Source organism: Bombus huntii, unplaced genomic scaffold, assembly GCF_024542735.1.
Source record: "Bombus huntii isolate Logan2020A unplaced genomic scaffold, iyBomHunt1.1 ctg00000107.1, whole genome shotgun sequence".
NCBI classification, from domain to species: Eukaryota; Metazoa; Arthropoda; class Insecta; order Hymenoptera; family Apidae; genus Bombus; species Bombus huntii.
Window position 1 is genome coordinate 46,628 of NW_026099360.1, and position 60,948 is coordinate 107,575.

Consider the following 60,948-nt stretch of genomic DNA (forward strand, 5'->3'; position numbering starts at 1 on the left):
TTCTGTGTTTTCGGAAAAATTACTTGAAAGATTAAGAATTGCTTGCCTTATTTTATTTTCGATTAGTTAGGATTTGATTATTCCAGGTAAGGTTTATTATTTATAACAGGTTTTATCACTTGTTTATTATTTAGGAGTTTGTTATTTTAGGATTAGTACCTTTTAGGATTTCTTATCCTTCGAGTTTCTGTTTCAGATATCTAGGTCTATTTCAAGATGTTTTATTACATTAGGATTATTTATTCGATTAAGATAATTTAAGAGTTTCACAATGTACAAAGAAATAATCGCGTGAAATTTAGATTTATGCTTTAAACGTATTAAACACGCGGTAATTTCAATGTCTATAGCCTCGAACGTGTTCTGATTAGTTGTGTCATTGTCTGTGACATTGAAATCACAAAAATCCATTGCAAGTGTGCTGTTGTCACGTAAAATAACAAAATAAAAAAAGGAATTTGAGGTAAAAAATAAAAAAAGAAAACTTTATTTTTTTTCTAACATCAATACACTTTACAATTTACTTCCGAACTCTAGGCGTGACTTTCTAAGACTGACTCTTATGATTTTACTTTCGATCGGATCCGATTACTTTCTTTTGTCACCCCTCAACATCCCCACCGTCCATGCATTTGCTAGGCGTCCGCGATCGTTGCCACGTGCTCTTTCTTCTAGAACCTTCGGTGGAAGGACCGTTGGGATGTTGATGGTTCATTAGGCACTTCAGCGATATACATTGTCGCCGAGTGCCGCCACATCTTTATCTCTATCGTCAGTCCGTCGGATTTGAAGTATGCCGGTCGTGACATACCCCCCTGGTTAGATTGATCTTGGTCCTCTAAGATCGTAGTAGAATGGAATTATTTAAATGTAGATCAAAGGATATGTTTATGCTTTTTTTTTCAGGAATCGCTATGAATTGATTTTCTGCATGTTATGGTACAAAAGTTATTTCGTTAATCTTAAATATAGCAATTTTACAATATTTGTTAGTGTTCGAGAAGCTAATAATTTCAGAGGCGTAATCATGTTGTAGTTTTCGATCGTGAATTGGTTGGGTTTGTTTACAAAGCGTAATTCCTATCCCGTGAATTTAAGGCAACTAATTAAGGGTATTGTTACTAGTGCTAGGGTCAGCATTATCCTGAAAAAAGTACGCTTTCAATCGGTTACCATGTATCTTTTTCTTAGCATTGTCGATAGAAATAATGTAATAAGGAGTTTTCACATCGTTAATTCTGTAGGGTCCTAACCATTCAATGTCCAACTTATCTCTTTTATGGTCGTTGTGAATTAAAACAAAGTCTCCTTTCCTAAACACAGTCTGAGTTTTAACAATCTTTCTTTCTTGGTCTCGCTTGTATCGTTGCTTATTCTGAATAAGTGTTTTGTGAGCTGTTTCCCAATATTTATTCAACTGTTTTTGCCAAAGTGAGTACATATCATCATAGGTAAGTGTGGGAAATTTGGATATTGCGGAAGGTAAGTTAGCTTTTCGCCCAAAGGTCAATTCAAAGGGAGAGAATCCTGTTCCTTCATGTTTCGCGGTGTTGTACCCTAAACAAATGAAATTAAGTACTTCATCCCATTCTTTGTCATTGTCGTGTAATGCAGTACGAATTAAATCTTTAACTGAGGCATGCGTTCTTTCGAGGGATCCGTTACTTTGTGGGTGAAATGAAGTTGTTTTGATGTGTTTGATTTTAAAAGCTTCTTCAAATTTCGTCATTAAATCACTAACAAAATTTTGTCCCTGATCTGTTAGGATCGTTTTTGGTGCCGAAAATATGTAAATATAGTGTTCAATGAGCGCGTTAATTATGGATTCAGTTCGTTGCGTTTTAAGGGGAACTAGTATCAGATATTTCGTAAGTTCATCGTGTATTGAAAGTATGTATTGGTTTCCGCGTTTGGTTTTCGTCATCGGTCCTATGATGTCCATAGCGATTTTGTCGTTAGGGTTAAGTGGCGTGTCTGAGATTTGTGGGGATTCTTTGGGTCTGATACGTGTTAGTTTCTCCTTTTGACATGTGTCGCATGTTTTCACAAAGTTTTCTACTCTTTCTAAAAGTCCGGAAATTTTGAATTTATCCTTGATCCGTTGATACGTTTTCTGTATCCCTAAATGTCCTACGGTGTCGTTATGGTTTTCCTTTATTGCTTGTATTATTTCGTTTTCGTCTAGTTTTAAGATGGGATTAGGTGCATAAGTAATTTTCTTGTACGTGTCGTTAAAATATATTAGCATGAGTTTAATCTGTGTTTTCTCTAATTCAGTGAAGTCGTTATTTCCTATGCCGATTTTTGTTGTATCTTTAAGAATTTTGTAAAGTCTTCTGATCCAAAGTGTCTCGTCGTATTCTCCTAAGTCGTTTCGAGTTAATTGGTAAAATGTTTGGTCATTTGGTTTAATTTCTAAGAGTTTCGGATTCTCGTTGTTGTCTTTCCATGCGTTGAATGAATTAGTGTGATCAATTACTAGGTCGAGGTTAACTACTTCGTCGCGAGTTACTGCGTGAACTCTAGATAAAGCGTCTGCAGCTGTGTTATCTTTACCCTTTGTATATTCGATTTCATAGTCATATTCTTCGAGTCTAAGTCTCCAACGAATCAGTCTGCTAGAAGGGTCTTTGCAATTGTGTAGCCACTTAAGAGCTTGGTGGTCGGTTCGAATAATGAAGCGTCGTCCTAACAAATATTGTCTTAATCTTTTCACGGCCCATACGATGGCTAAGAGTTCCTTTTCTGTCGTGGTATAGTTTCGTTCGGGTGGATTCAGTGTTCTTGAAATGTAACAACAAGGATGACCGTCTTGCGACAGTATTGCTCCTAGTCCTTCGTTACTTGCGTCGGTAGTTAAGGTAAAGGTTTTGTTAAAGTCTGGATAAGCTAATATTGGGAAATTACAGAGTTTGTCTTTTAAAGTATCAAAGCTAATCTGGTGTTTGTCAGTCCAATGGAATGGTGTGTCCTTTTTTGTTAAGTCTGTAAGGCTTTTCGCGATTTTGGAAAAGTTTCGAATAAATTTGCGATAATAACCTGCTAAACCTAAGAATGATTTCACGTCCGTGGCATTGCGGGGTAATCGAAAGTTTTTTACAGCGTCTAATTTCTTGGGGTTTGGTTTGACTCCTTCGGATGAAACTACATGGCCTAAGTATTCTAATTCCGGTTTTACGAATTCACATTTGTCCGGTTGCAATTTAAGTCCTAATTCTCTGAGTCTCTGAAATACTATCGCGAGGTTTTCGTTATGTTCTTGAATCGTTTTTCCGAATATCACTATGTCATCCAAATAAACAAAGCAGTATTTTCCTACAAGTCCAGCTAAGGCTCTGTCCATTAATCTTTGAAAGGTAGCGGGTGCGTTTTTAAGTCCGAATGGCATTCGATTGAAATGAAAATGCCCTTGCGGTGTCGAAGAAGCGGTATATTTTTTAGATTTCTCGTTCATTGGAATTTGATGGAATCCTGAGGATAAATCAAGCGCCGAAAAGAATTTTGCGTTTCCTAGTTGTGTTAAAATGTCGTCTATATCAGGTAAAGGGTAAGCGTCTTGTTCTGTGAGTTCATTTAGTTTCCTGAAATCGATAACTATCCTCCATTTCTGTTTTCCTGAGGCGTCTAATTTTTTCGGAACTACCCATACCGGAGAGTTATAAGGGGATTCGGATTCTTCTATAATATTTTTCTTCAACATGTCTCCTATTTGTCGCGAAATCTCGTCACGGTGACATTCCGGTGGTCTATACGATCGTGTGTTAATAATTTTGTCTTTGGTTAACGAAATTGTGTGCTGAGTTAAATTAGTACAGGGTAAAAGATCGGTTTCTAAATTAAAGATGTCAATATAATGAAGGATAATCTTTTCGATGGTTTCACGGATTGGTTTTTCAATGTGATCTGTTCTCACTAGACTTTTTAGTTTTGATACGTTGGAAAAGTCATGAGAATTTTGAATATTGCTAGAAATTTCAACGTTTTGCTCACCAGTGTTGATAAAACATACTTTAGTTGGTTTGCCTTCCAAATAGATTGTTTGAACTCTGTTTTCTCCAGGAGTCAAATGTATTGGTTTCTGAAATAAAATGGTTTTGTCGTTTAATCGGATTTTGTCATTGGATATTGAATAGTTATACTTCTCTAAACATGGTAGCCCAATGATTCCGTCTTCGATAATAGGGAAATTGTTCGGTACTATGTGAAAAATGTGATTTTGTCCAAAAATTCGTTTCGTTACGTATTCGTTAGTTTCGTATTTGTCTCGTCCCATAGAAAATTTTTGTTTAGGCCCTATTTGTATCGCGTTGACAGTTTTGTTACGTTTCACCAGGTTTATCCCTGCTCCTGTGTCGACCAGAAATACTCGCTCTTCGGTTCGGGTTGACAAAGGTATTGCGAGTAATCTTCCCGTGGCGATGTTGACTCGTATGTCTCGTACGGTTCGTCCATCTCCTGGTTCGATGTTGTTTCTTGTATTTCGTCCCATTCCTGGACTGCCTGAATTCTTGCGGGTGGTCGATCGCGCTGGCTCGGTGGTAGAAAATTTTGACACTTGTTGGCAATGTGTCCCAGCTTTCCGCACTTGAAGCACTTCATCTGTGCGCGTTCAGCAGGTGATCTATTTTCTACTTGGTTAAATGTAGCAGGTTTCTGAGCTACTGGCGTGTTAGGCGATCTTGATGGTACATTAGATCGTCTTACCTGCATATGCTGGTTGTCGGGGCGATTACTAACCGAAGGTAAGCGATTACATGACCAATTAGGTTGTCGTTCTTCTCGCAAGTAGCGTTCTACATCGGCTGCCTTTTTTTCAGCTTCCGGAAGATTCAAGGGTTCACTGCTTAATAGTATTCGCCCTATGTCGCGTCTGAGTCCCTTTAGGTACACACGAACAGTCTTCTTCGTGATTTCTTCAGTCATAATTTTACGTGTTAGTGGTTGTGGGTACTCATTGGTTACTGCGTACAGCAAACGGTTGAGTATTCTTCTAAACCGAATATTAAAACTTTGCACTGATTCCTCGCGTCCCTGTCTCAACTCTCGTAATTGTTCTTGGTACTCATCCGAAGTCACTTGTGCTGCTAAGTTATTTCTCAGTGCGTCGTACAGATCACTGTAACACTCAATAGGAATGTTGCGAATACTTTGGGCTGCTTTCCCCACGATTTTTTCCACTTTTATTGCTTTTAGCAATAGATCTTGCTCCATACAGCGATCCTTCATACTTCTCACTTCTTTGATGAAGTCTTCAACTCCTACATCATCATCTCCGTTGAGCGTTGGGATGTAGCGTATTGCATCCTTAGCTCGTAGAGTGGGAGGAGCGGGCGAAAAATAGCCTCTTTCTTCCACCTCGGGTTGTTCGCTGTCGAGGTGGACAGGTGGGGTGTCTGAAGCTGCTAACCCTGACAGTTTGCGTGCTTTTGCCATATTCACAGTACGATTGATTGCTGTCGACGCACTTTCATTGTCTTCGGTGATAATGGAAGCAAATTCATCGGTCGCAGGGGATCCGAACCCAGTCCGTAGCGCTGCGACGGTTTTCCCGAGATTCTCGATTTCTGCTGCCCTGTGTCTGTTCTCTTCGTCATTTTGCATAGACAAATGTAACATTTCCTCTCGTAAAAGGGCAATGTTCTCGTTCTGTTTTTGAATACTGTCCCATATTGCTCGCAACATTGGGTCAGTTGAGGTTGAAGTTTGAGATTCGTTTGCCTTAGACATTATTGCGCTGATTTATAATTTTCAGACGAAGACGAGTCTTGGCTACTGAAGCTAAATTTTCTTTCACGGTAACGTACACAGGAATTCAGTTTACCTTTTATTGTTACTTCACTTGGTTCGTGATAGTTACTTTGTTGTTGCGGATGACCGTAGTCCCAAATAATTCGATCTTCCGTAGATGATGAATGTCTTTTGGTTTCCGAACAAACACTTTTCACTATCCTGGCAGGATCGCCAAAATGTCACGTAAAATAACAAAATAAAAAAAGGAATTTGAGGTAAAAAATAAAAAAAGAAAACTTTATTTTTTTTCTAACATCAATACACTTTACAATTTACTTCCGAACTCTAGGCGTGACTTTCTAAGACTGACTCTTATGATTTTACTTTCGATCGGATCCGATTACTTTCTTTTGTCACCCCTCAACATCCCCACCGTCCATGCATTTGCTAGGCGTCCGCGATCGTTGCCACGTGCTCTTTCTTCTAGAACCTTCGGTGGAAGGACCGTTGGGATGTTGATGGTTCATTAGGCACTTCAGCGATATACATTGTCGCCGAGTGCCGCCACATCTTTATCTCTATCGTCAGTCCGTCGGATTTGAAGTATGCCGGTCGTGACACTGTCATGCAATGTGGATGTAATTGGGTTTTTTGGGGTTAGGTTGGGGTTAGGTTGTATCATCTGATTTGTACAGTACTGTTTTAACGCAAGGACAGGAAAGTTATTATATATTTCCCGTCCATTATTTGAATCGTTGTGAAGTGTAACGAATTATATTCGATTCGAGGAGATGTTAATGAATTAGCCATTTCATATGTAATTACATGGAAATAAAAATCATTGCAAAAATAATTGATCTAATGACAACGGAATTTCCAATATTTTTTTGTTTCGTCACATCTTTTTCGTAATATATCTTTTATAGGTACGTGATTTATTAATCGTTCGAATGGAAATAATTATTCGTATAATATTCAAACGATTCTAGCCATAAAATAAATTAAAACGATACCTGTCAATGATATGCAATCTGCGTATGACGTCAACCTCGATCTATGCTTATACAAGAAATTTTATCAATCAATGACTAGATATACAATAATCAAATATTATAAAATTTCCTGAAAACCTTTAGGTGTTAATATCTTTAATATTTGCAAGTTATTGTTTAGCGCTAATTAGTTAGAATGTAACAAGTGGTGTACCAGAATTGAGATAATTAAGCCACACGAACAATCTTATTTAGATCTTTTTAATTTTTTAATTCTCTTTTGCTCTAATACTTCGTAAAATTAATCTTCATTAGCTACTACACTTCATAGAATAACAAGAGATAATTTTTCTTATATAACGTTTCATTCATAAAATCTATCATTAAAGTATATCTTCATAAAAATATCATTCCATACTAACGGTATATTTGGTGTCATACGAGATAACAGTTACCAGTGATGACATATGTAACTTTATAAAGATATCTCGTTTTATTATATATTAAAAGAATGTACTCATTGCTGCTATATTTCAGATGAAAAAAAGGCGGCAACGATTTTACAGTAAAATCGTTCGTTTACAACTGATTCATTTACATTTCATGATAATACTGTGCATTCTGAATATGCTATGATTTGGTTTAAAATAATAAATAGTCCATTCTTGCATACTATTGCTCCAGCTTTACTTGTATTTTCGATATTGGTATAAATAGAAAGACAATTAATGTCGTTCGAGTCTATTTTCGGATCATTTATATTACGTTTAATCCATATAGTTATCATATGAGACATAGTATCGTAAAATTTGGAAGAATAAAACGTTCGTACAGGAAGTACATTTTATAAGAACTCCAACAAATCTGCGTGTGCACCTAAAATACAAACTGATAGTGATAGTGATTGTTCATAAGTTTATATACATTATCTAATGTCAATCGAAGGTATCAATTCTTTTTCTCCATAAGAGTACTTTTTCATTTATATGTGTTCAAAAATACATGTGTTCAACCGTGAAGCATATGTCACCTACAACGAAAAAGAGTTTTCCTATACTTAATATTTCCTTTATATACCTATGAAAGTCTATTCTTCGCGTAGTATGAAATTATGAATAAATCTGGAATATTGTTCAATCTGAAAAGAAAAATAACTTATTGACATCATTCATTGATACGAGATTCAGAATGTTTGTTTTGTCTTGCAGAAAAAGAAGGCAGCCCTCCCTTTCTTTTAATGTGAAATAGAAAGCGAAAATTTGAAAACAGATTTTTTGGAAATTTACTTGCAAATATCGTTTTCAATATCGTGATTTTCTTCCCAATGGTACTGTACTTTCAAATTTTCCAGTATCCCTCTAAAAACAAAAAGTCGAACCTCGTTATTGTTAACGTAGGCATTACAAGGAAGAGAAGTATTAGAAAGCAGCTCCTTTTTATTATGGATTTCTTTATAATCATGTAAATAAGAAATTCCGGAAATTTTTTCCTCAAGAATTTAATTCTTGTGTTTTGATTGATAATTATTACACTGCATACTAACTTTTCGCATACTGTTCGCGTCTAACAGTTTCCTAATAATAACTACTTCAAAATTACATATGTTCTTGCACGAATTCAAAAGTACGTATGATACAATTACAATTGATTCTAAAATAATAATTATTTAAAGATATTAAGATACTAATTAAACGTTTCACTGTATTTCAAAATCTGGAACAACAAATTTTTATTTATAAAAAATGAAACTGTCTTTATATATTCTTTGTCACGATGCTATTTCTTATTACCGTGTCGACATTTTTTAAAATTCATTTTGTTATCTCTACGCAATAGGAAAATTCATATACTGCTTAATATTTTTTGCATATTATCCATCCACCGCATGATATCTTCTGAAAAATCAAAATATTAATGTTATATTATTACAATGCTTCTTAAATATCAATTTTTGACAAATTTGAAATCCAATATATTTTGCACAATTATTATTTATCAAAAAATTCCAAGTTAGTAACTTTCTTTTCAAATGGCAAATAACATATACTTTGACTTACCTGTAAGTTTTTGTTCCTAATCATCATTTCCTCTTATAGAACATCATTATTGTTCTTATAATTACTACCAGTGTCATAGATATTGTAGTGGCTACAACTGAATTAATAGAAAATGATAAATAACTGTGTATAACACTAACACATAATTGTGTATAACAATGACAGATAACTTTTACTTACATATCAGTCGATAAGGGATTACTGTGATATCCTGTTGATGTTTCTTAAGGCACTTGATTAGGTGCGATACGGTATCATTCCTTATGGTATACTGTAGATAAGTATTTTAGAAAATAACAAGAATAAATCTAAATTATTCAGAGGTTCCAGTTTCGGCTTAGACATAAATACAGGACCATTTGCAAAGAAGAAAGGGTGCGTTTCTACAGCCTCGTTATAGTAACCATGAATACCAATCTCTGAATTACTGGTTACTAAACATAAATATCCTATAAAATTTAATATATTTCTTTAATTTTTAATACATACATGAGTTAGTAGTTCTAAATTATGAATCATCCTACCTGTGATATTACGCTTTTCCTTATAATATCATCACTCGAGTGAACAACATTAAGATCATGTAAACCATGTCATCCTATCTTACTGTGAAGATACTTAGTTATGTTATCTAACATTATAAAAATATCAACAAATTCAAGTCCTTTTATTCACATCACATGGCCACGACGATCTGGTTCTTCGTTATATAATGTTCTAAAATTTGTCGTATATATAGGATGTACAAACCGTGATATCAAGGTATCAGTTCTTCCTTCCCAAGGGACAGTTTCATTAAAATTCTGATAGAATTAAAAATTAATTATTAATATTCTAACAATCATATATGTTAAATACGTTATAGTCAACGATATATACCTGAGCGAATGTAGGGGTGATTCCTTGATAATTATAAATGTCATCAGCCCACATCATTGTGCCACTTCTTTGTACTCCAGCCTCTAGATTAACAGCCTAAACAAACATACGAAATTTTATAGAAGCTGTACAAAATATAGTATATATGCGCAATATTGAAGCGTTCAAGGGGATATAAAGGTAATGTACATCACATACACGTGTACTCTCATGCAACAAAATACAATTAGATTTAATAGTATAAGCTCTTTTATTCATCATAATAGATTGGAAATTTAAGTGTCTTACGAGGGTGAGTAAAAAGTTACCCGCTCTGTCGGTGTAGAATTTATTTTAAGCAATTGTCAAAAAAGACATACATCATTTTTTGACATAATCACTCGATTTCTGTATACACTTTGTCCATTTGCCGAAGGACCTTTATATTTTCTCATTAAAAAATGTTTTGGGCTGAGCTGCGAACCACGAATGCATCGTCGTCTTCACCTTTTCATCAGCTTTTTCGGCATCCATCTCGCACAAACTTTTTAAAATCCAAATCTGTCGTGTACTATTGCATAAGCAGAGCCGTGGCTGATTTGCAAATGATTTGCCACATTATCCAGTGTCACTCGTCTATTCCATAGAGCATAAGTTCATGAGCACGTTCAATGTTGTCATCGTGGATGTGGACGGGCGTCCAGCTGTTTTTTCATAACACTTGTGCGATCTTCTTTGAACTTTTGTGCCCATTCAAACACACTTCGTGACAAAACACTTTCTCCATAATGTGCATTAAATCTTTGATAAATATAGGCATCAAACATAACCTCCGACCACAAGAAACGAATCACAGCATCCTGCACTGTTTTCCTGCAAATCACCATTGCAAAGCGCCATTACTCGCGCAACGGTCACAAACGAATTGACGTAACACAAAGAAACCTGCGCAGCAGCACTGAACAGATATTGACGTCATACGAAGAGTGCAGATGGATCAATACGGTCGACAGAAGTTTTAACTATCTGGAGTGCGGATAAATTTTTACTGAGAGTCGTATAGGAATCTATAATCTGTAAGTACACCTTTGGCTGAATGGAAATTTCTCTTACATATAGTCAAAAATGCTGAAACTGTGTATTGAATTGGAAAGTGATAAAAAATAAGTGAAGTTTCGAGGTTGCATGTGATTGCATGAGTACACAGGACGTTTTTAACGAATAAAAAATAATTTTGAAAGACACGAGACTTATCTTGTATTTTATGCACTCTCTGTGTCCGAATTTCCAGAAGCTCTCTATCTTATGAAGTGTTTTAGATTAGCCGGAAAATTTTGTACGTACGTACAAGAAGTATACGATCTAAGTGGAATATTCCATTATTCTCTTGATACAACAGAAACGAAATTTACAGAACTTCTCAGAAAGTTGGTTTATTATTACCAAATTTATAGAATTAATATACGTTTATCATCTTTACATACCTAAGTCGTGGAGGTTTATCGTGCGTAAAAAATTAGTGTCGTTTCAAAGTTACATTTCGTACATTTTAAGCCTATAATTTGTAACGTACAAAACAATGTAAATTTGAGCTGTTTCTTATCTCCACAATAAGAAAATCCAACTTTACGTTTTTTACACAATGATATTTATGGAACAGTAATATCATATTATTGCATCGCTTGGAGAATGAAGTCAAGGTACGATGTGACCCTAGTGTAAACGCTGGGATACCCAGCTGTGCCGCACTTATAAGCATAAGACACAATACCTATTAAATACGAGGTTAATTCATGTTGTATCAGCAGTGGTCCGCCGCGGTCAGCCTGAAAGGATCGTTAAATTTTTAATCAAAGATACTGAAATATATCGATCGAATTGTATTGAAATTATACTTATATACAGTAATAATCTTCTATTGATTTGTGTATTGAAATACTCCAATTTATAACGTACATGTTATATGTATTTTGAGCAAAACTAAGATTAGAAGGAAATTAGATTAAATACCATAACGAGGTGTGAGAAGTGGGCAAAACTATTAAATTGTGTTTATCTATTATTTTTAATGTTTAAGACGTCGATTTGATGTTAATTCGAATCGACGTGTCTTCAGATACCGTATAGTTTGTAGTAATTCTGTAACTTAATTACCGTACAAGAATCCTCTCCACCCTGAGCATGTTCGGCGCATATTATACCATCAGTGATATCAGGTGCATTAGGAAATTTGGAATAAGCTATTTTGCATTCGGCGTTCTTAATCACTGGCATTTGTACTTCCATTAATGCATTAGGTCGTGGTCGTCCTACGAAGAAAATAAGAAAGATATTTAAGACTGGAACTATTTAATTTTATTATAAAATTGATATCACTTACTATATCTTAATGCTCCCCATCCAGCAACAAGGGGGTTATAGCCGACGAAGTTGCTCTTTCGTAGGGGCTCTTTCGTACAAATGGGATATACGTACCCTGAAAAATAAAAAAATAAATGAAAATGCAGGAAACGAATGACCAAAAGTATGAGAAAGAATTATACACGCTTTATGACACAATATATGTGTACAGTAAGAAATTTCAGGATATGATACTTCAGTAATACTCAATAGCATATATATATATATATATTTGAGGACTTACTCGAAAATGGCACCTCCTCCACCAATCTAAGAATGACAATATTATGATTGTGTATGTTTTCTATTCCATCCATATGTGCACAATGTGCTGCGGTCAAAACATGCCTAGCCGATATCAGGGAACCTCCGCACTTCCATAGTGGTTTGTCTGGGTTTCGGGGATTACGAAAACCTAATGCAGCGATCCATGGCCAAGCGCCTAAAATGCAATAGTCATAGTTGTGAATATACATAATTTTTTCTCACATAACGGGTAACAACGATTATTACCTATTCGATATTCGATCATACAGCAGACGATAAGTACATACGTACAAATACTCTGAAATAGAGATTTGATAAAGACAGAAATTAAATTTTTATTCCAGTGGAATACAAATTATTAAATAATTCTATATAATTTCTATTTGAACTATACTGAACTATAAAGTTCAAACGTGTAATTTCTGCCCTAACAGTTTTTGATCTCTATCCATATTATTACTCCTATATCAATTTTTTATTTCAAGCAAAAAGATACTCTTCCTAACATGAAGTAAAAGAAAGAAATAATTCAAGTTAATAAGTAAAGTTACTACCGATAAAATCATAGCATTATTATTTAGTCTAATTGAAATGTACATTGATGTGCTGTTTAATGCCTTTAAAGTTCATTCTTTGCAGTAAATGGCTTATTATTAATCGGAAAGAAAGACATAAAACGTACCAAGTTCAGCTGGTTTACCATCGACCACCCTGGTATGAGAGACGTTGCTAAAACCACAGTATGGTGGTCGCAAAGCCTTATACTTATACACAGTTTTTATTAAAATTTCTCTCTTCTCTTTGTTTGGATCGTTCGGACAGCAAACGATCGTAACATTGCCCTGGTATCTGCACACTGATCGTCTATAAAAATCGGTGGCTGTACGGTACTGTATCTGCCATATTTCTTGCAGAGGTTTACATTTTCTGTAGTCAAGGCACCTGCCTTCTTGATTGTCCGGTGTGGTACATTCTGGATCAAACAATTTTAAAACATTTATACAGTTCAAAGATGCGTAAGAAAGCGACACCGATTACTCAACTTTCGAAGTAAAAGGCCGATCAAGTCCACCGGATTGCCCTACAGACACGTATTAATCCGTAAGAGTGAGTCATCATGTTGATAATAATTATCTAAAGAAACTTTTCACGTGAAAATATAAAATTTTAATTGATTAGATATTGTGTTAGCCATACTTAAGAAAGAAAATGAAAATGAATGAAATGAAAGAAAAGGACTACCTTCAACCTCATTTTTTAAATAAACACTTTGTCAGTTTTTCGGTAAATAAATTCTTAGGAATTCAGGACAGTTTTTAGTGAATCATTTTGTTTCGACCGTTCGCGGAGAGACGCGATCGCGAGATAGCACGTCAACGAGAGTTGTAAGTTCCCGTTACGATTAAATAATCGACGCCACGAACTGATCGATCCCCTTATTTCGATTATGATAATAAGGGTAGTTCAACGAAATTCCACAGAATTAACACAAATAAATTAATGTTTATTTCAACAACTTATTAACTAGAAAGATATAAATGGAACAAAAAAAATGTAACTGCGTTTTGGTTGATAAGTAATGCGCGACATACCACATGTGTTGACGGTTCGACATCTCGAAAAGTTCTGAACGCCTTTCGATTTTTTTCGTTTTTTCTGGAAGGCGACCCCCACTACGTTCGGATCACGCCACATTCTTTTACGCGAGGTAAAATACGGGCCACGAGTCGACGTTTCTGGAAGTCGCCCTGCTTAATGAACCATGCGCTTGCCACTACAATGTTTGTTTGCCGGGCAGACACGACGATCCGTCTGCGACATTATAGTGCCGCGATCGATAGTTAAGAATATGACCTATGGTAAGCCGCATGGCGTAACATTCTCCCCCCGTTGAGAGGGTACCGATCAAACTAGGGAGGTGTGGTTGAAGTTCCCATCTTATTTCGTCTCGGTGGCTAGTTGTTCGGGTTTCTCGAGATCGGGTTGAATTGGCAGTGGGACAAGCCTTTTGACGCCCCGATCCAAAATGCTCTTTGCCGTCTGAACTGTAGCTGTCCGGATGACACCATCGGCGCCTGGATGAATCTTGATAACTCGGCCCAGAGGCCAATGCATGGAGGGAACGTTGTCCTCTCTGAGGATGACGATTGTGCCCTTTTGGATGCTGTGTCCACCCTTGCTCCATTTATTGCGGTTGGTTAGCTCGTTCAAATACTCCTTATGCCAGCGGTTCCAAAAATGTTGTTTAAGCTGTTGGATATGCTGCCATTTGGAGAGTCGGTTCGATGGAATGTCTCTGAAATCTCGATCACGTAAGCACATTAATGAATCGCCAATGAGGAAATGTCCGGGAGTGAGGGCTAGGAGATCATTTGGATCGGTGGAGATAGGAGTTAGCGGGCGGGAATTGAGGACTGCTTCTATTTCTATGATAAGAGTATTACGGTGTTAAGCTCATATGTTTCTGTTTCTCCACTCGCGCTGCGCCATAATATCCTTTGATATTTCCGATCCTCTGGTCGTACGAGGAATTGCCGATACAGGAATTTTCTCGATGTCGCCAGTGAGTACGTACTGATGAGCGCGGAATCTAATTAATATGCAAAATAAATTGTGAATTGATTCGAGAATATAGGATTTCCCCATTTTCATGATTATCGTGATTTTTGTATAAATATATTTTTTAAGATACTAATAATTAGGTACTTATAAATTAGTATTATCAATTATTTTGCATTTATAATTCCGCCTCTAGTATAAGTGTTAATTGAAAACTAACTTTATGTTTGAAAAAGTACTAGCAAAGTCGTTGAGTAACAAGCCACTGATGCTAACACAAATAGCATTGTCGTAATTAAATATTTCTAAATATTCATTTTTCATTTTGAACCTGTAGAAACAATTTATTATATATACTATTAGCTAAGTAATTGCATATTTAATTAAGTCGAAATATAAAACTTAGTTATTTTAATAATTTAAAAAATAAAAAACTGACAAACATTTCAATTTAATTTATGGTTGGAACAAAAGACAGTTATTCTTCATTAATTGAAATATTGCAATGCAGAGTACTTTCCAAAATACGCCGAGAGTATTCCTGATGGTGAAACGAGCGTTGCTTCATCGAACGCAGCTAAAGAAAACAACATCTATGTAGTTGGTGGTACGATGCCTGAAATAGGGGGCGATAAATTGTACAATACCTGTACTATTTGGGGTCCCGATGGAACTTTGATAGCAAAACACCGAAAGGTAAGTAATATATTCCTTTATGGCTTTGAATTTGAAAATATTGGGGCGAAGAAAGTGACTCTATCTAGGAATAATTTAGGAATATACATATGTACATACGTATACTATAACCAATTCTATAATTTACGGTTTATAAAATACGTTATGATACGGGAAACGCCCATTTTTGTTGTAATGTGTTTGTGTTGTATAAATTTTTCACATACTTAAAATATTATTATACTTATTTTTTCTCCTTTTTAAACATTATTAAATGATAGGATTTTTTAATAAAAGAAAGTGATAAAAACGCTGTCAGTTATTAAATAAAAAATAATTAAAGTTTAGGAGTTGGTAACTTTGATATTAAATTACAAAAGTTGCAGCAATAGAATTAGCGACTACATTTTTATGTTATTAGGTACATCTATTCGACATCGACATTCCTAATAAGATTACTTTTCGAGAGAGTGATTCACTCAGTCCTGGTAACTCCCTAACGACGTTCGATGTGAAGGGCTGCAAAATAGGTATTGGCATTTGCTATGATATTAGATTCGAGGAAATGGCACGCATTTATCGGAACAAAGGTACAGTAACTTAATCGATCAATACTTAACTAGCAAAAAATTAAATATCTTTCTTAAATATATTCTATATAAAATTAATATAATCTGTAACTCTGTATAAAAAGAAGCTTAATTTAAAAAACCAGTATATTTGCTGAAAATGAAACAAATAAAAGAATTAAAAGCACAATAAGAGGACTGTCCTCGCATATTCAGAAATGATGGAATGTGAACCGTGCAACTACGAAGTTAATTGGTATTCGGTGGCTTCATATTTCCTGCTTCTCTGGGTTAGGTTGCCAAATGCTGATATATCCAGCGGCATTCAATATGACCACTGGACCACTGCACTGGTCATTACTTCAGCGTTTCAGAGCGAATGATAATCAATTATACGTTGCCTGCATATCACCGGCTCGTGTTCCTTAAGCAAGTTACGTCGCATGGGGACATACACAGTTGACCAATCCCTGGGGAAAGATTCTTTACGATTTGGAAACTCAAGAGAATATGGCAGTCACCGATATCGGTAATTTACAGCTTAAAATTAAAAGCGAGAGATCCATGATGTAATTAATTTTTAGTCTCGTTAATTTATCGATTTAGCCATCTTCCTCTGTATTTGTTGAATTTATTAGTAAGCATTACTTATTAATTCGTATGTTTCTTTTTTCTATCAGATCTAAAAGTTGTTGAGGAAGTAAGGGCTCAGATACCTACATTTTCTCAGAGACGTACAGATTTGTACGACACTGTCTGTAAGAAGGAGTAACTCTACACTAAAACAGAAAATGTTTTTTTTATAATATTTCTACTACGATATCCTTTTTTTGTGAATTATTACTAATTTCTTATCATTTGTACTAAATGAATGACTCAATTAAGAAAACCAAAACGTTATAAATAATAATCTGTATATCTTGTGTATCAACATGTAATTGGATATTATAATAATATAGGAATGCTATAATAATATAGGATAATAATATAGGAGAATAGTAATATAGAAAAAAACTACATGCTTTTAAACACCTTTAATATCGATCACATAAATTGTTATAATTCACAATGATTACGCATACATAAAAGACCCCTTGATAGTAAAATTTACGATCAAAAGGCAATTACGTATCGTTTAACAACATTTAATTTATAACACCTTTTAAACATTTAGACAGATTAACACATAACACTTCTTATATAGAAACATCAATTCGAAGTTATCAGCTTGGAGAAATTGGTCGATTAATACCTGTAGATTGTCTGTCTCGATGAAAGACTTAAAGAGAGCAAAAACATGATAATGCCGCTAATATAATATTCCTTCTTTCTTGTATCTGTCTGCCTCTCAGGTCGATTTACTAATTACAATAAGTAATTTCGCCTTCTTTGCGCTCTCTTTTAACGCATTCGAGACCGAAAGAAATTCATATCAGTCAGTAGGCAAGGGTATAATATACATATTTTATATATAACTTACGTAGTAATGTATATATCATGTTAATTTCATATTTTTTTCAATATAGAATTATTATATATATATATTTAACTGTACATAATACATTATAGAATAACATAGTATATAATTTTATATTTTAAAAATATGAGGCATACTATTTAAGATTGTCATCGATTTAAAATCAAAGTATGAAAAGGATACCCTGGAGAGAGTAAAACACAGAATCATTCTAACTAAACATTCAAATCGTAGCGACACCTAGGTATCGTCTTACAATTAAATCTCGGTCTCGAATGGATTAAAATGAAATACATACTTGCAGCTTCAACATCTTCAATATCGAGGAGATTCAAACTTTACAAATAAATGTAAATTGCGATGTAAAACAAAGCGATGTAAAAAGGGAAAAGGAGGAAAGAAGGAACAGGGAAGCAAAGAGAAGAAACGAATTTTTCATTTTCTCGAAACTGGATCAAGTTTCAGGAAGGCCATCCAAGTAATTGATGTCCTCTGTACTTATTTGTTAATCATGCGCGGAATCAGAACGATTCGACCTCGTTCCAAAGCAAATCGTTACTAGAGTAGAGACGGGAATTAATAATTCGTGTCAATTGTTCGATCGTGTTCACAAATTCAAATGCGGTTGAGTAGCGGAAACCATTTATAACACGTCCCATACAGCGTAGATCGCATACACGTCTTAGGATGTATTTTTGGTACTTATATATACTCTATATATATTCTTACTCTATATATACTTATATGTACTCTATGTATATTCTCTATCTTATATATACCATAAAATATTTCGTGAAATCGCGTATTCGTGTCTAATGTCAGGGATTCTCTTTCCATAAGTCTGCGTTTTCTATATTATCTTTCTTCCTTATCAGTAGGCATTCTCACAATTTGTGATTAATACTGCTCGTACAGGAATGTTAGGTTTTTGACGTTGTAAAATTTCACGTGAAATAATAATGCCTATATATTGACTAATTTATCAATTAATTAAATCCGTGTATATCAAGTTTTCTATAATTTAGTACTTTCGTGTAACTACAGAAATTTGATGCAATATAAAACTTGATTAAAACAGCGATTCATTAGGAAACGAGAATAATGATGCAAATATTTTTTGTAGCCATTATATAGGATTTCGATTGCATAATTAATCAGTATCAACTTACCAATCTTTAACTGAAGAATGTGAAGAAGGGCTGGCGGTATATAGACCGCAATTATGATCGTTTTCATGTAAATTGCCAAGCTGCTGTACATGTTTGTTATTCGTAAAAAGTTGCGATGACAAGCGGAAAGAAATAAACAATCCAGAAGTATCTGCAACAGAAATCAGAATACACTCAGAATACACGTTTTCGCATGGTTGGATCAATTTCGCGTGGGACTAACCTGATTGAACCTAACGCGGGATAATTGCTCAACTCACGACCTTAACCAGCCCGCTTGATTCTCTGTAAATGCTTGAAATTGACGCTTGGATTCTTTCCAGATTAACTAGCTTTGCCCCTCCCTCCCTTTATCTATTTTCTTAGATCAACTTAGAATGGATCGAACAAAGGCACAAAAGAATTCGAAGAAAACAACAACTTATTATCCAAATTGTTCATCGAGGGTAATCAATGCTGTATACTTCCTAGAATTAGGATGAATAGGGATTTGGAGAAACCCACCGGCCATGTCCAGAATAATAAAATATCTCGCTTTTGCAATCTCGCGACTTGATCCGCAGTGAGGGGTAAAGGATACCGATCCGCGACCGTATATTTATTTAGTTCTCGAAAATCTACCTATCATCTATCTGAACCATTGTTCGTCTTCACGAGTAACACGGGGCTCGCGAACGGTGAATTACTAGGCTTTATGATTTTTGGCTGTAATTAAGTCGCTTGTTCTATCACGTACTACTCTGCGCTCGCGAAGTCTATTAGGACTCCTTGTACGGCGATGTTAGGATCAATTAATTGTACTTCTAACTGTCCTGTATTTTTTTTGTACGAGTACGTAGGGAACCCGTAACGGATGAATCTCTGAATTTTCGAAAAGAAAGATTAATCGACTTTTATCACTACCACGTACCTCATTGTCAACTTCATTGACATCGATCTCGTTTTCAGCGGTTTTATTACGGGCATGAATTATTTTTGTTTTACACATAGCGAGGCTAGTTTGTGTAATATTACGTCAAGATCTTGGCTTAAAATTTGACGAGCAATCGCGATATCGTATTTTTAAATAACTATCAGTCAGGACATGAAAAATTTATCTCTAACCACTAAAAAGAAAAGAAAAGAAAAGAAAAGAAAAGAAAAGAAAAGAAAAGAAAAGAAAAGAAAAGAAAAGAAAAGAAAAGAAAAGAAAAGAAAAGAAAAGAAAAGAAAAGAAAAGAAAAGAAGAAAGATAATATGTTGTGGCAGTCTAAGTCGATCTAAGAAAATAGATAAAGGGAGGGAGGGGCAAAGCTAGTTAATCTGGAAAGAATCCAAGCGTCAATTTCAAGCATTTACAGAGAATCACTATTGAAAGTTCAAAGGCCGACTAGTGAGCTTCATCCTATCTCATTTTTTAATCAGGCGATGGATCGACGAATCGTATTGATTTCGAGGATTATTATAGTTCTGTGGGGATTTTAAAGCGTGGTTTGTCTAATCTTGTCTCGTTAGCTACAGACTCTTTGGCGAGCAGCCTGAAACTTGATCCAGTTTCGAGAAAATGAAAAATTCGTTTTTCCTCTTTGCTTCCCTGTTCCTTCTTTCCTCCTTTTTCCCTTTTTACATCGCGTTAAGACCCGTTAAATAATATTGACTGCCGTGGACGCTGGCTGAGAAGTGCACTTTATAACTAGCTTTAAAATCACTGACGTCGACGAGGACAAAGGTAAGTTAGAGGGTCATTTATCTGAGCTGGTGTTATTCCGCTGTACAAACTATTTCCGGCCAGTACCTTTTATGTACTTTCGCTTCCGCTAACAAGCAACGCGCCATGTCCATCACTGTTCTATTATACCTTTCCGCTGTCCCGTTTAATTCATGTACGTATGTTGGGCAATTATTTATTCTTATACCTTTATCCCTAGCAAATTTATAAATTCGATTATTTAAATATTCTTTACCATTATCGCATCTTAATATTTTTAACCTCTTGCCCGTTAAATTTTCGGCTTCATTTACGAACTGTACGAAAGAATCAAAGACCTCATCTTTTGATTTTATACAATAGATCCTAGCTATTTTACTATAATCATCGATAAATGAAATGAAATATTTTTCTCCATTGAATCCGGTAGTCTTAAAGGGACCACATACGTCCGTATGAATAATTTCCATTATTTCCCTAGCCTTAGTTCGATTATTTTTGAAAGGTAAGTTATGCATTTTGCTTTCTATACACACCCTACATTTCAAAAGTTCCTTTTCAAATTCATTCGGTATGCCAGTCACTAGCTGCTCTTTACCCAAAATCTCTAAATATTTAAAATTTACGTGTCCTAGCATCCTATGCCATCTTTCCTTTTTACTCATACCACTACGTTCGGCGCTGTTTACTAAGTGCTTCTTCCCTTTCAATATACTTTTTATTCTATATGTCCCATTCTCTTTGAACGCTACAGCTGTAAGTATATTATCCTCATCTATTACTTTCGCAATATTTCGTTTGGAAATAACCGTATTCTTATTGTCTGTTAGTTTACCTAAACTAATCAAATTTGCGGACATTTCTTTCGCGTAAAATACTTTCCTCATATTTATTTTATTTTGTTTTCCGAATGCTTCAAAATAACTTATAACATTCCCAACTTTTGTCGCTTTTATCGGTCTATTATCGCCTAAATATATATTTACCGGTTCTTTTAGGTCGATAGATTTATCGAAATAATTTATATTATTAATTATGTGATCGGTACAACCGCTATCTAATAGCCACACTATTTCGTTCTTACTTATTTCATTCGTCTCACTGCTGTTTGCTGCGTGCGCCGTTGCTGTCCATATGCCTGCTCTTGAGTTTCCATGCTCGCCCGTGCCGGTTCTTGATTGACGATGAAAGTTTCCACGTCCTCTGCTCGTATTGCCTTTGTTCTCTCTTCCTCTGTTTCGACCACGTGTTGGCCCATGCCAATAGCCGTTACTGCTTCCCGCTTGGACGCCATTTTGACACTCTCTCGCAAAGTGTCCTAATCTTCCACATCTGAAGCATCCTTCCTTTTTTGCAGAAAAGGCGTTGGTTTGCCTTTCTCCTCGATTGGATTTATTTTTCTTCTCTGCTATTTCTATTTTATTTTTCACATACGCTACCGTTTGATTCTCTTCTTTCAATGCGTCTATTATGTCCGCTATGTAGCTGTATTCTTCGGGTAACGTATTCAGCATGTAATTCAGCTTTTCCCTCTCACTTACTTGTGCGCCCGCACTTTTTAATTCATTTATTAATTTTTCGAAATCGTTAAAGAATGATGCTGAATCAGTGTAGTTCTCCAGTCTTATGTTTTCCAATCTCCTTCTGCATACGATCTGCAGTGCCGTCGACTCTTTCAAGTACATTTCATCGAACCTTTTTATTATATCATACGCCGTTTTTCCTTCCCTAACATACTCCAATTGTCTGTTCGATATTGCACTATAAATTATATTTATCGCCTTCAAATCCTTTTTGTCCCAGTCTTCATCGTCTCTTTCGTTCTTCATTCTAGTTGTAACAACCTCGCATTCCTTATATTTGAGAAACATCGTGATTCTTTGCTTCCACATTCCATAATCCTCACCATCGAATATAGGTATCATGATTTCCGATCTCTCCATTTTAATTGATTCTTCTTTTTTTTCTTTTCTTACTCAAGCGTTCCTACGTGCTCGAAGTATATTTTGTTCCTCTGAAAGTTTTTTTTTCTTTACTGAAAACTCACTCGCAAGATCGTAACCACGCACTAAATATCTTGCAAAACTAGTAACCACGCTCTGCTACCATGTTAAGGAAATTCGAGGATTTGGGAATACAAATAATTGACTATATTTCCCACGCAACAGTTATACATCTATATTACACTCTGAAGAACGTCTTGCACGCACGCTTGTCGCCAACCGACTATCCTAGATTCTTCTAACATTTGGCAACAGTCTTTTGTCTCCACTAAGACCTTGACGCCCTCTGGCCCTTACACACACACTCTCATGTACAGTGTAAATGTATCACTTCCCTAACACAATTATCTCGCGTTAGGTTCAATCAGGTTAGTCCCACGCGAAATTGATCCAACCATGCGAAAACGAGTGTATTCTGATTTCTATTGCAGATACTTCTGGATTGTCTATTTCTTTCCGCTTGTCATAGCAACTTTTTACGAATAACAAACATGTACAGCAGCTTGGCAATTTACATGAAAACGATCGTAATTGCGGTCTATATACCGCCAGCCCTTCTTCACATTCTTCAGTTAAAGATTGGTAAGTAGATACTGATTAATTATGCGATCGAAATCCTATATAAAAACTATACAAAGATATTTGCATCATTATTCTCGTTTCCCAATGAATCGCTGTTTTAATCAAGTTTTATATTGCATCAAATTTCTGTAGTTACACGAAAGTACTAAATTATAGAAAACTTGATATACACGGATTTAATTAATTGATAAATTAGTCAATATATAGGCATTATTATTTCACGTGAAATTTTACAACGTCAAAAACCTAACATTCCTGTACGAGCAGTATTAATCACAAATTGTGAGAATGCCTACTGATAAGGAAGAAAGATAATATAGAAAACGCAGACTTATGGAAAGAGAATCCCTGACATTAGACACGAATACGCGATTTCACGAAATATTTTATGGTATATATAAGATAGAGAATATATATAGAGTACATATAAGTATATATAGAGTAAGAATATATATAGAGCCAAACCAACCAATTACTTTAATTAATGCAAGCTGTACTCGAGATTCGCGCATCTTGTGTATACACACCGGGTCAGACAAAAGTTTTCATTCATCCCAGTAGAACTTTCGTAGTCCTTGAATGAGTGGACTGATTCTTCGTGCGAAAACAAATTGGAAGCGCAGAGGGATGTATTGTTTCAGCGTATATCGATTTTAAAGCACGGTTTTAAAGCACGGTATAATCAATTCTTTTACATAAAATTATATTGTATAGGCTATTGTTATTTAAACACTTTAAATTGGATGGTTTTTACATATGCTAAAAAAATGGAAAATGATGATGATGAATCAATGACACGTAGAAAATTATAATCTATTGTATTGCTGTTATCTAATGGTGTTGTAATTGACTGTATGGTGGATGTATCTAATGGTGTTGTAGTTGACTGTATGTTGTTCAATATTGCCATGAAACTCTTCTGATTCATTGTCACTTATACGAAGTATGGAAGTATACGAAATTGATAAAATTATTAATAATATTTACGAAGAGAAAGTAAACTGTTGGATATATGACAAAATAATTCTATTTTAAATAAGAGACTGGTCAGCGTGGTTATTTTGTTTACAAAATCAAACGAATTTAATGAATGTAATGGTAAGGAAGTAACTATAAATGGCTGTTAAACTATTTTTATGCTTGAAAAGTAATTCGCAAAGTAATGTAAAGCAGTACTACTGAGTTGTACATAACCTCTTTCAGAATTTGTTCTTAACCTCTTGCTTCATAACTTCCTTAATTATACTCTTCAAACTTATTGACTACTTCGATGTTGTTACGAACAGAAACTGATAAAATATTAATCTTAAATATAGATTGAAATGAAAGCTTGTCACGTAAATATATATATATATGTACTACTTACTCAAACTATGGATCACATAACCTATAAAAAAAAAAAAAAAAAAAAAAAAAATTATTGTACATTATAAAGCAAGAGGTTAAATCTTTAATCTGTTAAGAATTAAATTTTTTATTGTAACTGCGAAAATTATAAAAGTACCAAGCGAAGCAAGTACGGAATATATGCGGAATATGAATCGCTCAACGAACCAAAGAGCGGCTCAGTGACAAAATTAGTAAAGTAAAGACCACAAATATTACAACATTATATTCTACCACAAAATAATTCTCTATACAAAAAAGGTACACAACGAATCGATTTTTCACAACGATAAGAGTCAACAGAACCAATCAAGACCAGGCGAGACTCTCATAAGACAACGATATCAGAGGGATCAAATCAGCGACTTCAATCTATGTTACAGAGTATAGTTATCAAGAAAAATTGCTCTTTTCATGAAAAGTATGGTAATGATACTCTTATAATACATTGTATATCTGGCAGTCGGGTGTGCCCGTGGCCATCGGAAATGTAAAGACGACGCTTTTAGAAAGTGATAGCGCCATCGCGTTTTAAAAACGCGTTAGAAGAAGGTCGGTTTCGCTATCCAAGGCGAATCGAAAAGTGTGCGTGTTGCGAGAATCAGAGTTGATCGAGACGTCGAAGCATAGAGCCGTTAGAATTGAGTTGCGAGTGTTGTCGAGTGTTAGAGTTGCTAGTGAGAGAGAGAGAGAGAGAGAGAGAGAGAGAGAGTTACCAAATAGTTGTCAAGTTATTTGTTGTAAATACGAGCGTTGCATTTAGTTTTCCTGTTAATCAAACATCGTTTCTCTGTCTAACTAATATCTGTATTTTCAATCCATTATTAATATATTCCGATATTACAAGTGGGGGCTCGTCCGGGATTGAATAAGACAGAGAAACGATACGATTTAACGGAGCTATTTCTGCGGGAGTAGAAAAGAATAGAATAAAATGGCAAACGTTGAAGACGAACGATTGTCGGGTGAAGAGGATTTGACGCTGGAGGAGCTGAGGAGTAAGCTCGCACAGATGAATCTGCCTATATCCGGTGCGAGATCAGTGCTGGTTGCCAGGTTGAACAGAGCGTGCAAACCTGGTCGATCTACTCCTAAGGATTCGAAGCGTGGCGAAGAACCAACAAACCAGCGAGATCTAAGAAGCAAGCAGAGAGCCGAACGCAGTCAAGAGGGAGAGGAAGACCTCGAGAAGCTGAGGACGAAAGAGCTGAGAGCGCGTCTCGTTAGCTTGGGGTTGAAGGTAACGGGAAGAAAATCCGAACTACGCGCGCGGCTACAGGCGGCCCTAGAAGGAGACGATGTATCGTCGGAAGAAGAGAGCTCCGACGAAAGTGAAGGCGAGGACGATAAACAAGGCGCGCGAGAATACAGGAGAGGCACGCGAGCGGTGTATCAGGACCGCGATGAGTAGCAGCAGAAGGTATGCGTCGGTTCGATGTTGAGTCTTAAAGACGTGGAAGACTCATTAGAGAAATTCAGCGGGGATGATCTGCTGAGGGTAAATCAGTGGGTGGAAGACTTCGAGGAAATGGCAGAAGTGTGGGGTTGGTCAGACGCCCACATGGTGGCCTATGCTAAGAAATTACTCGCAGGCTCCGCTCAGGCCTTCGTACGACAAAAACGATGCGCGAAGTCCTGGGCAAAGCTAAAAAAGGCGTTGAGGAATGAGTTTGAAAATGTAGTAAGCGACCAACAGATACATGGCGAGTTATCCCATAGAAAGAAGAAAGCAGATGAGAGTCTGCAACAATATATGTATCACATGTGCGGGATTGCAAAACAAGGAAGGGTTGATACGCAATCCTTGATAGACTACATTATTCAAGGCATTCCCGACGAGGTCGCGAACAAGACTGTGCTATACGGAGCCAGGAATATCGAGCAATTAAAAGAGCGTTTCAGGCGCTACGAAGCGATAAAAAGAGATATGGAGATGAGGACGAAATTTGAGGAGCCGAAGAGTAACAGGGTAAAGCCGGTGGCGAAGCTGTCCGAAACCGAGAGGAACAAGGAACCCGGTCGATCTGGAGATGCGAGGAAGACGCGATGCTACAATTGCTTCAAATGTAGGGAGTACGGACACATCGCATCAAGTTGCGACAATTTGGGTGAGCCCTCAAAAAAAGTTTACAGCGTGTTTCGGTCGTTACAAACAAGGCGTGGTAAGGATGTTAAGATGGAAAATTTCAAATTGAGCGCGTTGATAGACACCGGTAGTGAGCTGACTCTAATGCGAGCAGATCAGCATGTGAAAATCGGAGCGCCCAGATTAAGTCGGGAAATCGTTGGATTTGGCGGTGTCGGTTCCGGAAGGAATTTTACGCTCGGGAAATTTTCCACGAACATTATTATAGACAATGAGTCGTACTGTATAACCATACACGTAGTTCCAGACACAGTGATGCAACATTCGCTTATTATTGGCGCAGACTTTTTGGACACTGTTGAAATAAGTATAAAAGGGGGAGAATCTTTTATTAGTAGAATAAAGGACGAAAATCCCGATGAGTGTCCGGAAGTCCTCAAGATAGATGTAGAGACACAGGCGAGTGAGATAGATTTGTCACACGTTAAGGACATGCAACATAGGCTAAAAAGAGATTTGAAGAGAACCAAAGCATTGCTAAGAGACGCTCAAACGATGCTGGAGAGATCGAAAGGTGACTCGACGGGTAAAGCAGCTTTACGACAGCTGAAGAACCAGTTAGAAGATGCAGAATGCGCTAGAGCAGTTGCAGTTAAAGCGAAACAGGCACTGGAGCAAGAACCGAATGAGACGCAGGCTTCGTTGCAGGAAGTACTGCGGCAACGTTCCGAAGCAGAAGATCGTGTTAATGTAGCTAGTCGCGAACGAACTGAGCTACTGTCGCAATTGGAAGAAAATAAAGAAGAGTTAGCAGAAGTTTTGAAGAAGTATCGGGCAGCTGTGCAGCAAGTGTCGGAGGAACGGAGAATAGTGGCAAGACACGTGGTGATTGGTAAAGTGGACCACGAGATGGTGTCCTCGTCGGATTCTTGCGGCCAGCAGGAGGACTTAGCGAACATCACGAGGAGGAAGAATCTGGCTAAACAACAGCAACAGGATGTTGTTGATGATATTTGCGAATTTACTGAGAAGGATAGCGTTGCGGGTGCGAGGGTTGTTTCAAGTTTTCGGATAGACTCGAAGAGAGTGAATGCAAGGCGAACGAAAAGACAAGGGAAGTCGCACGTGCGGAATCCCTCCAATAATATCGATATACAGAGGATGTGGATGACGAGGACGACGATGGGATTGTCGAGGACACGATGAACGTGAAGACCTTCGAAAAAGAAGAGATCATAGTCTCGGTAGATGGTAAGTTGTTAACGTCTTCCATGTACGAACCGAGCCTACGAAAATGTCACGATGCTGCCACGACGATCAAAGCCCCTGACAAGAGTGAAATGGGTAAACAAACAACGGAGAGGAAGATAGAGGAAGAGCGAAAGAGGAGCAGTAGCATCGAGGACGAACAGGCCGCGGTGTTCCAAGAGGAACGAGATCAGCTGCGTGCGGACGCAAAGAGACGGATTGAGGAGATCCAAATCCGAAACAAGCGGGCGTATAACAGGAGACGCAAGAAGGCGACAGCATACAGGACGGGAGATCTAGTGGCAATCGAGAGGATGCAGAGGGGTCCCGGGCTAAAGCTGCATCCGAAGTTTCTTGGACCGTATCGGGTGATAAAAGTCCTGCGAAATGACCGATGCATAGTGCAGCGAGAGGGGGAGCACGAAGGGCCACGTACAACTTCCACGGCAGCCGATCACATGAAATGGTGGAATGCTGACGATAGTGATGTAAGTGCGAGCGGCGATGATGAGCACATCTGAGGGCAGATGTGATTGTCAGGAAAGGCCGATTGTAATATCGTAGAATAGCTTTGATTGGAGATCGGCTGAAAATAGAAAAACCGTGTACGTCGTGTTTCTGTGGTTCGTTTACATTTAAGAGTGCCTACGTGACTAAAGGCACGTAGTTGGTAGTTCTTACATAGGTATGAGGGAAACAATAGACAACGTTAGAAGAAGGACGGTTTCGCTATTCAAGGCGAATCGAAAAGTGTGCGTGTTGCGAGAATCAGAGTTGATCGAGACGTCGAAGCATAGAGTCGTTAGAATTGAGTTGCGAGTGTTGTCGAGTGTTAGAGTTGCTAGTGAGAGAGAGAGAGAGAGAGAGAGAGAGTTACCAAATAGTTGTCAAGTTATTTGTTGTAAATACGAGCGTTGCATTTAGTTTTCCTGTTAATCAAACATCGTTTCTCTGTCTAACTAATATCTGTATTTTCAATCCATTATTAATAAATTATAATTAATCGAACAAAATTACACCTTTAATATATTCCGATATTACATTACCGTGATGTAATATTTATCATGCTTATTTTGTACGTAAAACGAATCGTTGGAATATTCCCGAAGCTAACGAAGCATTTCCCAAAAGTTAAACCGAAGAGATTAACGCGAATAGTTAAGTGAAATTTTTCCATTAACTTGCTGACCAACCGGCAAATAAAAAATCATAAAAATTGTTTCAATGTGTTGAGGTCACGCATAACTTCTTTTTTCATTGACGATTACCAAACAGGTAAAATTTCGAAATTGTACGAAGGCCACGTGACCAGATCGTATTGGAATTTGAAGTGCATGGAAAAAGACAACTCGAAGTACAAACCTTGAGCTGTACTACTCGAAGTACAAACGTGAACTAATGGATGCAGAAAAGCAATTAACGCCAAACATCCGAACAGCATCTTGGAGCCCGTCATTGTTCTGAAATAAAAGAAGTGACGAATTAAAAAGACGCAGGACTAATAATAATAAAGGAAACTTAGTTCGTATTATAAATTGAATTTACATCAGAAAAGAAGCACGATCAAGCGAAACAGATCGTAGAAATGACAAATATCATCGATATACGTTTCAGTGTAATTTCACTTTTGAAAATTATTTAGTTTAATACGATCGTATTCATCGCTCCGAAACTTTCATTGTGCTGCAATTTGTGCTGCGTCTTTTTAATTTCTCTATCTTTCTGTGTTTTCGGAAAAATTACTTGAAAGATTAAGAATTGCTTGCCTTATTTTATTTTCGATTAGTTAGGATTTGATTATTCCAGGTAAGGTTTATTATTTATAACAGGTTTTATCACTTGTTTATTATTTAGGAGTTTGTTATTTTAGGATTAGTACCTTTTAGGATTTCTTATCCTTCGAGTTTCTGTTTCAGATATCTAGGTCTATTTCAAGATGTTTTATTACATTAGGATTATTTATTCGATTAAGATAATTTAAGAGTTTCACAATGTACAAAGAAATAATCGCGTGAAATTTAGATTTATGCTTTAAACGTATTAAACACGCGGTAATTTCAATGTCTATAGCCTCGAACGTGTTCTGATTAGTTGTGTCATTGTCTGTGACATTGAAATCACAAAAATCCATTGCAAGTGTGCTGTCATGCAATGTGGATGTAATTGGGTTTTTTGGGGTTAGGTTGGGGTTAGGTTGTATCATCTGATTTGTACAGTACTATTTTAACGCAAGGACAGGAAAGTTATTATATATTTCCCGTCCATTATTTGAATCGTTGTGAAGTGTAACGAATTATATTCGATTCGAGGAGATGTTAATGAATTAGCCATTTCATATGTAATTACATGGAAATAAAAATCATTGCAAAAGTAATTGATCTAATGACAACGGAATTTCCAATATTTTTTTGTTTCGTCACCTCTTTTTCGTAATATATCTTTTATAGGTACGTGATTTATTAATCGTTCGAATGGAAATAATTATTCGTATAATATTCAAACGATTCTAGCCATAAAATAAATTAAAACGATACCTGTCAATGATATGCAATCTGCGTATGACGTCAACCTCGATCTATGCTTATACAAGAAATTTTATCAATCAATGACTAGATATACAATAATCAAATATTATAAAATTTCCTGAAAACCTTTAGGTGTTAATATCTTTAATATTTGCAAGTTATTGTTTAGCGCTAATTAGTTAGAATGTAACAAGTGGTGTACCAGAATTGAGATAATTAAGCCACACGAACAATCTTATTTAGATCTTTTTAATTTTTTAATTCTCTTTTGCTCTAATACTTCGTAAAATTAATCTTCATTAGCTACTACACTTCATAGAATAACAAGAGATAATTTTTCTTATATAACGTTTCATTCATAAAATCTATCATTAAAGTATATCTTCATAAAAATATCATTCCATACTAACGGTATATTTGGCGTCATACGAGATAACAGTTACCAGTGATGACATATGTAACTTTATAAAGATATCTCGTTTTATTATATATTAAAAGAATGTACTCATTGCTGCTATATTTCAGATGAAAAAAAGGCGGCAACGATTTTACAGTAAAATCGTTCGTTTACAACTGATTCATTTACATTTCATGATAATACTGTGCATTCTGAATATGCTATGATTTGGTTTAAAATAATAAATAGTCCATTCTTGCATACTATTGCTCCAGCTTTACTTGTATTTTCGATATTGGTATAAATAGAAAGACAATTAATGTCGTTCGAGTCTATTTTCGGATCATTTATATTACGTTTAATCCATATAGTTATCATATGAGACATAGTATCGTAGAATTTGGAAGAATAAAACGTTCGTACAGGAAGTACATTTTATAAGAACTCCAACAAATCTGCGTGTGCACCTAAAATACAAACTGATAGTGATAGTGATTGTTCATAAGTTTATATAAATTATCTAATGTCAATCGAAGGTATCAATTCTTTTTCTCCATAAGAGTACTTTTTCATTTATATGTGTTCAAAAATACATGTGTTCAACCGTGAAGCATATGTCACCTACAACGAAAAAGAGTTTTCCTATACTTAATATTTCCTTTATATACCTATGAAAGTCTATTCTTCGCGTAGTATGAAATTATGAATAAATCTGGAATATTGTTCAATCTGAAAAGAAAAATAACTTATTGACATCATTCATTGATACGAGATTCAGAATGTTTGTTTTGTCTTGCAGAAAAAGAAGGCAGCCCTCCCTTTCTTTTAATGTGAAATAGAAAGCGAAAATTTGAAAACAGATTTTTTGGAAATTTACTTGCAAATATCGTTTTCAATATCGTGATTTTCTTCCCAATGGTACTGTACTTTCAAATTTTCCAGTATCCCTCTAAAAACAAAAAGTCGAACCTCGTTATTGTTAACGTAGGCATTACAAGGAAGCGAAGTATTAGAAAGCAGCTCCTTTTTATTATGGATTTCTCTATAATCATGTAAATAAGAAATTCCGGAAATTTTTTCCTCAAGAATTTAATTCTTGTGTTTTGATTGATAATTATTACACTGCATACTAACTTTTCGCATACTGTTCGCGTCTAACAGTTTCCTAATAATAACTACTTCAAAATTACATATGTTCTTGCACGAATTCAAAAGTACGTATGATACAATTACAATTGATTCTAAAATAATAATTATTTAAAGATATTAAGATACTAATTAAACGTTTCACTGTATTTCAAAATCTGGAACAACAAATTTTTATTTATAAAAAATGAAACTGTCTTTATATATTCTTTGTCACGATGCTATTTCTTATTACCGTGTCGACATTTTTTAAAATTCATTTTGTTATCTCTACGCAATATGAAAATTCATATACTGCTTAATATTTTTTACATATTATCCATCCACCGCATGATATCTCCTGAAAAATCAAAATATTAATGTTATATTATTACAATGCTTCTTAAATTTCAATTTTTGACAAATTTGAAATCCAATATATTTTGCACAATTATTATTTATCAAAAAATTCCAAGTTAGTAACTTTCTTTTCAAATGGCAAATAACATATACTTTGACTTACCTGTAAGTTTTTGTTCCTAATCATCATTTCCTCTTATAGAACATCATTATTGTTCTTATAATTACTACCAGTGTCATAGATATTGTAGTGGCTACAACTGAATTAATAGAAAATGATAAATAACTGTGTATAACACTAACACATAATTGTGTATAACAATGACACATAACTTTTACTTACATATCTGTCGATAAGGGATTACTTACTGTGATATCCTGTTGATGTTTCTTAAGGCACTTGATTAGGTGCGATACGGTATCATTCCTTATGGTATACTGTAGATAAGTATTTTAGAAAATAACAAGAATAAATCTAAATTATTCAGAGGTTCCAGTTTCGGCTTAGACATAAATACAGGACCATTTGCAAAGAAGAAAGGGTGCGTTTCTACAGCCTCGTTATAGTAACCATGAATACCAATCTCTGAATTACTGGTTACCAAAGATAAATATCCTATAAAATTTAATATATTTCTTTAATTTTTAATACATACATGAGTTAGTAGTTCTAAATTATGAATCATCCTACCTGTGATATTACGCTTTTCCTTATAATATCATCACTCGAGTGAACAACATTAAGATCATGTAAACCATGTCATCCTATCTTACTGTGAAGATACTTAGTTATGTTATCTAACATTATAAAAATATCATCAAATTCAAGTCCTTTTATTCACATCACATGGCCACGACGATCTGGTTCTTCGTTATATAATGTTCTAAAATTTGTCGTATATATAGGATGTACAAACCGTGATATCAAGGTATCAGTTCTTCCTTCCCAAGGGACAGTTTCATTAAAATTCTGATAGAATTAAAAATTAATTATTAATAAATATTATTATTATTAAATTAATTAATTAATTAATTAATTAATTATTAATAATAAATGTCATCAGCCCACATCATTGTGCCACTTCTTTGTACTCCAGCCTCTAGATTAACAGCCTAAACAAACATACGAAATTTTATAGAAGCTGTACAAAATATAGTATATATGCGCAATATTGAAGCGTTCAAGGGGATATAAAGGTAATGTACATCACATACACGTGTACTCTCATGCAACAAAATACAATTAGATTTAATAGTATAAGCTCTTTTATTCATCATAATAGATTGGAAATTTAAGTGTCTTACGAGGGTGAGTAAAAAGTTACCCGCTCTGTCGGTGTAGAATTTATTTTAAGCAATTGTCAAAAAAGACATACATCATTTTTTGACATAATCACTCGATTTCTGTATACACTTTGTCCATTTGCCGAAGGACCTTTGTATTTTCTCATTAAAAAATGTTTTGGGCTGAGCTGCGAACCACGAATGCATCGTGGTCTTCACCTTTTCATCAGCTTTTTCGGCATCCATCTCGCACAAACTTTTTAAAATCCAAATCTGTCGTGCACTATTGCATAAGCAGAGCCGTGGCTGATTTGCAAATGATTTGCCACATTATCCAGTGTCACTCGTCTATTCCATAGAGCATAAGTTCATGAGCACGTTCAATGTTGTCATCGTGGATGTGGACGGGCGTCCAGCTGTTTTTTCATAACACTCGTGCGATCTTCTTTGAACTTTTGTGCCCATTCAAACACACTTCGTGACAAAACACTTTCTCCATAATGTGCATTAAATCTTTGATAAATATAGGCATCAAACATAACCTCCGACCACAAGAAACGAATCACAGCATCCTGCACTGTTTTCCTGCAAATCACCATTGCAAAGCGCCATTACTCGCGCAACGGTCACAAACGAATTGACGTAACACAAAGAAACCTGCGCAGCAGCACTGAACAGATATTGACGTCATACGAAGAGTGCAGATGGATCAATACGGTCGACAGAAGTTTTAACTATCTGGAGTGCGGATAAATTTTTACTGAGAGTCGTATAGGAATCTATAATCTGTAAGTACACCTTTGGCTGAATGGAAATTTCTCTTACATATAGTCAAAAATGCTGAAACTGTGTATTGAATTGGAAAGTGATAAAAAATAAGTGAAGTTTCGAGGTTGCATGTGATTGCATGAGTACACAGGACGTTTTTAGCGAATAAAAAATAATTTTGAAAGACACGAGACTTATCTTGTATTTTATGCACTCTCTGTGTCCGAATTTCCAGAAGCTCTCTATCTTATGAAGTGTTTTAGATTAGCCGGAAAATTTTGTACGTACGTACAAGAAGTATACGATCTAAGTGGAATATTCCATTATTCTCTTGATACAACAGAAACGAAATTTACAGAACTTCTCAGAAAGTTGGTTTATTATTACCAAATTTATAGAATTAATATACGTTTATCATCTTTACATACCTAAGTCGTGGAGGTTTATCGTGCGTAAAAGATTAGTGTCGTTTCAAAGTTACATTTCGTACATTTTAAGCCTATAATTTGTAACGTACAAAACAATGTAAATTTGAGCTGTTTCTTATCTCCACAATAAGAAAATCCAACTTTACGTTTTTTACACAATGATATTTATGGAACAGTAATATCATATTATTGCATCGCTTGGAGAATGAAGTCAAGGTACGATGTGACCCTAGTGTAAACGCTGGGATACCCAGCTGTGCCGCACTTATAAGCATAAGACACAATACCTATTAAATACGAGGTTAATTCATGTTGTATCAGCAGTGGTCCGCCGCGGTCAGCCTGAAAGGATCGTTAAATTTTTAATCAAAGATACTGAAATATATCGATCGAATTGTATTGAAATTATACTTATATACAGTAATAATCTTCTATTGATTTGTGTATTGAAATACTCCAATTTATAACGTACATGTTATATGTATTTTGAGCAAAACTAAGATTAGAAGGAAATTAGATTAAATACCATAACGAGGTGTGAGAAGTGGGCAAAACTATTAAATTGTGTTTATCTATTATTTTTAATGTTTAAGACGTCGATTTGATGTTAATTCGAATCGACGTGTCTTCAGATACCGTATAGTTTGTAGTAATTCTGTAACTTAATTACCGTACAAGAATCCTCTCCACCCTGAGCATGTTCGGCGCATATTATACCATCAGTGATATCAGGTGCATTAGGAAATTTGGAATAAGCTATTTTGCATTCGGCGTTCTTAATCACTGGCATTTGTACTTCCATTAATGCATTAGGTCGTGGTCGTCCTACGAAGAAAATAAGAAAGATATTTAAGACTGGAACTATTTAATTTTATTATAAAATTGATATCACTTACTATATCTTAATGCTCCCCATCCAGCAACAAGGGGGTTATAGCCGACGAAGTTGCTCTTTCGTAGGGGCTCTTTCGTACAAATGGGATATACGTACCCTGAAAAATAAAAAAATAAATGAAAATGCAGGAAACGAATGACCAAAAGTATGAGAAAGAATTATACACGCTTTATGACACAATATATGTGTACAGTAAGAAATTTCAGGATATGATACTTCAGTAATACTCAATAGCATATATATATATATATATTTGAGGACTTACTCGAAAATGGCACCTCCTCCACCAATCTAAGAATGACAATATTATGATTGTGTATGTTTTCTATTCCATCCATATGTGCACAATGTGCTGCGGTCAAAACATGCCTAGCCGATATCAGGGAACCTCCGCACTTCCATAGTGGTTTGTCTGGGTTTCGGGGATTACGAAAACCTAATGCAGCGATCCATGGCCAAGCGCCTAAAATGCAATAGTCATAGTTGTGAATATACATAATTTTTTCTCACATAACGGGTAACAACGATTATTACCTATTCGATATTCGATCATACAGCAGACGATAAGTACATACGTACAAATACTCTGAAATAGAGATTTGATAAAGACAGAAATTAAATTTTTATTCCAGTGGAATACAAATTATTAAATAATTCTATATAATTTCTATTTGAACTATACTGAACTATAAAGTTCAAACGTGTAATTTCTGCCCTAACAGTTTTTGATCTCTATCCATATTATTACTCCTATATCAATTTTTTATTTCAAGCAAAAAGATACTCTTCCTAACATGAAGTAAAAGAAAGAAATAATTCAAGTTAATAAGTAAAGTTACTACCGATAAAATCATAGCATTATTATTTAGTCTAATTGAAATGTACATTGATGTGCTGTTTAATGCCTTTAAAGTTCATTCTTTGCAGTAAATGGCTTATTATTAATCGGAAAGAAAGACATAAAACGTACCAAGTTCAGCTGGTTTACCATCGACCACCCTGGTATGAGAGACGTTGCTAAAACCACAGTATGGTGGTCGCAAAGCCTTATACTTATACACAGTTTTTATTAAAATTTCTCTCTTCTCTTTGTTTGGATCGTTCGGACAGCAAACGATCGTAACATTGCCCTGGTATCTGCACACTGATCGTCTATAAAAATCGGTGGCTGTACGGTACTGTATCTGCCATATTTCTTGCAGAGGTTTACATTTTCTGTAGTCAAGGCACCTGCCTTCTTGATTGTCCGGTGTGGTACATTCTGGATCAAACAATTTTAAAACATTTATACAGTTCAAAGATGCGTAAGAAAGCGACACCGATTACTCAACTTTCGAAGTAAAAGGCCGATCAAGTCCACCGGATTGCCCTACAGACACGTATTAATCCGTAAGAGTGAGTCATCATGTTGATAATAATTATCTAAAGAAACTTTTCACGTGAAAATATAAAATTTTAATTGATTAGATATTGTGTTAGCCATACTTAAGAAAGAAAATGAAAATGAATGAAATGAAAGAAAAGGACTACCTTCAACCTCATTTTTTAAATAAACACTTTGTCAGTTTTTCGGTAAATAAATTCTTAGGAATTCAGGACAGTTTTTAGTGAATCATTTTGTTTCGACCGTTCGCGGAGAGACGCGATCGCGAGATAGCACGTCAACGAGAGTTGTAAGTTCCCGTTACGATTAAATAATCGACGCCACGAACTGATCGATCCCCTTATTTCGATTATGATAATAAGGGTAGTTCAACGAAATTCCACAGAATTAACACAAATAAATTAATGTTTATTTCAACAACTTATTAACTAGAAAGATATAAATGGAACAAAAAAAATGTAACTGCGTTTTGGTTGATAAGTAATGCGCGACATACCACATGTGTTGACGGTTCGACTTCTCGAAAAGTTCTGAACGCCTTTCGATTTTTTTCGTTTTTTCTGGAAGGCGACCCCCACTACGTTCGGATCACGCCACATTCTTTTACTGCGAGGTAAAATACGGGCCACGAGTCGACGTTTCTGGAAGTCGCCCTGCTTAATGAACCATGCGCTTGCCACTACAATGTTTGTTTGCCGGGCAGACGCGACGATCCGTCTGCGACGCGATCGATAGTTAAGAATATGACCTATGGTAAGCCGCATGGCGTAACATTCTCCCCCCGTTGAGAGGGTACCGATCAAACTAGGGAGGTGTGGTTGAAGTTCCCATCTTATTTCGTCTCGGTGGCTAGTTGTTCGGGTTTCTCGAGATCGGGTTGAATTGGCAGTGGGACAAGCCTTTTGACGCCCCGATCCAAAATGCTCTTTGCCGTCTGAACTGTAGCTGTCCGGATGACACCATCGGCGCCTGAATGAACCTTGATAACTCGGCCCAGAGGCCAATGCATGGAGGGAACGTTGTCCTCTCTGAGGATGACGATTGTGCCCTTTTGGATGCTGTGTCCACCCTTGCTCCATTTATTGCGGTTGGTTAGCTCGTTCAAATACTCCTTATGCCAGCGGTTCCAAAAATGTTGTTTAAGCTGTTGGATATGCTGCCATTTGGAGAGTCGGTTCGATGGAATGTCTCTGAAATCTCGATCACGTAAGCACATTAATGAATCGCCAATGAGGAAATGTCCGGGAGTGAGGGCTAGGAGATCATTTGGATCGGTGGAGATAGGAGTTAGCGGGCGGGAATTGAGGACTGCTTCTATTTCTATGATAAGAGTATTACGGTGTTAAGCTCATATGTTTCTGTTTCTCCACTCGCGCTGCGCCATAATATCCTTTGATATTTCCGATCCTCTGGTCGTACGAGGAATTGCCGATACAGGAATTTTCTCGATGTCGCCAGTGAGTACGTACTGATGAGCGCGGAATCTAATTAATATGCAAAATAAATTGTGAATTGATTCGAGAATATAGGATTTCCCCATTTTCATGATTATCGTGATTTTTGTATAAATATATTTTTTAAGATACTAATAATTAGGTACTTATAAATTAGTATTATCAATTATTTTGCATTTATAATTCCGCCTCTAGTATAAGTGTTAATTGAAAACTAACTTTATGTTTGAAAAAGTACTAGCAAAGTCGTTGAGTAACAAGCCACTGATGCTAACACAAATAGCATTGTCGTAATTAAATATTTCTAAATATTCATTTTTCATTTTGAACCTGTAGAAACAATTTATTATATATACTATTAGCTAAGTAATTGCATATTTAATTAAGTCGAAATATAAAACTTAGTTATTTTAATAATTTAAAAAATAAAAAACTGACAAACATTTCAATTTAATTTATGGTTGGAACAAAAGACAGTTATTCTTCATTAATTGAAATATTGCAATGCAGAGTACTTTCCAAAATACGCCGAGAGTATTCCTGATGGTGAAACGAGCGTTGCTTCATCGAACGCAGCTAAAGAAAACAACATCTATGTAGTTGGTGGTACGATGCCTGAAATAGGGGGCGATAAATTGTACAATACCTGTACTATTTGGGGTCCCGATGGAACTTTGATAGCAAAACACCGAAAGGTAAGTAATATATTCCTTTATGGCTTTGAATTTGAAAATATTGGGGCGAAGAAAGTGACTCTATCTAGGAATAATTTAGGAATATACATATGTACATACGTATACTATAACCAATTCTATAATTTACGGTTTATAAAATACGTTATGATACGGGAAACGCCCATTTTTGTTGTAATGTGTTTGTGTTGTATAAATTTTTCACATACTTAAAATATTATTATACTTATTTTTTCTCCTTTTTAAACATTATTAAATGATAGGATTTTTTAATAAAAGAAAGTGATAAAAACGCTGTCAGTTATTAAATAAAAAATAATTAAAGTTTAGGAGTTGGTAACTTTGATATTAAATTACAAAAGTTGCAGCAATAGAATTAGCGACTACATTTTTATGTTATTAGGTACATCTATTCGACATCGACATTCCTAATAAGATTACTTTTCGAGAGAGTGATTCACTCAGTCCTGGTAACTCCCTAACGACGTTCGATGTGAAGGGCTGCAAAATAGGTATTGGCATTTGCTATGATATTAGATTCGAGGAAATGGCACGCATTTATCGGAACAAAGGTACAGTAACTTAATCGATCAATACTTAACTAGCAAAAAATTAAATATCTTTCTTAAATATATTCTATATAAAATTAATATAATCTGTAACTCTGTATAAAAAGAAGCTTAATTTAAAAAACCAGTATATTTGCTGAAAATGAAACAAATAAAAGAATTAAAAGCACAATAAGAGGACTGTCCTCGCATATTCAGAAATGATGGAATGTGAATCGTGCAACTACGAAGTTAATTGGTATTCGGTGGCTTCATATTTCCTGCTTCTCTGGGTTAGGTTGCCAAATGCTGATATATCCAGCGGCATTCAATATGACCACTGGACCACTGCACTGGTCATTACTTCAGCGTTTCAGAGCGAATGATAATCAATTATACGTTGCCTGCATATCACCGGCTCGTGTTCCTTAAGCAAGTTACGTCGCATGGGGACATACACAGTTGACCAATCCCTGGGGAAAGATTCTTTACGATTTGGAAACTCAAGAGAATATGGCAGTCACCGATATCGGTAATTTACAGCTTAAAATTAAAAGCGAGAGATCCATGATGTAATTAATTTTTAGTCTCGTTAATTTATCGATTTAGCCATCTTCCTCTGTATTTGTTGAATTTATTAGTAAGCATTACTTATTACTTCGTATGTTTCTTTTTTCTATCAGATCTAAAAGTTGTTGAGGAAGTAAGGGCTCAGATACCTACATTTTCTCAGAGACGTACAGATTTGTACGACACTGTCTGTAAGAAGGAGTAACTCTACACTAAAACAGAAAATGTTTTTTTATAATATTTCTACTACGATATCCTTTTTTTGTGAATTATTACTAATTTCTTATCATTTGTACTAAATGAATGACTCAATTAAGAAAACCAAAACGTTATAAATAATAATCTGTATATCTTGTGTATCAACATGTAATTGGATATTATAATAATATAGGATAATAATATAGGAGAATAATAATATAGAAAATAATACATGCTTTTAAACACCTTTAATATCGATCACATAAATTGTAATAATTCACAATGATCACGCATACATAAAAGACCCTTTGATAGTAAAATTTACGATCAAAACGCAATTACGTATCGTTTAACAACATTTAATTTATAACACCTTTTAAACATTTAGACAGATTAACACATAACACTTCTTATATATAAACATCAATTCGAAGTTATCAGCTTGGAGAAATTGGTCGATTAATACCTGTAGATTGTCTGTCTCGATGAAAGCCTTAAAGAGAGCAAAAACATGATAATGCCGCTAATATAATATTCCTTCTTTCTTGTATCTGTCTGCCTCTCAGGTCGTTTTACTAATTACAATAAGTAATTTCGACTTCTTTGCGCTCTCTTTTAACGCATTCGAGACCGAAAGAAATTCATATCAGTCAGTAGGCAAGGGTATAATATACATATTTTATATATAACTTATGTAGTAATGTATAGATCATGTTAATTTCATATTTTTTTCAATATAGAATTATTATATATATATATATATATATATATATATATATATATATATATATATATATATATATATATATATATATATAACTGTACATAATACATTATAGAATAACGTAGTATATAATTTTATATTTTAAAAATATGAGGCATACTATTCAAGATTGTCGTCGATTTAAAATCAAAGTATGAAAAGGATACCCTGGAGAGAGTAAAACACAGAATCATTCTAACTAAACATTCAGATCGTACCGACACCTAGGTATCGTCTTACAATTAAATCTCGGTCTCGAATGGATTAAAATGAAATACATACTTGCAGCTTCAACATCTTCAATATCGAGGAGATTCAAACTTTACAAATAAAAGCGGCCTGTTCCCCTTTCCACGACAGACTCTCATACCATATCCGCTCTTATCCAGGCTTTTACTTGAAACCAGCAATGCGTTCATTTACAATTTAAATTTACCCGGACCATCCACTGAATCGTCAGCCCTTTACAAGAAATGAGAGGGAACGTTCGCCCTTGAACACATAAAACAAAAAAAAAAAAAAAAAATAGAAAAGGAAAAAAACCACAAATTTTAGTGAAGCTATTTTATTGAAACTTATTATATCATTTTAACAGCTATATATAAAACGTTGAATTATTTCCTTTCGCGCTGAGCAATTTTATTTCAAATTTCTAGCTTCAGAATGATAATTACGTATTTGTAATTATCAACAAGCTTTAAAAATATGGAATATTCAGCCAGATGAAATATAGGTAAAGTATTTAGAAGAAAAAAGATTGAAATGTTTTATGTAAAACGATTAAATTAAGTGGAAAACTGCGCTTCTTCCTGCTCCTCTACATGGCGCTACGCGGGACTCGCTTCTGAGCACGTCTTTCTCGTTGGAGGCTTCTTCTTTCTTTTCTTTCCCAGTAGAATTTTTGCACAATTCTTTCTCCCTTTTATCATTAAATTACCTCTAATTCTTAACAATCTTTAATCTTTGTCTCTTCTTCCCTATATATATATTTTTGTTTACTTTTCTCCGTAGCGAATTTTGTCTTTCTGACGCAGGATTAGGTTCCTGGACTTAGGGAGTTGCTACACGCCAGCTCCACCATGGCGACGGCATTCACTAGGCAGCCTACATAGCCACCTTTCAGCTCACGCTTCGGGACACTTTTTTCGCTGAGATTCTCCGCGATGAGGCATGAAAGCAGAGACCACCGTCTGCGGAGGCATGATTATTCTATTGTTCCTTTTAACGAGTAATCGTTTTACTCGAGTCCTCTCACTAAACCGTAAGTACGAAAGACTATTATACTTAGATAGGTACTTGGTCTCAAGAACCAACTTATTTTGGTCTTTCGATTAAGTTCTTAATTAAATGCTCAATTAGATATTCCTAAATATATCTTCATAATATTTCCCTCATCTATTTCTTTGACATTCTAGCAACCTCGTTAAGACGTCCGCCACTTCAACTTCTATCTACAAGTGGCAAAAACTGAAGCTGACCTTCTTCATGGAGAAACATGCCGGAAATGGCATCCGCACGTGTGAATAATTATACTCAGTGTCCAGGTAGTTCTTTCGATCATCCGATAGAAGTCGTTTCTGTTTTTCAGAGTTCGTTCACGTCTCCAGAATGTAAAAATATCCAAGGAAGTACCATTAGGAAGCAATGAAATTCAGAGTTTCTGTGGTTATTCCTTTTTCTGATTGTTTCTTTTCTTTGCCCAAAATGGATGATTTCTATATCAAATTGTTTATTCGTATTTTTTTTTTAATATTCCTTGAGATTTTCAATCAACTCGATTTCGAATTTTTTAGCACCCGATCTTCTGGTTGACGTCGTTAAGAAAGAGGAACGAGTGCACAGGAAGCATGGTCGGCGTGAGCATGATTAGATCCGGTCTGCCCGATGACCTTGCCAGTGATAATAGCGGTTCGTTAAGGTGGTTGCAGTCTTGATTTGCTTCTGTTTCGATTTCCAGCGAACTCGTCAGCCGGCATGGCTTCCGAGATGCTCCCCCTGAAACAAGTCGAAGGGAAATAATTAATGGACTCTCTGTTCGATTGTACGTGGATGACAAGCTGACCGTAAAAAGAAATATACAAATACGATTAGAAAATATAATCCGAACCCCTTTCGGTTTGATCTGAAGGTTTCTTTTTCTAGACGGAACCAAAGATTCTTATCTGGTTTATGGTGAGCTAAGGAACTCTTTGAAAACAGCATTTATAACTTTCGAAAAAGAGACAGGTATTTCTTGCGCGAACAATTGAATAATTAATTCGTTCTCTAAATATCCTTATTTGTTGTTCCTAAAATACATAATGATTGGAAGCTTCTTACGGGAAGCGCAATCAGCCGCTGATATCATTGAAGTCGAAACGCCATTAAAACCATATTACGATTCGCATGCGACATGCTCCATTCATGAAAACACAAAAGCAATAAACAAGTACAAATCAACGAAATAAATCCTCCGAGAACGAGACGTTACAGGAATTATACCATTGCGAGGATACAAAAGACTTGCTCATGAGCTACTTCCTTCAAGTAGTCGAGCGGTGTATTTTCCGGTCGTTAACTTCCATATAATGGGATATTAAAGAGTACGGACACAACGCTGCTATTTTTCAACTATTCATTATCAAATTACGCAGCGGGAATCGTTGCAACGACAAAACTGTAACGACTCGTACCTGCGTATCTTCCATTTAGCTGCGGTAAACGCTGACTTGTCTGCGTTTTTTTTTTTCACTTCCTCGTTACGGAAACCAGGAAAAGTGATTCACAATACAGTTTCTAACTGTACTTCTCGCGATTCTTTCTTAGAAACAAGCAATTGCTTCTTTTCAATTTCCTAAATCTATAATAAAACAGTCCATTCCTTGAATAGAAATTAACTTTAAAACTTTAGGCGCATACATTGTACGTATCGTATGTATGTATTTTGATTTGAAAAGAAACGCGGCAAACGCCTTTGAAAAGACGTTAGGTTTTCAACACCTTAACTAACTTAATTCCAGCGAGTTGCAAATCTGCTGCATCTCCAACATCTGAATATCAATCTTTTACAATGACTTGTTCTCCAATTTATTAAAATTACATCTCTCCCGTTGCACCGACCTTCTTTAAAGGTTCCCGCGGCAGGTTGAACCCGCATCACGTATCTTCCCTCTTCCTTCCACCCCCTGTTCCCTTTCTCTTTCTATCGGACGGGAAGAGCGGGAACGCTTAAAACGCGCGAATCACGCGAGCGCCTCACGATTTGCGAAACATCACGTGAAAATCACCGATCCGATCTCCGTGCGCGCGGTGCACCGTGGGGGTAACGATTAAATCGACAGGATATACTTTATTAGCTATTCCGTTATTACAGGCTGTAGTTGGCGGGGAAATAGTCACTATGGATCGATGAACTCCATTGTAACAACGCACCTTCGAATTGCATCGGAAACGCTTCTGTATTGCGTCCACCGTATAACCTATCATCGTGTGTTTAGGGTAAATCAGTGGATCGGAAGTTACGTTTCTATGTTTCTCGCCTGTCAGTATAACACTGTGCAAGAGATACAGCAAGATCCTAAAATCATTCGAGTACAAGTAGCGTAAAATGGTCGTTTAAATTTCAATAAATTAACTATTCATACGTTAATTGTACGCGGTCAGGATTAAGGGGTACGGCGATGGAGAAGATTTTGTTAGCTAGATGTTGAGTAAATAATCGAAGATGATAATTTTATAAATGTTTCGTATTTATGATGATGGAAAAGATTTAATTTGAGTTACGTTACGTTTGAATAAGATAGACTTTTCCAAGAGTGGAGGATTTGTAGAGATAGTGGACGTAATAGTAGTATGATTTAATACCTGATGTGTCTTTTTTTTCTTTGACATATAGGTCACTGTGGGGGTAATATTGATCTAGATATAACTATCTTTTCTGAGAAGTACGTATATGCTTATGGGAACTATGTTTGGTTAATCAATAGAGCCATTCTTTTGAGAAATTGAATCTAGAAGAATTTGACGATATTTTGCCTTGTTTCAATAGTACATCAGTTTAAAGAAACGCCTGCGATTATAGTATATAATTGCACATAGGTATATGCAAAATTGCATTTTCAAATAATTAAATCAAAAATATAGGAATGTATCAATGGGAAGAATATTTGTTAAAGATCTTTCCTTTTTAATCAAATTCGTCCAACAACCCCATTCTCGTCAAACATAAAATGAACGGTGCCTTTCTCAAAGAAACAAGAAGAAAATTGCTGTCGTTCTAAAGTTCTTCTCCATTGCTAAACTACACGTTCGTGTTTCTAGTTACACTCCAATTATTCGATTGTAAGAAGCAAGCAATCCCTCCATCCAAGCGCTAGATATAGTTTCTCGAGTAGTTCTCTTCAATACCGTTATATCGATGAACTCTTTTTGAATAAAGTTCACATTTATAAAGCAAACACAATAAAATACGACAGGACAATTGTAATCGATAAATAACATTTTATTAGGATATTATAAGAAGCTAAGATATCGAGTTCTAATTGTGAATATCAAGCGCTCGTCGTTCGAGGAGATTACCAATATTTTCTTCCTTAACAATATTAATTACGAAGTTTCGATACCGTTTATGACATTAAGATCTCTTGATAAAGTTGTATCGTTAAAATCTTACTGTTCCTAGGGAAAATATATAGTTAATATATATAGTTAAATATATATAGTTAAAACCGGAATATATATAGTTAAAACTTCCAGAGGAGCATCTCGCAGACAAATTATTGATTGTTAGTGTCGATTGACTGTAATCGATATTTGGTGCGTGAAGTTGTATGTTTCGTGAACCTGCGTTGATGCAGGGATTCTGTTGCAAATCATAAACTAAAGAGCCACTGGTCAAGGTGAAAGAGGTTCAATAAATCCAGTGTTAGTGTAATTTGACACTTTATGTGCACCGGGTGTATGCAAACAGAGTTTGATGTTCTGAACACCACGGTTGTAAGATTTTATTGAGACCCCAGTATTGTATCCGCACGGTGTGACCCTCTGTTGATGATTGCCCTCTCCACCAGCCGTTTAATCTCATCTGTCTATCGTGCCTTACCGGCCAGGGAGTTTCCCTAACATCTGAGATATCAGATTTGCAGCTCGGAGAGGACAGATAATTCGGAATATCCCAAAGAAGGGCAAGGTACTGGCCGAGCCCCAAATCACTTACATAGAATTACTTACATAGAACAATCACTTACATAGAATTTTTTTTTTCTTTTCTTTTCTTTTCTTTTTTATTTTCTTGTTGAAATTATAATTAATTCTCACGTCGAGAATTTTCAGTTACTTTACTTAGTATTATGCAGTGTTAGCTGATTATTAATAATAAGTTAAGACTTATTATAGATAAATATAATTTACTCACATAGAATAAATTCATTTAATTAATTATGAGATTAATTCACTTACATAATTATGACATACAAGTAAATTTTATAACCACAAATTTTTAAATGTTATACTTTGAATCTGTTCTTACATTTAATTTTAATTTTAATTTTAATTTAAAAAAAAAACCTTACAGCCAGTACCTCTAAAATATTCGATAAAAATTCTGATGAAACATTAATTGAAACATCTAAACGCAACAAAGAATGGATATAATTATACAATTTTCCAATATTTCAACATTCATTCATGTACATCGATTTTTATTATCACATTTGTTTCATATCTGAAGAATATGTATTTGTTGGCATCAAAATATTCTCTGTTTCAATCCTTGGTCATTTTAGATCGAGACTTCAAAATCTTCTTGATTAAAATTCTTAAATTTTTTTAAATGAGAATCATTAATTAGAGGACAAAAAGTTGCTTCAATTATTTGAATATTCTGCTATTCATACAATAACATATTTCATTTTAAATTAAAACGAGAATAAATACTATTGTGTATAAATTTAATAGAACGACAAAGTAAATGTACAAAGTAGTTGCAAAGTAAATGAACAAATTGTACGAGGCAACTGTCATTAGCGTAATTTTAACGTGTACATTTACAGTATGATATTAACCATTATTTAGGATTGTTAAAGTGAATTAATGCGTAACTGCGTCATCCACGATTGACCATGATTATGGTAGTGACTATTGCTATAAATGAAGCTTAATAGTTGTCGAAAAGAATCACTCGAAAATCGCGTTCATAAATCATTCTCTCGTCTCGTATCGTGTTCGTCGGGCGGAAAACAAGATTGTGTTTTAAAGAAATCGCGTGTTCCGATTACTATCAAACTTACTGTGTCACTCGCATAGCAGAAGAGAAAGATTAAGATAAGGTCACCAATGAGCAAAACGTTTAACGTATAAGTGTGGTACATTAAAATTGAGTCCGCTGCAACCCTCATGACATTTAAAATCCTACGCGTATATTGAGTAAAGTTGTTATATTAAATATAATCATATTAAATACAAGCTCGTAGGCTGGATTCCCAAATTATTTGGTTAAATACTTTGAATACGAGAATACCGAGTGTTAACAGTAGTAAATCCTCTATATGGTATGTTTACTTTGCTATCTTGAATAGGTAAATAACATTTCACTTTAACACATTTAACCAATATTATACGCATATGCACATAATGTTACTGTTACATATAATGATATATACGTAGATATACACGTTAATTAAATCCTCTATATGGTATTTTTATATCAGTATCGTAAACATTGTAAACCGGAAATCTTTTATTACACACGTACATATACAGTCAATATTATTGTTACATATAGTGATACATACGTTGATCCACACATTAATTAAATCCTCTATATGCTATTTCTACTTTGCTATCTTGAATAGATAAATAACATGTCGCTTCCAGATGTCAAATAATATTTGCCAAATGCACATATAATGATATAATTACATATAATGATAATAACAATATAATAATTATATATAATATTGATAATAATGATATAATTACATATAATGATATATACGTTGATCCACACATTAATTAAATCCTCCATATGATACTTTTGTATCGGTGTCATGAACATTTTTCCCCGAACGACCTTCTATGACGCGTGTACGTATATCGAGAATATTATTGTATTATATATAGTGATACATACGTTGATATACACATTAATTAAATCCTCTATATAGTATTTTTACTTTGCTATCTTGAATAGATAAATAACCTCGAATATAGACATACAGGTACACTTACGTTGATATACACCTTTGTACAAGGTGTCAAAAAATTTTTTATCACGGCGTTTTTTTAAGACGATTTTATAGCTTCGAAATTGATCTTGACACGATTTTCAATGTCAAATTATTTTTCTATTGCATCATGTGATACTCATTAGGAGGAACGAAACTTCTGTTTTCTTAGAAAAAATGTTTGAAATTTCATTAATTCCTAGATTGATTTTATTTATACTTTAAGGTCAGATATGACATCAAATAATGTCAATACTAATATTTAGTTATTTGTCAATTTATAGCATCTGAAAAACAAGATATCTTCGAGACAGCGTGGGTTTTCTTTCCAACTTTCTTAACTTTCAACAATAAAATTTTCGTCAAACGATACAATCTATCCAACAAAGTTCTTGTAGACAGCCAATCTCGTAAGAACATAGATCTTCTTCAAGTATTATTCTTCACAATGCTTCGTGTGGAATTTCTACTTGACGAGTTATTATTAAACGATTAAAAGCTTATTATTATACGATAATGTAATATCGTAGAATAGCTTTGATTGGAGATCGGCTGAAATTAGAAAACACCGTGTACGCCGTCTTTTTGTGGTTTGTTTACATCCAAGAGCGCCTAGTAACAATGACGCGAGAAAAGATAAGCAGCGTCAAAACAGAAGTACGGTTTCATATTTCAAGGAGTGGCAATCGAGAGGCCAGAGTATGTGAGCCGAAAAGTGTGTGTGTGTGTGTGTGTGTGTGTGTGTGTGTGTGTGTGTGTGTGTGTGTGTGTGTGTGTGTGTGTGTGTGCATTTACCACTGACGAATATAATATATATTTGAAAGGATGGAAATTTTATTTATCCGACTATATGACCATACTCGGTTAAGTATCAACAGCGACTATCTATCAAAAAGATTAAAAATTTTAGCCATGTGATTTGGTCCCTTAAAGCGGGGATTTTAGAAGTAATATTTTTATAATAAAAGAATTCATGAAAAAGTTGTATTATCATACAACTAATGATAAAATGATCTGGTTCTTCATTATATAATGTTCTAAAATTTGTCGTATATATAGGATGTACAAACCGTGATATCAAGGTATCAGTTCTTCCTTCCCAAGGGACAGTTTCATTAAAATTCTGATAGAATTAAAAATTAATTATTAATATTCTAACAATCATATATGTTAAATACGTTATAGTCAACGATATATACCTGAGCGAATGTAGGGGTGATTCCTTGATAATTATAAATGTCATCAGCCCACATCATTGTGCCACTTCTTTGTACTCCAGCCTCTAGATTAACAGCCTAAACAAACATACGAAATTTTATAGAAGCTGTACAAAATATAGTATATATGCGCAATATTGAAGCGTTCAAGGGGATATAAAGGTAATGTACATCACATACACGTGTACTCTCATGCAACAAAATACAATTAGATTTAATAGTATAAGCTCTTTTATTCATCATAATAGATTGGAAATTTAAGTGTCTTACGAGGGTGAGTAAAAAGTTACCCGCTTTGTCGGTGTAGAATTTATTTTAAGCAATTGTCAAAAAAGACATACATCATTTTTTGACATAATCACTCGATTTCTGTATACACTTTGTCCATTTGCCGAAGGACCTTTGTATTTTCTCATTAAAAAATGTTTTGGGCTGAGCTGCGAACCACGAATGCATCGTGGTCTTCACCTTTTCATCAGCTTTTTCGGCATCCATCTCGCACAAACTTTTTAAAATCCAAATCTGTCGTGCACTATTGCATAAGCAGAGCCGTGGCTGATTTGCAAATGATTTGCCACATTATCCAGTGTCACTCGTCTATTCCATAGAGCATAAGTTCATGAGCACGTTCAATGTTGTCATCGTGGATGTGGACGGGCGTCCAGCTGTTTTTTCATAACACTCGTGCGATCTTCTTTGAACTTTTGTGCCCATTCAAACACACTTCGTGACAAAACACTTTCTCCATAATGTGCATTAAATCTTTGATAAATATAGGCATCAAACATAACCTCCGACCACAAGAAACGAATCACAGCATCCTGCACTGTTTTCCTGCAAATCACCATTGCAAAGCGCCATTACTCGCGCAACGGTCACAAACGAATTGACGTAACACAAAGAAACCTGCGCAGCAGCACTGAACAGATATTGACGTCATACGAAGAGTGCAGATGGATCAATACGGTCGACAGAAGTTTTAACTATCTGGAGTGCGGATAAATTTTTACTGAGAGTCGTATAGGAATCTATAATCTGTAAGTACACCTTTGGCTGAATGGAAATTTCTCTTACATATAGTCAAAAATGCTGAAACTGTGTATTGAATTGGAAAGTGATAAAAAATAAGTGAAGTTTCGAGGTTGCATGTGATTGCATGAGTACACAGGACGTTTTTAGCGAATAAAAAATAATTTTGAAAGACACGAGACTTATCTTGTATTTTATGCACTCTCTGTGTCCGAATTTCCAGAAGCTCTCTATCTTATGAAGTGTTTTAGATTAGCCGGAAAATTTTGTACGTACGTACAAGAAGTATACGATCTAAGTGGAATATTCCATTATTCTCTTGATACAACAGAAACGAAATTTACAGAACTTCTCAGAAAGTTGGTTTATTATTACCAAATTTATAGAATTAATATACGTTTATCATCTTTACATACCTAAGTCGTGGAGGTTTATCGTGCGTAAAAGATTAGTGTCGTTTCAAAGTTACATTTCGTACATTTTAAGCCTATAATTTGTAACGTACAAAACAATGTAAATTTGAGCTGTTTCTTATCTCCACAATAAGAAAATCCAACTTTACGTTTTTTACACAATGATATTTATGGAACAGTAATATCATATTATTGCATCGCTTGGAGAATGAAGTCAAGGTACGATGTGACCCTAGTGTAAACGCTGGGATACCCAGCTGTGCCGCACTTATAAGCATAAGACACAATACCTATTAAATACGAGGTTAATTCATGTTGTATCAGCAGTGGTCCGCCGCGGTCAGCCTGAAAGGATCGTTAAATTTTTAATCAAAGATACTGAAATATATCGATCGAATTGTATTGAAATTATACTTATATACAGTAATAATCTTCTATTGATTTGTGTATTGAAATACTCCAATTTATAACGTACATGTTATATGTATTTTGAGCAAAACTAAGATTAGAAGGAAATTAGATTAAATACCATAACGAGGTGTGAGAAGTGGGCAAAACTATTAAATTGTGTTTATCTATTATTTTTAATGTTTAAGACGTCGATTTGATGTTAATTCGAATCGACGTGTCTTCAGATACCGTATAGTTTGTAGTAACTCTGTAACTTAATTACCGTACAAGAATCCTCTCCACCCTGAGCATGTTCGGCGCATATTATACCATCAGTGATATCAGGTGCATTAGGAAATTTGGAATAAGCTATTTTGCATTCGGCGTTCTTAATCACTGGCATTTGTACTTCCATTAATGCATTACGTCGTGGTCGTCCTACGAAGAAAATAAGAAAGATATTTAAGACTGGAACTATTTAATTTTATTATAAAATTGATATCACTTACTATATCTTAATGCTCCCGATCCAACAACAAGGGGGTTATAGCCGACGAAGTTGCTCTTTCGTAGGGGCTCTTTCGTACAAATGGGATATACGTACCCTGAAAAATAAAAAAATAAATGAAAATGCAGGAAACGAATGACCAAAAGTATGAGAAAGAATTATACACGCTTTATGACACAATATATGTGTACAGTAAGAAATTTCAGGATATGATACTTCAGTAATACTCAATAGCATATATATATATATATATTTGAGGACTTACTCGAAAATGGCACCTCCTCCACCAATCTAAGAATGGCAATATTATGATTGTGTATGTTTTCTATTCCATCCATATGTGCACAATGTGCTGCGGTCAAAACATGCCTAGCCGATATCAGGGAACCTCCGCACTTCCATAGTGGTTTGTCTGGGTTTCGGGGATTACGAAAACCTAATGCAGCGATCCATGGCCAAGCGCCTAAAATGCAATAGTCATAGTTGTGAATATACATAATTTTTTCTCACATAACGGGTAACAACGATTATTACCTATTCGATATTCGATCATACAGCAGACGATAAGTACATACGTACAAATACTCTGAAATAGAGATTTGATAAAGACAGAAATTAAATTTTTATTCCAGTGGAATACAAATTATTAAATAATTCTATATAATTTCTATTTGAACTATACTGAACTATAAAGTTCAAACGTGTAATTTCTGCCCTAACAGTTTTTGATCTCTATCCATATTATTACTCCTATATCAATTTTTTATTTCAAGCAAAAAGATACTCTTCCTAACATGAAGTAAAAGAAAGAAATAATTCAAGTTAATAAGTAAAGTTACTACCGATAAAATCATAGCATTATTATTTAGTCTAATTGAAATGTACATTGATGTGCTGTTTAATGCCTTTAAAGTTCATTCTTTGCAGTAAATGGCTTATTATTAATCGGAAAGAAAGACATAAAACGTACCAAGTTCAGCTGGTTTACCATCGACCACCCTGGTATGAGAGACGTTGCTAAAACCACAGTATGGTGGTCGCAAAGCCTTATACTTATACACAGTTTTTATTAAAATTTCTCTCTTCTCTTTGTTTGGATCGTTCGGACAGCAAACGATCGTAACATTGCCCTGGTATCTGCACACTGATCGTCTATAAAAATCGGTGGCTGTACGGTACTGTATCTGCCATATTTCTTGCAGAGGTTTACATTTTCTGTAGTCAAGGCACCTGCCTTCTTGATTGTCCGGTGTGGTACATTCTGGATCAAACAATTTTAAAACATTTATACAGTTCAAAGATGCGTAAGAAAGCGACACCGATTACTCAACTTTCGAAGTAAAAGGCCGATCAAGTCCACCGGATTGCCCTACAGACACGTATTAATCCGTAAGAGTTAGTCATCATGTTGATAATAATTATCTAAAGAAACTTTTCACGTGAAAATATAAAATTTTAATTGATTAGATATTGTGTTAGCCATACTTAAGAAAGAAAATGAAAATGAATGAAATGAAAGAAAAGGACTACCTTCAACCTCATGTTTTAAATAAACACTTTGTCAGTTTTGCGGTAAATAAATTCTTAGGAATTCAGGACAGTTTTTAGTGTGAATCATTTTGTTTCGACCGTTCGCGGAGAGACGCGATCGCGAGATAGCACGTCAACGAGAGTTGTAAGTTCCCGTTACGATTAAATAATCGACGCCACGAACTGATCGATCCCCTTATTTCGATTATGATAATAAGGGTAGTTCAACGAAATTCCACAGAATTAACACAAATAAATTAATGTTTATTTCAACAACTTATTAACTAGAAAGATATAAATGGAACAAAAAAAATGTAACTGCGTTTTGGTTGATAAGTAATGCGCGACATACCACATGTGTTGACGGTTCGACATCTCGAAAAGTTCTGAACGCCTTTCGATTTTTTTCGTTTTTTCTGGAAGGCGACCCCCACTACGTTCGGATCACGCCACATTCTTTTACGCGAGGTAAAATACGGGCCACGAGTCGACGTTTCTGGAAGTCGCCCTGCTTAATGAACCATGCGCTTGCCACTACAATGTTTGTTTGCCGGGCAGACACGACGATCCGTCTGCGACATTATAGTGCCGCGATCGATAGTTAAGAATATGACCTATGGTAAGCCGCATGGCGTAACATTCTCCCCCCGTTGAGAGGGTACCGATCAAACTAGGGAGGTGTGGTTGAAGTTCCCATCTTATTTCGTCTCGGTGGCTAGTTGTTCGGGTTTCTCGAGATCGGGTTGAATTGGCAGTGGGACAAGCCTTTTGACGCCCCGATCCAAAATGCTCTTTGCCGTCTGAACTGTAGCTGTCCGGATGACACTGTCACGTAAAATAACAAAATAAAAAAAGGAATTTGAGGTAAAAAATAAAAAAAGAAAACTTTATTTTTTTTCTAACATCAATACACTTTACAATTTACTTCCGAACTCTAGGCGTGACTTTCTAAGACTGACTCTTATGATTTTACTTTCGATCGGATCCGCTTACTTTCTTTTGTCATCCCTCAACATCCCCACCGTCCATGCATTTGCTAGGCGTCCGCGATCGTTGCCACGTGTTCTTTCTTCTAGAACCTTCGGTGGAAGGACCGTTGGGATGTTGATGGTTCATTAGGCACTTCAGCGATATACATTGTCGCCGAGTGCCGCCACATCTTTATCTCTATCGTCAGTCCGTCGGATTTGAAGTATGCCGGTCGTGACATACCCCCCTGGTTAGATTGATCTTGGTCCTCTAAGATCGTAGTAGAATGGAATTATTTAAATGTAGATCAAAGGATATGTTTATGCTTTTTTTTTCAGGAATCGCTATGAATTGATTTTCTGCATGTTATGGTACAAAAGTTATTTCGTTAATCTTAAATATAGCAATTTTACAATATTTGTTAGTGTTCGAGAAGCTAATAATTTCAGAGGCGTAATCATGTTGTAGTTTTCGATCGTGAATTGGTTGGGTTTGTTTACAAAGCGTAATTCCTATCCCGTGAATTTAAGGCAACTAATTAAGGGTATTGTTACTAGTGCTAGGGTCAGCATTATCCTGAAAAAAGTACGCTTTCAATCGGTTACCATGTATCTTTTTCTTAGCATTGTCGATAGAAATAATGTAATAAGGAGTTTTCACATCGTTAATTCTGTAGGGTCCTAACCATTCAATGTCCAACTTATCTCTTTTATGGTCGTTGTGAATTAAAACAAAGTCTCCTTTCCTAAACACAGTCTGAGTTTTAACAATCTTTCTTTCTTGGTCTCGCTTGTATCGTTGCTTATTCTGAATAAGTGTTTTGTGAGCTGTTTCCCAATATTTATTCAACTGTTTTTGCCAAAGTGAGTACATATCATCATAGGTAAGTGTGGGAAATTTGGATATTGCGGAAGGTAAGTTAGCTTTTCGCCCAAAGGTCAATTCAAAGGGAGAGAATCCTGTTCCTTCATGTTTCGCGGTGTTGTACCCTAAACAAATGAAATTAAGTACTTCATCCCATTCTTTGTCATTGTCGTGTAATGCAGTACGAATTAAATCTTTAACTGAGGCATGCGTTCTTTCGAGGGATCCGTTACTTTGTGGGTGAAATGAAGTTGTTTTGATGTGTTTGATTTTAAAAGCTTCTTCAAATTTCGTCATTAAATCACTAACAAAATTTTGTCCCTGATCTGTTAGGATCGTTTTTGGTGCCGAAAATATGTAAATATAGTGTTCAATGAGCGCGTTAATTATGGATTCAGTTCGTTGCGTTTTAAGGGGAACTAGTATCAGATATTTCGTAAGTTCATCGTGTATTGAAAGTATGTATTGGTTTCCGCGTTTGGTTTTCGTCATCGGTCCTATGATGTCCATAGCGATTTTGTCGTTAGGGTTAAGTGGCGTGTCTGAGATTTGTGGGGATTCTTTGGGTCTGATACGTGTTAGTTTCTCCTTTTGACATGTGTCGCATGTTTTCACAAAGTTTTCTACTCTTTCTAAAAGTCCGGAAATTTTGAATTTATCCTTGATCCGTTGATACGTTTTCTGTATCCCTAAATGTCCTACGGTGTCGTTATGGTTTTCCTTTATTGCTTGTATTATTTCGTTTTCGTCTAGTTTTAAGATGGGATTAGGTGCATAAGTAATTTTCTTGTACGTGTCGTTAAAATATATTAGCATGAGTTTAATCTGTGTTTTCTCTAATTCAGTGAAGTCGTTATTTCCTATGCCGATTTTTGTTGTATCTTTAAGAATTTTGTAAAGTCTTCTGATCCAAAGTGTCTCGTCGTATTCTCCTAAGTCGTTTCGAGTTAATTGGTAAAATGTTTGGTCATTTGGTTTAATTTCTAAGAGTTTCGGATTCTCGTTGTTGTCTTTCCATGCGTTGAATGAATTAGTGTGATCAATTACTAGGTCGAGGTTAACTACTTCGTCGCGAGTTACTGCGTGAACTCTAGATAAAGCGTCTGCAGCTGTGTTATCTTTACCCTTTGTATATTCGATTTCATAGTCATATTCTTCGAGTCTAAGTCTCCAACGAATCAGTCTGCTAGAAGGGTCTTTGCAATTGTGTAGCCACTTAAGAGCTTGGTGGTCGGTTCGAATAATGAAGCGTCGTCCTAACAAATATTGTCTTAATCTTTTCACGGCCCATACGATGGCTAAGAGTTCCTTTTCTGTCGTGGTATAGTTTCGTTCGGGTGGATTCAGTGTTCTTGAAATGTAACAACAAGGATGACCGTCTTGCGACAGTATTGCTCCTAGTCCTTCGTTACTTGCGTCGGTAGTTAAGGTAAAGGTTTTGTTAAAGTCTGGATAAGCTAATATTGGGAAATTACAGAGTTTGTCTTTTAAAGTATCAAAGCTAATCTGGTGTTTGTCAGTCCAATGGAATGGTGTGTCCTTTTTTGTTAAGTCTGTAAGGCTTTTCGCGATTTTGGAAAAGTTTCGAATAAATTTGCGATAATAACCTGCTAAACCTAAGAATGATTTCACGTCCGTGGCATTGCGGGGTAATCGAAAGTTTTTTACAGCGTCTAATTTCTTGGGGTTTGGTTTGACTCCTTCGGATGAAACTACATGGCCTAAGTATTCTAATTCCGGTTTTACGAATTCACATTTGTCCGGTTGCAATTTAAGTCCTAATTCTCTGAGTCTCTGAAATACTATCGCGAGGTTTTCGTTATGTTCTTGAATCGTTTTTCCGAATATCACTATGTCATCCAAATAAACAAAGCAGTATTTTCCTACAAGTCCAGCTAAGGCTCTGTCCATTAATCTTTGAAAGGTAGCGGGTGCGTTTTTAAGTCCGAATGGCATTCGATTGAAATGAAAATGCCCTTGCGGTGTCGAAAAAGCGGTATATTTTTTAGATTTCTCGTTCATTGGAATTTGATGGAATCCTGAGGATAAATCAAGCGCCGAAAAGAATTTTGCGTTTCCTAGTTGTGTTAAAATGTCGTCTATATCAGGTAAAGGGTAAGCGTCTTGTTCTGTGAGTTCATTTAGTTTCCTGAAATCGATAACTATCCTCCATTTCTGTTTTCCTGAGGCGTCTAATTTTTTCGGAACTACCCATACCGGAGAGTTATAAGGGGATTCGGATTCTTCTATAATATTTTTCTTCAACATGTCTCCTATTTGTCGCGAAATCTCGTCACGGTGACATTCCGGTGGTCTATACGATCGTGTGTTAATAATTTTGTCTTTGGTTAACGAAATTGTGTGCTGAGTTAAATTAGTACAGGGTAAAAGATCGGTTTCTAAATTAAAGATGTCAATATAATGAAGGATAATCTTTTCGATGGATTCACGGATTGGTTTTTCAATGTGATCTGTTCTCACTAGGCTTTTTAGTTTTGATACGTTGGAAAAGTCATGAGAATTTTGAATATTGCTAGAAATTTCAACGTTTTGCTCTCCAGTGTTGATAAAACATACTTTAGTTGGTTTGCCTTCCAAATAGATTGTTTGAACTCTGTTTTCTCCAGGAGTCAAATGTATTGGTTTCTGAAATAAAATGGTTTTGTCGTTTAATCGGATTTTGTCATTGGATATTGAATAGTTATACTTCTCTAAACATGGTAGCCCAATGATTCCGTCTTCGATAATAGGGAAATTGTTCGGTACTATGTGAAAAATGTGATTTTGTCCAAAAATTCGTTTCGTTACGTATTCGTTAGTTTCGTACTTGTCTCGTCCCATAGAAAATTTTTGTTTAGGCCCTATTTGTATCGCGTTGACAGTTTTGTTACGTTTCACCAGGTTTATCCCTGCTCCTGTGTCGACCAGAAATACTCGCTCTTCGGTTCGGGTTGACAAAGGTATTGCGAGTAATCTTCCCGTGGCGATGTTGACTCGTATGTCTCGTACGGTTCGTCCATCTCCTGGTTCGATGTTGTTTCTTGTATTTCGTCCCATTCCTGGACTGCCTGAATTCTTGCGGGTGGTCGATCGCGCTGGCTCGGTGGTAGAAAATTTTGACACTTGTTGGCAATGTGTCCCAGCTTTCCGCACTTGAAGCACTTCATCTGTGCGCGTTCAGCAGGTGATCTATTTTCTACTTGGTTAAATGTAGCAGGTTTCTGAGCTACTGGCGTGTTAGGCGATCTTGATGGTACATTAGATCGTCTTACCTGCATATGCTGGTTGTCGGGGCGATTACTAACCGAAGGTAAGCGATTACATGACCAATTAGGTTGTCGTTCTTCTCGCAAGTAGCGTTCTACATCGGCTGCCTTTTTTTCAGCTTCCGGAAGATTCAAGGGTTCACTGCTTAATAGTATTCGCCCTATGTCGCGTCTGAGTCCCTTTAGGTACACACGAACAGTCTTCTTCGTGATTTCTTCAGTCATAATTTTACGTGTTAGTGGTTGTGGGTACTCATTGGTTACTGCGTACAGCAAACGGTTGAGTATTCTTCTAAACCGAATATTAAAACTTTGCACTGATTCCTCGCGTCCCTGTCTCAACTCTCGTAATTGTTCTTGGTACTCATCCGAAGTCACTTGTGCTGCTAAGTTATTTCTCAGTGCGTCGTACAGATCACTGTAACACTCAATAGGAATGTTGCGAATACTTTGGGCTGCTTTCCCCACGATTTTTTCCACTTTTATTGCTTTTAGCAATAGATCTTGCTCCATACAGCGATCCTTCATACTTCTCACTTCTTTGATGAAGTCTTCAACTCCTACATCATCATCTCCGTTGAGCGTTGGGATGTAGCGTATTGCATCCTTAGCTCGTAGAGTGGGAGGAGCGGGCGAAAAATAGCCTCTTTCTTCCACCTCGGGTTGTTCGCTGTCGAGGTGGACAGGTGGGGTGTCTGAAGCTGCTAACCCTGACAGTTTGCGTGCTTTTGCCATATTCACAGTACGATTGATTGCTGTCGACGCACTTTCATTGTCTTCGGTGATAATGGAAGCAAATTCATCGGTCGCAGGGGATCCGAACCCAGTCCGTAGCGCTGCGACGGTTTTCCCGAGATTCTCGATTTCTGCTGCCCTGTGTCTGTTCTCTTCGTCATTTTGCATAGACAAACGTAACATTTCCTCTCGTAAAAGGGCAATGTTCTCGTTCTGTTTTTGAATACTGTCCCATATTGCTCGCAACATTGGGTCAGTTGAGGTTGAAGTTTGAGATTCGTTTGCCTTAGACATTATTGCGCTGATTTATAATTTTCAGACGAAGACGAGTCTTGGCTACTGAAGCTAAATTTTCTTTCACGGTAACGTACACAGGAATTCAGTTTACCTTTTATTGTTACTTCACTTGGTTCGTGATAGTTACTTTGTTGTTGCGGATGACCGTAGTCCCAAATAATTCGATCTTCCGTAGATGATGAATGTCTTTTGGTTTCCGAACAAACACTTTTCACTATCCTGGCAGGATCGCCAAAATGTCACGTAAAATAACAAAATAAAAAAAGGAATTTGAGGTAAAAAATAAAAAAAGAAAACTTTATTTTTTTTCTAACATCAATACACTTTACAATTTACTTCCGAACTCTAGGCGTGACTTTCTAAGACTGACTCTTATGATTTTACTTTCGATCGGATCCGATTACTTTCTTTTGTCATCCCTCAACATCCCCACCGTCCATGCATTTGCTAGGCGTCCGCGATCGTTGCCACGTGTTCTTTCTTCTAGAACCTTCGGTGGAAGGACCGTTGGGATGTTGATGGTTCATTAGGCACTTCAGCGATATACATTGTCGCCGAGTGCCGCCACATCTTTATCTCTATCGTCAGTCCGTCGGATTTGAAGTATGCCGGTCGTGACAACACCATCGGCGCCTGGATGAATCTTGATAACTCGGCCCAGAGGCCAATGCATGGAGGGAACGTTGTCCTCTCTGAGGATGACGATTGTGCCCTTTTGGATGCTGTGTCCACCCTTGCTCCATTTATTGCGGTTGGTTAGCTCGTTCAAATACTCCTTATGCCAGCGGTTCCAAAAATGTTGTTTAAGCTGTTGGATATGCTGCCATTTGGAGAGTCGGTTCGATGGAATGTCCCTGAAATCTCGATCACGTAAGCACATTAATGAATCGCCAATGAGGAAATGTCCGGGAGTGAGGGCTAGGAGATCATTTGGATCGGTGGAGATAGAAGTTAGAGGGCGGGAATTGAGGACTGCTTCTATTTCTATGATAAGAGTATTACGGTGTTAAGCTCATATGTTTCTGTTTCTCCACTCGCGCTGCGCCATAATATCCTTTGATATTTCCGATCCTCTGGTCGTACGAGGAATTGCCGATACAGGAATTTTCTCGATGTCGCCAGTGAGTACGTACTGATGAGCGCGGAATCTAATTAATATGCAAAATAAATTGTGAATTGATTCGAGAATATAGGATTTCCCCATTTTCATGATTATCGTGATTTTTGTATAAATATATTTTTTAAGATACTAATAATTAGGTACTTATAAATTAGTATTATCAATTATTTTGCATTTATAATTCCGCCTCTAGTATAAGTGTTAATTGAAAACTAACTTTATGTTTGAAAAAGTACTAGCAAAGTCGTTGAGTAACAAGCCACTGATGCTAA

General features: G+C 35.8%; 6 protein-coding genes and 1 long non-coding RNA gene across 8 annotated transcripts; 3 read left to right on the top strand and 4 right to left on the bottom strand.

Annotated features, from left to right (window-relative positions):
- Nucleotides 1–9,309: 9,309 nt before the first annotated feature.
- LOC126876941 (venom serine protease Bi-VSP-like) lies at nt 9,310–13,565 on the bottom strand. Of its 2 annotated transcripts, XM_050639819.1 has the most exons (7): nt 12,551–13,565; nt 12,282–12,479; nt 12,018–12,113; nt 11,792–11,946; nt 11,409–11,463; nt 9,659–9,754; nt 9,310–9,582 (listed from the first exon to the last, which is right to left on the bottom strand). In XM_050639819.1, exons 1-6 carry the CDS (start codon nt 12,567–12,569, stop codon nt 9,747–9,749), a joined length of 531 nt encoding a protein of 176 aa, XP_050495776.1. In that variant the 5' UTR covers nt 12,570–13,565; the 3' UTR covers nt 9,310–9,582; nt 9,659–9,746. The 2 variants fall into 2 exon arrangements, 1 of the variants encoding a protein (XP_050495776.1); XR_007694629.1 differs by lacking the exons at nt 11,409–11,463; nt 11,792–11,946; nt 12,018–12,113; nt 12,282–12,479; nt 12,551–13,565 and adding exons at nt 9,967–10,711; nt 11,122–11,136 and having other exon boundaries at nt 9,568–9,582.
- A 1,815-nt stretch (nt 13,566–15,380) lies between these two features.
- LOC126876947 (omega-amidase NIT2-A-like) lies at nt 15,381–17,105 on the top strand. The gene is made up of 4 exons (XM_050639826.1): nt 15,381–15,559; nt 15,960–16,128; nt 16,403–16,636; nt 16,788–17,105. Exons 1-3 carry the CDS (start codon nt 15,476–15,478, stop codon nt 16,534–16,536), a joined length of 387 nt encoding a protein of 128 aa, XP_050495783.1. The 5' UTR covers nt 15,381–15,475; the 3' UTR covers nt 16,537–16,636; nt 16,788–17,105.
- A 16,092-nt stretch (nt 17,106–33,197) lies between these two features.
- Nucleotides 33,198–36,177, bottom strand: LOC126876942 (venom serine protease Bi-VSP-like). The gene is made up of 7 exons (XM_050639820.1): nt 36,062–36,177; nt 35,793–35,990; nt 35,529–35,624; nt 35,303–35,457; nt 34,920–34,974; nt 33,478–34,021; nt 33,198–33,265 (listed from the first exon to the last, which is right to left on the bottom strand). Exons 1-6 carry the CDS (start codon nt 36,078–36,080, stop codon nt 33,999–34,001), a joined length of 546 nt encoding a protein of 181 aa, XP_050495777.1. The 5' UTR covers nt 36,081–36,177; the 3' UTR covers nt 33,198–33,265; nt 33,478–33,998.
- A 291-nt stretch (nt 36,178–36,468) lies between these two features.
- Nucleotides 36,469–37,630, bottom strand: LOC126876946 (venom serine protease Bi-VSP-like). The gene is made up of 2 exons (XM_050639825.1): nt 37,408–37,630; nt 36,469–36,788 (listed from the first exon to the last, which is right to left on the bottom strand). The coding sequence occupies exons 1-2, from the start codon at nt 37,508–37,510 to the stop codon at nt 36,469–36,471; spliced, it is 423 nt and encodes a 140-aa protein (XP_050495782.1). The 5' UTR covers nt 37,511–37,630.
- A 1,251-nt stretch (nt 37,631–38,881) lies between these two features.
- Nucleotides 38,882–49,114, top strand: LOC126876945 (omega-amidase NIT2-A-like). Its single transcript, XM_050639823.1, has 3 exons — nt 38,882–39,060; nt 39,461–39,629; nt 48,623–49,114. Exons 1-3 carry the CDS (start codon nt 38,977–38,979, stop codon nt 48,832–48,834), a joined length of 465 nt encoding a protein of 154 aa, XP_050495780.1. The 5' UTR covers nt 38,882–38,976; the 3' UTR covers nt 48,835–49,114.
- On the top strand, nt 41,156–44,189 carry LOC126876952 (uncharacterized). The gene is made up of 2 exons (XR_007694632.1): nt 41,156–43,177; nt 43,279–44,189. It is a non-coding gene; the product is annotated as an uncharacterized LOC126876952 (long non-coding RNA).
- A 20-nt stretch (nt 49,115–49,134) lies between the features above and the next one.
- LOC126876937 (venom serine protease Bi-VSP-like) lies at nt 49,135–54,255 on the bottom strand. Its single transcript, XM_050639807.1, has 7 exons — nt 53,778–54,255; nt 52,161–52,358; nt 51,897–51,992; nt 51,671–51,825; nt 51,288–51,342; nt 49,538–49,633; nt 49,135–49,461 (listed from the first exon to the last, which is right to left on the bottom strand). Exons 1-6 carry the CDS (start codon nt 53,878–53,880, stop codon nt 49,626–49,628), a joined length of 615 nt encoding a protein of 204 aa, XP_050495764.1. The 5' UTR covers nt 53,881–54,255; the 3' UTR covers nt 49,135–49,461; nt 49,538–49,625.
- Nucleotides 54,256–60,948: the final 6,693 nt, after the last annotated feature.

Coding starts and splice junctions, on each gene's coding strand:
- LOC126876941 (XM_050639819.1), bottom strand. Junction 12,114..12,281: donor GGAGGAGGTGCCATTTTCGA/GTAAGTCCTCAA, acceptor TTTATTTTTCAG/GGTACGTATATCCCATTTGT. Junction 11,464..11,791: donor GTGGAGAGGATTCTTGTACG/GTAATTAAGTTA, acceptor CGATCCTTTCAG/GCTGACCGCGGCGGACCACT.
- LOC126876947 (XM_050639826.1), top strand. CDS start 15,476: ATGCCTGAAATAGGGGGCGATAAATTGTACAATACCTGTACTATTTGG. Junction 15,560..15,959: donor TGATAGCAAAACACCGAAAG/GTAAGTAATATA, acceptor TTATGTTATTAG/GTACATCTATTCGACATCGA. Junction 16,129..16,402: donor ACGCATTTATCGGAACAAAG/GTACAGTAACTT, acceptor TCTCTGGGTTAG/GTTGCCAAATGCTGATATAT.
- LOC126876942 (XM_050639820.1), bottom strand. Junction 35,458..35,528: donor ATGGGGAGCATTAAGATATA/GTAAGTGATATC, acceptor TTTTCTTCGTAG/GACGACCACGACCTAATGCA. Junction 34,975..35,302: donor GTGGAGAGGATTCTTGTACG/GTAATTAAGTTA, acceptor CGATCCTTTCAG/GCTGACCGCGGCGGACCACT.
- LOC126876946 (XM_050639825.1), bottom strand. CDS start 37,510: ATGTGGCGTGATCCGAACGTAGTGGGGGTCGCCTTCCAGAAAAAACGA. Junction 36,789..37,407: donor TCGAACCGTCAACACATGTG/GTATGTCGCGCA, acceptor TGTTTGATCCAG/AATGTACCACACCGGACAAT.
- LOC126876945 (XM_050639823.1), top strand. CDS start 38,977: ATGCCTGAAATAGGGGGCGATAAATTGTACAATACCTGTACTATTTGG. Junction 39,061..39,460: donor TGATAGCAAAACACCGAAAG/GTAAGTAATATA, acceptor TTATGTTATTAG/GTACATCTATTCGACATCGA. Junction 39,630..48,622: donor ACGCATTTATCGGAACAAAG/GTACAGTAACTT, acceptor GTCAATTTATAG/CATCTGAAAAACAAGATATC.
- LOC126876937 (XM_050639807.1), bottom strand. CDS start 53,880: ATGTGGCGTGATCCGAACGTAGTGGGGGTCGCCTTCCAGAAAAAACGA. Junction 52,359..53,777: donor TCGAACCGTCAACACATGTG/GTATGTCGCGCA, acceptor ATTGCATTTTAG/GCGCTTGGCCATGGATCGCT. Junction 51,826..51,896: donor ATCGGGAGCATTAAGATATA/GTAAGTGATATC, acceptor TTTTCTTCGTAG/GACGACCACGACGTAATGCA.